We start from the raw sequence: 62,963 nt of genomic DNA on the forward strand, positions 1-62,963 counted from the left end.
TTTATAGAATTTTACTTAAAACGATATAATTATTAATAAATTATTCTAACAATCCATAATTGGATATCTTTAAAATGACTGGAATATAATTTAAATTTGTTATTTGCATTATTTTAGTTACATTTCTTATAAATGTAATAAAAATTTTCTATAAAAGCTATAAATTAATTTATTGATTTTTTTAGACTGAAAATGTTTAATTTTAACAGATAGTATTAAATATTTGTTATGTCTATAATAATAATAATAATTAACTAAATTTTATATTATTATATTAAAATTGTTTATTAGTATTATATTAACTAATAATTTACCTGTTCATATTTTCTAAAGCATACAGTGATAAAAATAAATTCTTCGTTTTATGCATTAATCTCTACGGGCAAGATAAAATGGAAAAAAAAAAAAAAAAAATTAAAAAACAAAAAAAAAGTATACATTCTTTTAAAAAACACTTGCTAATAATTTACGTAAGAAGCAATATAATATTGAATTATGATTAACTAGCATGAGCCGTATTTTGAACTTGATTTTTTTAAATTTACTGTTAGTTATTATTATAATAATTACAATATCTCGTACCTTAATTTATTGAGCCAATCGGAGGAGACTAAGTGTGTGCGCACTCTTAAGGAATTAATTTATCTATTTGTGTACTTTCACGTATCGACGTGTAGTCTTTAGAGAATCGAATTTATGACAAAATGTCATTTATGATTTTTTTTCAAGGCTCTGTATTAAAAATTTATTCTTTTTAAATAATTATATTCTATAATAATTTTTTTAACCAAAAAGTATTAACAATATTTCAATAAAAAAATGCTATGTTGGATAATACGCGATATCAAAAAATGTTTTTGTTTTTTGTTAGAAGTCAAAAATAATTTTGTTTGTTTCCATATAAAAATAAAAAAAAATGTTAAAAGCATTATTAAAGAAATAGATCAAAATGCAATAATGATTGTATTTTTTTTTTCTTTTTCATTTATGAATGAATCGCGTGTCATTTATTGATATATCATATGTATACATCCAAGTGTGAGTTGATCACGTCGGTTAGCCGATTAATTGAATTTTTACGGCGAAAAAGTGATCTGCGTTGGGCGTACGAGAGTCTTATTATTTTATCGATTGGATTATGCAACGTGAACACACAATGACAATAATTGCGCGACTGTGTATATATAGTCTTTTTAGTTTCGATATAAAAATTCAGTTCTTGTCAAATGTTTTGTTTGCCTTTTTTTTTTTTTTAATTTCCGTTTCGACAAATTATTCACTATTTGTCTTAATTTTTAATTCTTTATTCGTACTGTTTTTTTTTTTTTTTTTTTTTATTACTCAATAGTGTAATTTTCTTCGATGTCCTAATGTTTTTATACAATTTTCATTTTGAAAATTATAAAATAAACATTGTACATATGTCGGGTATTATATGTGTTCAAATAAACCCAGCATAATTACCATTCATTTTCTTTTTACTATCTTTGAATCGCTGAATTTAATAAAAAAGGAACGTAAAACATTTTACTTTCGAGTAGCAATGTAGCTGCTGATTGCACCTAAAATGATAAAAAATGAATAATTTAGTTTCAATTTATTTTTTATTTTTTATACATTCGAAAAATCGGCAAGGAACAATTTACCGTTTCGATAAAATAAACGATCAAAAATAATATCTTACTTCGGGCAATCGATGGAGAAGATCATGGAAACGTCCAGGTTGTTGAGGTGCGCTGTGTTCAACAAAACTCCTCAAACAGGTCATGTACCGATCTTGAATTTGTTCTAATTCCGGCGTACTACCTCGAGCTAGTTATAAAAAAATATAATTAATATTTAATATAATAGACTTTATTATCATTGATAATAATGACACTTACATTTAGTATCTTTGTTAGCAAAAAATCATGAAAATATTTTTATAAAATTTTTTTATGACCAACATTTTTTTGAAAGTACTTGCATTTAAAAATTATAATAAAAACTACTATATTTACCTTGTGATAACATGGTGATGACTTTCAAACAAACGTACTCTTCCATTCGTAATTTCACCCGTCGAAACATAAGTGTAACGTAAGTTATTTTTTCTACCATGAGACCGACGTCTTGCCTCAATTGGTCCATGGTTATGGTTCGTCCCATCATACTCGTTAGGCACGTTTGTAGTGTATACATGTTATTTGATACCTAAATAATGTGAATATTTATTTTTAGTTTTTAACGGGGAAATAAATTTAGTTTTAATAATAATGATAAAAAATTACCTCTTGCACAAAGTCGGCACTTGTACCGTCCGGCCCAACATTTGAAAACTTTTGCTGACCATGCATTGCTTGATACGCCGAAGTCGTTAAAACTAATAACTCATGCCACTTATGTGTAAGAAGTCTCGTGTGAACTTCAACCGGCAGTTCAAGGTAAAACGGCAATCTCTTGGTCCACTGCACCAACTTGTAAACTATACTGTCTCCTATTTGACACAGTTTTTCACTTAAGTCTGATTTGTGGTCTAGCAGTTCATCCAAGTTCTGAAGTAAAAAAATTAATTTGTAAAATTAATTTCAATTCAATAGATATAAAAAAAAAAAAAAATATAAATCCTCTAAAATATTACCCTTAATGTTGCGATATCTTGGAATTCGTCACAGTCTATAAGTGTTTGTATCATGGCGAGTGTTGCATCCAGTGGGAAAGCACGATCCCTCGAGCTGCTTACAGTATTGTCTAGCCTTTGCCGTAAATGTACGACCTAAATGATAAAAATAAAATACAATCATAAAATAATAATGATAATTGTAATGTGAATAATACAATAGCTAGGATAATCGTGAGTCGGGTGGGAATGAAAGAAAAAAGGATATTTTTATTGCGAGACTACCAGTGAAAGTGGATGCCCACGTTTGCGTGTGATTATCCAAGAAACATTAAACAATGTTTCACAACCGGGTGATGTAGACAAGACTAGTAGACGAGTTTCTGAGCAAATTTTAAGACCAACTTACTTCCTATGTTAAATCTTAAACGTGAGGCCTTTCACTGACCTTTCTGAGGCTGATACCTAGGTCGTAGCTATTCATGACTCTGATTCAGTCTTGGTATAAGTGCATGACTCGAAGTCTCGTATGAACGTGAGCTTCAAGTAGCCAGGGAAAGTTGTGACCATTGCGGCACTTTGAACAAGCCAAACACCGTTTAGTTTATATCAAGTATTCACTAATATGGTAATGGTGACTCGTACCAAAGTACCAGTAAAGCAGAAACAGAGAGAGAGAGAGAGAGAGAGAGAGAGAGAGAGAGAGAGAGAGAGAGAGAGAGAGAGCGAGAGATAAAATAAAATGAGAGGAGGAGGTCAGTGTCCCCTTGTGCAAACTTTCACGAGTTACGAAAGACTTAGAGAACTGCCCGTCCTTGGCACCGGTTGCCGCTGATTTTCTATTGTCCCTGACGTTGTTTTTCCAACTTTATATTTACGTTTTTCATTCCACTTTATATTGTTTAAACTATTGCTTTAAACGTAAATACGTCAACTGTTAGATATTTATTTATTACGCCGATGATTGATGACGAATGATCCCTGTTTGTCAGTATGAGGGAAAGTGACCTCTTTAAATGAGAGACAAAAGTATGTGATCAGAACACAGATGTAGATGTTTTCACTTTTGGCAATGGCCTTTAACCAAATTCTCCACTCGTGTTCCTCTACTCTGACTTAACTATATACAATGTTGCAATATCCCACCCAATAAATAACAAAAATAAATAATAATAAAAACAAACGTATATCGTCTTTAGTAATATGGATAAAACGGAAGTAATTAAAGTATTAAACACTTACTTCAGAGGGATTAGTAAGTGCTGTTTTTAGTATCGTCCCATTAACCAGATGCCCCGTGTGCGAGGGATGGTTAGGATGACTTGGTGTTGGTTGTGAATTGTGTTGATCCGATGAAATTTTATGATGATGTAAAAATGATCCAGCAAGTTGAGCATGTTGCTGCTGTTGCTGTTGTTGCTGCTGTTGTTGCTGCTGTTGTTGCTGCTGTTGTTGCTGCTGTTGTTGCTGTTGTTGTTGCTGGTGCTGTTGTTGTTGCTGTTGCTGTTGGCTATGATGAGCAGCAGCAGCCGCTGCAGCTGCAGCTGCCATATGCTTATCAAGCATCGTTGTTGCAGCCGCAGCAGCCATATGTTTATCTAACATTGATGTAGCAACATTTGTTCCCTTGTTGCCAACTAATGATCCTGAACCATTTACACCACTATTAGAATTATTGTTACCACCAACACCACTTGATTTGTTCGTTTTTTTGTGTTTCTTGTACTTGACCTAAATATTATTATTTTAATTATTATTAAATGAATAAAATAAATATATTATTAATAAAAAAAAAAAAAATAAATAAAATAATTCAAGTCACCTTATAAAGGTTATAAACTGCTCCGGAATTTCTACCACCAGGCATTCGATCTTCCCGGACTGCTTGAAGTACCATACCCTGTTCAATGCATTTTTTAAATCGACAATATTGACACCTATTTCTTTGAGTTTTTGTTATTTCACAACCACCCTCGGCTACACACGTGTAAACCCTCCTATTTTGCACTGTCCTTTTGAAGAATCCTTTACATCTGTAAAATAATTCATTAATTAATTTTAGTCTCTTTGAAAAAATTATTTAGTATTTTCAATAGTTACGAAATAAGTACAACAAAAACTACTAACCCTTCGCATGTGATGATACCATAATGTAATCCAGTGGCTTTGTCTTCACAAATCATGCAGATCATAGGTGTTTCATCTTCTTCATGCTCTTGAGAAGGTAACGTTGCAGTAGGTGTAGCAAGTGATTGACTGTGCATTGACTGCGTTACTGCTTCAGATTTAACAGCAGCACCATTTCTAACCCACGGCTGATTCGAGCCAGATGCTGTTAGGTTGAGTGCCTGCAACTGTTGTGCAGCAGGAAGTTGACTTAAATCTCCGGCCCATAGCCTCTCCATGTTAAGTGGTGGTCCAGAGGAATACGAAACACAAGGCGGTTTACCCCGCGACTCTTGTCCGAGATTCAGCAGCAACTGAGCCGCTGATTCTTCGGATGATGAACAAGATGCAGACGATGCTGTCGTCGTCCAAGAAGCTGCAGGTGGTGGAACGGGTTCCAAGGCAGGTGCTGACCAAATCATTGTTCTAACACCGCCAACCTCACCCATTATCACGGTGGGAGGAGGTCGAGGAGCTGAGGGGGCTGGTCTTTGGGCAGGAGGCTTCATACCTTCGGCTGTAAATATAATAATAATAATAATAAAAATCAATTTGTCAGTTTCTCATTAGTATAAGTAATAATCTGATTATGAATAATACTTACACGCAGATAATGAAGATGTTGTATTGTTAGAATTAGTACCTTGATTATTTCCGACATTGCCAGTAGATCCAAGTCCATTTCCCGCTGGACTGCCAGTACTAGTGGGATTCCCAGTGAGATTTTGTCCGTACCCAACACTGCTGATAACTCCATTGAGCAGTCTCTGAGCAGCAAAACCCTGGACTCCGGAATTCTGAGACCAAAACTGATGGTGAGCGAGAAGATGAGCTGGAACTGAAGGAGCTCGTGACCTCGGTGGTGTTGGTGGCTGCTGTTGAGAACTGTGAGACGAATTACTACTCGGACTGGGTGCTTGGCTAATGTTGTACTGGGAAGATGGACTAGGTTGACTCGAGATATCAACTCGAGAATTTCTATCAGTTCCTCCTCCCCCGCCTCCACCGTCAAACACTGAGTTATCCGAGTCTAATTTAGTTTGACCTGAAGACAATTCACCGGCTCGTTCTGGGGTCGGGCATCTGCTGCCGGGTTGTTGTTCTTCTTGGCTCATTGGGGTTGTAGACACCGCATGACTCGTTTCAACGCACGGCGAAAGTGGTGTTGGGGTATGGGCTCTACTTTCTTCATTTATTCTCTTTGAGCTCATCACTGGCTCGGGGAACACCGAATCTGGTGATGCAGTCTCTCGTAAATTATCGTGCTGATGATAAGAAAGATTTGTCCCGCTCATCACCACACCTCCGGAACTACGTTGCCCGGGGCTTCGAGGACTGGGACTACCTCGAAGAAACTCACTCTTTACTTTGACCACAGGACAGCCCGGCGAGCTGGGCATATTTACATCTGGTGACGAGGTCGACGTATCTGCAATACTTTCCCCTGGAGCAGGAAAGGTTATGGGTGAAGGTGCATCCGTTGGTTGGATCCCAAGTGGTGATCCTGCTGATCCAAACGATACTGGCGAGTCTGAGAAAAGAGTTTTTACATTTCTTTCTCTTCGATTTTATTTTTAATAAATATCGCAAATATCGCTGTAATCAGCATTTATATTAATATCTATTAATTTTATTCAATACAAGCATGTTGATAGAAAATTTAGTTTTTTTTTCAATAGTCGGTCTGATTTTTTAGTTTATATTATTTTTCTTTGCTAAATTATCTTATTAACTGAAACTAATGTTAGTTTTTAAAGAAATTAAATTTAATGTTGATTTTTACGCAGTGAAAGTAATGATTAATGATAATTGTTCCACCAGATGCATTTTCTAACAATTTTTTTTTTATTTTTACAGATTATTTAAATAACTTAGGATTGAATGATAAAAATGACAATTAATAAGAGAGTAAATGTTCGAATTTTTACCTTCACTGAATAAAAATAAATGTTCAATTTAATTTATTTTAAAAAATCAGACTGGCTATCGTAAAAATAAAATTTACCATCAATATATTTATATTCATACTGTAATTTTTATTACCATTAAAAGAGATAGATTTAAAACCCAACAAAACTTGACATCGTTTCTCCCAAAATAGTGGTGAATTTATTAAATGATGATCAGTTCTTAGATAAGAATTGTGATAAAAAGGATAGCAGTCATATAAATAACGAAATCTAACAAATGGTTCTTCGTACAATTGAGGATACCGACAATTATATGGATTCAAAAACTCCCGATGCATTATCATATTTATAGTATTAAAATTCATCTTCAATTCTTATTACTCAATTATATCACATGTCAGTAATCAAGAAGAAATGTAAATTGATAAAAAAAAATTGTAACTGCGCTGTTCATCAAATGTCCGATGTTCCCGTGGTCTATGAAGATCAATGATTCCCTAGCAGCGTCGTTGCACAATTATCGCGATGTTGTTACTAGCACTATATTGTTTATATCGCAAGTCATAAATTCTACAATACTAGGTATGTAATTATAAAAATAATTTTTTGAATTTTTATCGCGGTTGAGTACACAGAAAAAAACTAAATAGTAAAATAAAAATTTATTTAGATTCTGGTTACTTTTTAGTGTTTTAAATTGTACATCAGACTCCGGGATACCATAATATTAAATATTACCAAACACAAAGTGAAAAAGTATAGGAGTCAACTAAACGTTTATTATTTAATATCGAAAAAAGTGATTTGTAGTGGTTATTATAGTAAATAACGACTCTCACTCTTTAAAAAAAAATCGTTTAAAACAATAAAAAGCGCCAAGTAATAATTATAGTACTGTTTTTACCGTTGCGTTTAAAATTGATTATTTTATCTTGTAAATGATGACTTGGGTTAAATTAAAATGTAAAATTCTTACTACAGAAATTTAGTAACCTTTCTTGGTATCTTTGAAATGATAAACATTGAAGATGGAATTTTTAATTGTTGTACTTTAATTTTTTGGATTTAAATAGCTTTTATTACTGTTTGAAATAGTATTTATTATCAACTGATAACTGTTGATTATAAATCCATTATTATTTATTATAATTTAGTTTTTTCCGTGTGAGAAAAACAACAATAAGCAAAGAAAATAACAACATGAACGTGTAAGCGCGAATGACGACGCAGTCAAACTACCCTAGCTAACACTACAGTGCATAGCTGGGTTCAAACCGCGTGGGCAGTAGTGATTCCCCTTCTTAGTCAGCCCACGCACGTTGAAGTCTCCCACCTCGATGCTGTCTGTTTATTTCCCTGCATATTCATAAATTCAAAGCATCCCTAGTGAAATAGAAGGAACAACTGGCTTAAGCTCTTTTGTAAGTTGTTACTACCATCGATTACATATCAAGTTTCTCGTTTGAGTTGAAAGGTCAAAATTTCCGGGTATTTTCATCTCTTTTACTGGTTTATTTTTATTTTTTTCAATTTAACAAAACATAAATTTAAACCTTACCGTCGCTACTACATCGGGAGTCGACCTTTCTCCTTTTCAACTTGAGGTCTTGAAACAAGCTCATGTTGTCTAGCTCACACGGGCTGCTCGTAAGGGTCATAATTCCTAAAATCAAAAATTTTAAACAAAATTTTAGTCAATCCTATTTGTGATTTTTTATTTTAATTATATTTCAAATAAATTTGAGATACATTTTTTGAGTTTATACAATTTATTTATTTGAAATAGAGAAATTTGATTTTATAGTTTTTTTTTTTTTTTTCAATTTTTAAATGGTTATTGGAAGTATAGATGCCACAATATTTCAAGTCATAAAAATAATATTTCAAATTTATTTTTAACAAGCATATATTTTTATTTATTTTTCATTATAAATGGGATTAAGAAACAATCTTTTATAATCTTTTATAAAACAATCTTTCAATTTTTCGATTTAAAAATGTTTTTTAATTAATTTTTTTTTTCACACCATTGATAACGATTATTGATCGACATAAAAATGAGTTAATTTTATTAATATGAAAACATAAAAAGGTTGAACACTAACGAATAAAAGTGTATTTTCAGAATTTAACCTATTAGTTTCGTAAAATTTACTAAAAAAGTTTCGTAAAATCATTGCCAACTTTTTTTAATAATAATTTACTTGTTACAAAAAAACCTAAAAATTGTCAAATGCTTCACAATTTCACCTGTTTCACATTTTTTACAATTAAGTTGATTTATTTGGCTTTTATTAGCGTTGTATTGTCAGATATTATAATGAGAGTACGATATAATATTAATTACACATACTTTTTGAGTGAAAAAATGATTAAGTCATTACAGTTATGCAATACAACCACAACTAAAATGTAAAAAAAATATTTTTAATTCATAAATGAAAATCAAAAGGAAATATGAATGCAATTTTTCAAAAAGATTTACTTAGTAATGATTTATTTGAGTAAATATGTGTTGAAAATTAGTACGTGTAGAAAGTTTAAAAATTTCATAAATAAGTTATTTGCTTAAACCAAGATAAAAATTCGAAAATGTCTGCTAAATTCAATGATACAAAACATTATCGGATGTCAGCTGATTTCAATATCATTGAAAAAAAAATTTTTTTTGTTCTTTTACAAATAAAAAAAAAAAAAAAAAAAAATTGAAGTAATAGAAAAAAAAATGACTAAATAAAATATGTCAGTGTCGTTTTTTGTGAGTACTCCCAATATAACCCACAGTATAAATCGATTAGTATTATTTTTATTATCTTGTTATAATAATCGGGTATTTAAATTTAATGAGGAACAGAAAAACAGATTAATGCCCGTATTATATACTACTAATATCTATATTTAATGTTAACGTCATTAATAAAACTGTTGAGTGTTTCGGTAATACTCGGGTCATATGTCTGGATGTGAGGATTGTGGCGGTTTTTATCGGTTTAATCGTCGTGGATATTCGGTAAGGCTCGGTAGTTTACGCGGACTATTATACATCGGGAGGTTGTGTGTAGTGTGTAGTTAAGTCGGTGTCGGCGGAGACGTAGATGGTGCAGTGGGGTCCTTGCTCTCTGTGCCGTATGTGGGTCACCAGTCTCACACACGCTGCTATTCTTGCGTAACCAATGCATGCATGCATGCCACGCTCGCGCGCTTCTACTGGCTTGTCTCTTGTTGTTGTAACTGTCGTCGCTGTGCTGTCGTTCGTTGATGAATTAAACTAGCATAAAACTCTAGTATATATAGATATTATTACTTTATTATATTCTATTCTTTCAGATGTTCGTACTTGGAAGAGAAGGTAAAGACCTTCCTTTCCTTTCTAAACAACTTAAATAATCGATTGTTTCACTTTTTTCCTTTTTCTTTTTATTCTATATATTATCTTAACGATCCTTGAGAGAATCTTTATCTAGAATTCTCACACGGCCAATGGTGAAAGTTGTTCTCCCACGATTCAGTTTTCTTTTACAACTTTTATTTAATTATCTCGGAAAAATTGCAACGAATTATTTAGATTTTATTCAACTTCCGCGATTGCTTTTTTCATTTTCTTAACCAAAATTATTTTATTATTCATAAAAGTGATTAAAAGTTATTTTCAGGAGAAGTGTTGAGATTTAGTCGAACAAGAAGTCAATAGCGAAGTCAGTAGTAAAACCTATCGATGATCAGATGTAAATAAAATCATCTCCCGTAAGATAAAAGAAAAGAAAATAAAATAATATATAGTTAATATTTATATATATATATATATTATGAAAACGTAATTAAGTGATGTGATCCCCTCTTTTATCATTCTTATAGTAGAGAGTGAGAATCGGACAGTGAGAGTTAGGCTTCGGTACATTGAACCTTTCAGTGAAAGTTTCTATTATACCACTGGCCTTACTTTACTTTTCCTACGGCAAGAATCGCTGTGTTGTGTCATAAGTCACTAGGAGTAGGACGAGGAAGTTTTTCCTTTCCCACTTACAAACAATAATCACACTTGAAACTTTTAACTTTTTTATTTATATATTTTCGAAGTTTTATTATTAAAATTGAAATATTATTACAAACCAGTATCGTATCACTGTTTAAAGATTATTCTATTAATTTTAGTCCATTATGTGAAAACAGATGTTAAAAAAATTTATGATCTGCAAATAAAGAGTTTTAAGTGAGAATTCAACAGCTTTACGTAACATTCACTTGAATAGAGTGATAGCTGTATGATGTGTGTGGTAGTAATCAAATCATACAATTGAGTAACGGGTTAAAGACCTTTTATTAATAATTTTTTAATTTTATTTATTATAATTTACAATAAAATTATTCAGAATCATACCTAAATGTCGACCCTGAAGAACACTCATCTTTGCGCACATTTTTGTCTTCCAATATTTAAAAATAAATAGAATACTTTTAAAACAAAAAACAAAAAACAAAAAAAAAACAGATCTACGTATGTATATCACAGTTTTGTTTCATTTATTTTTAATAGCAGCGATAAAGTATACTTTAATAATTATTATTTTTATAAATATTCACAAAATTACGGCAATTGCAATCTAGATAGTTGGAGGCCAAACGGATTCTCGAGCCAACTCCATCGGCTCGAGGACACATATAAAAGGCGGAGGCATCCTCGAAAACTTTACAGTGTATAAAATCACTGTGACACGAATTCGCTAGTGGAATAATAGTGTCAAATAAAACACAAATAAACTTATTACTCCAATGTATTCAGCTATGGATGATATTTTTCAAGTACATTAAAATTTGGCATTCATTATTATTATTATTATTTTTTTTACACATATTAAAATTATGATTAAGTTCCATGGTTTTTAAATGAACAATTTTTTTTTTTATGTTATCCTGATCCAACTTTCAGCAAGTTATTTTGGAGATATCACTGTATCTTTCGAGTGTAACGCACGGGCCTTTCCAACACAAATGTTTTTGGGACACTACGTGAGGACCACGCGCGATCGCGGTGCCTCACTAAAAGTACAGTCAGTAGTGGTGGTAACAGTGACCTCGATACCGTTGTCCCCCCAATCTCAAGAAGGTGCCCAATGCCAAAAACTCAACGCCGCCCAGAACTTTCACTCTTCTCCTTTTCTCCGTAATTTTCAGTTTTTAACTATTTTTAAATTTTTTTTTCCTCTATCCGTATTTATATATTTATCACCACACACACACACACACACACACACACACACACACACACACACACACACACACACACACACACACACACACACACACACACACACACACACACACACACACACACACACACACACACACACACACACACACACACACACACACACACACACACACACACACACACACACACACACACACACACACACACACACACACACATTTTAAAATACAACTCCCGATATACATTTTATTTTTTTTTCTCCCCAACTTTTTAAAAATAAATCTAAATTATCTCATAATTAATTATTTTTTATTTTCAATGTTTCACTTTCAACAACGTAAACTAAAAAAGAAATCAATAAGGCATTTGATGAAAGTTCAAGCTACGTCATAATTATAAAAAGATTTTTTTTTTTATAAAAGTAAAAGTCATTGGTTTACTTCGAAAAATTTGACATATCTAATTGAAGAAGAAGAAGAAGAAGAAGAAGAAGAAGAAGAAGAAGAAGAAGAAGAAGAAGAAGAAGAAGAAGAAGAAGAAGAAGAAGAAGAAGAAGAAGAAGAAGAAGAAGAAGAAGAAGAAGAAGAAGAAGAAGAAGAAGAAGAAGAAGAAGAAGAAGAAGAAGAAGAAGAAGAAGAAGAAGAAGAAGAAGAAGAAGAAGAAGAAGAAGAAGAAGAAGAAGAAGAAGAAGAAGAAGAAGAAGAAGAAGAAGAAGAAGAAGAAGAAGAAGAAGAAGAAGAAGAAGAAGAAGAAGAAGAAGAAGAAGAAGAAGAAGAAGAAGAAGAAGAAGAAGAAGAAGAAGAAGAAGAAGAAGAAGAAGAAGAAGAAGAAGAAGAAGAAGAAGAAGAAGAAGAAGAAGAAGAAGAAGAAGAAGAAGAAGAAGAAGAAGAAGAAGAAGAAGAAGAAGAAGAAGAAGAAGAAGAAGAAGAAGAAGAAGAAGAAGAAGAAGAAGAAGAAGAAGAAGAAGAAGAAGAAGAAGAAGAAGAAGAAGAAGAAGAAGAAGAAGAAGAAGAAGAAGAAGAAGAAGAAGAAGAAGAAGAAGAAGAAGAAGAAGAAGAAGAAGAAGAAGAAGAAGAAGAAGAAGAAGAAGAAGAAGAAGAAGAAGAAGAAGAAGAAGAAGAAGAAGAAGAAGAAGAAGAAGAAGAAGAAGAAGAAGAAGAAGAAGAAGAAGAAGAAGAAGAAGAAGAAGAAGAAGAAGAAGAAGAAGAAGAAGAAGAAGAAGAAGAAGAAGAAGAAGAAGAAGAAGAAGAAGAAGAAGAAGAAGAAGAAGAAGAAGAAGAAGAAGAAGAAGAAGAAGAAGAAGAAGAAGAAGAAGAAGAAGAAGAAGAAGAAGAAGAAGAAGAAGAAGAAGAAGAAGAAGAAGAAGAAGAAGAAGAAGAAGAAGAAGAAGAAGAAGAAGAAGAAGAAGAAGAAGAAGAAGAAGAAGAAGAAGAAGAAAAAGAAAAAGAAAAAGAAAAAGAAGAAGAAGAAGAAGAAGAAAAGTTATTTTAATGAATAATATAAGACATGAAAATTTAAAAGAATTTTTTTTTTTACAAGTGTACAGATAATTGTTTAAAATTAATTACAGTAGTTTAGTTGGATATAAAAGTAACTAGCGTTTAGAATATAAGACAGCGATCGTGGGTCCCAGCAGCCGGCGTTATACTGCATTTATTCTGTAGCTGCACGTTACGGACTGGTCGGCCATGGCATACTTACTAATGTCAATCACACGGACTAAACACTGTGGTGGTGTACAGGCATTCATATATCGAGATAGAGAGTCACGCATACATACATATGATATCACAGATACATATTACTTGCAGGTAACATATATGAAGCTTGTGGCTACATTGACCGTGCAATAGTCGTCCCTCCCATTTTTTAGCCTCTCGACTCTACTAAGTCCTCGACCCTCTGACCCTCTCGCGAGCCGAATACAATTTGTCTGTTTAATTTGTCAGTCTTTTTTATAGTCTATAGGGGAGAAAGCGTTTACTTCCGGAGATCTGGATCAAACTAACACTTTCTTTTTTTTATTTTTATTTTCATTTTATTTATCATTTATCATTCTGTCGCATTATACATATAAACTCAGATATTTTTTATGGAGAATCTTCTTCTTTAAAAGTTGAAATTTTTAAAAAATAGGGAAAATAAATCATGTTGAATTTTACGTTTAGGTAAGTTAGAAATCTATGTTTTTATAGGTTTTTGACTGTTTTAAAGGTCATACGATTCATTACTAAATTTGGTTTTATATGTGTTGATTCATAAATGAATTAAAATTAATAGAAATGATAAAAATTGATCGAAAGTTTTTTTGTTCTAATATTAAAACCAAATATCATGGAAATACCTGATATTTTTCTTATGTTGTACTCGGGAAGACTATGAGACAAAATGTATCCCTCAATTGGAGAAATTAAATAAATAATAATTTTTTGTTATTAGTTGGTACTTTAATTTCTATATAGAAAAAATTTTTTTTATAAGTAATGATACAATAAACAATTAAAAATTATCATTTAAAATGTTAAAATTGTAGTTTTAATATTCAATTCATGATGTTTTCATTCAATGGCGAAAAATTTTAATGAAAATTACTGTTCACTATATTAAAAATAATAATACTAACATAAGCTGTTAAACCTTAGATTTAGTACTATTTGGAATAATAAAGATTAAAATCTATTTTTCTCCGCCTAAAAGTTGTTCAAGATTTTTTGAACTTTTAGAATAATGTACTTTAATTGTTTACGGGTGACTTCAATTTAAGGTATCTATTTAAATTGAATGCAATGACTTTGAAAAATTTTAAAAATTACAAAATAAAATATGAAATAATCAATTTCGTATATAATATCGGATAAAAATTAATCGATAAGAATGCACTGATAATAATTATCTTTTTGTCTTTTATCCATTTCTTGTACTCTATTTCTATTCTTTAATATGTCAATTTTACGAAAAAAATTCAAAAAGAATTTTCATATTTATATTATTTGTTTACAAGTCGCTTAAAAACATCTAACACCTATGCAAATTAAAAAATATTAGTAACCTTTATAAATGAAAATATTGACTCCAAGTTTTAAGGACATAAATGATATTTAACGTAAGAAATAGTAGAATAAGCAAAACAAACTTAAAAACAAAAAAAAATTAACTTTTATGGATTTAAGTTTTCAGGAATCATAAGCAGCTCCGAAAAATTTATTATATGACTGAAAGTGATTTCTAGATAGGGTTTAGAACATGATAAACACAAATTTTAACTATGGATTCGTAAAAAATTGTACACTTTTTTAAAAAAAGTCCTACAAGTATATATACTAATTGATTTAAATGTTAGATATATCATTAAAAAAATTGTAAAAATTTTTTGTATAAATTAAAAAAAAAAATCCGAAAACTCATTAATATAAATGAATCTAATTGTTATCATTTATAATTTTTATACAATCAATATGACTTGCAAAAATCCTTATATTAAAAATTTTGTATACGTAAGTATTGATGTTTATTAACATAGTGTTAAGGTTTGTGTGTTTAAAATGCATATTCCACAGCTAAAAAACCACCACACGAAACGTTCAAAAACCTCCAAAGTTTCCGGAGAGAGGGCACGTCATTTTGAAAATAGTTTTGTTGACAAAGTGAAATATATCAATTACAATTAAATCGATAACCGAGATTGTGCATTACACTGTATATGTATATAAATTAGCAGATAATTGTTGTTATGATACTCTAAAGACAGTAACTGTCAGGGACGTATGAGATCACGGAGTGGTATCGGACTCAAATGAAAACAATCAAGGAAGAACCTCGAGAAAATTCTTTTGCTTTTTTCAAATGCCAGTAGCTCCAAGCTAAATTCATACAAATACAAAAAATAAAGCAGCAACCAATAATTATTAGCAATTAATAATTAATAATTGATTATTGGCAATCGATTGATATTAAGCAAGAATGAAACAAGAATTTAAATATATTTAGTTTAATTCAATAAATATCTGTTATATGTACGTAAGTTTACACGCTTCTAATTATTATTATACATATTATATGTGTAGTCTACAAGCTTGTATAGGTGAAGCTCCCTAACCTATCTCAATACTTGAACGAAGACACGACACTAAGAGCGTGCGCAATAGCAACAAATCGAAAAATTGAGTGGCCTCCGACGCGCGGATATTCATCAGAATCAGGTACGTCGTTTGTTTTAATTTTTACAATATTGTTTATTATTATTATTATTATTATTATTATTATTATTATTTTTGTGTGGTTTTACTCCAATTTACATTATAACATTCGCCTGCAATCCACTTGCGTAATACAATTTAATATTGTTATAATTCAATTGTACTAATTAAGTATATTAATTACAATTTTTCTGGTAGCGTTAGATATAAAACTCTTGTGACTATATGATATGATAATTTTGAATATAATATTTATATTACCGCTGAATAGATACTTTTGTTTATCTTTATATCTGTATCTGTTCAGTTATTTTTCGTTTATATAAATACCCGGAAACTAACATAAGTAAAATGGAGATATTGACCTAGACCTTTACAATTTATTCTTACAAATTGTACTGACCTCAAAAAAATTTTTTAACGTTTCTTATTTTGAAAATTCAATGAGGTCAACGTCTCAACTGGCGCTAAAAAAATATATAAATATATTTTTAAATATATACAATATTACACAAAAGTTAATTGTAATATTTTAATAAGTAAATATTTTTATTTGTTTGAATAAAATAAAACTTACATTTTTTTTCTGCTTAAGACATCGAAAAGCTGAATTATTTCTTGATTATAGTAATTTTTAAGTTTAAATAGCAAATAACTACAAATATAAATCCCAGCAATGTTTTGTTATTTGTGCACAATACTTGTTATTGTTTAAATAAATATCATTTTAATTTATTTAATAGTATTTTTAACTATAATTTAAAATTATCACACAGTTTTTAATAATTTTAAATAACAAAATATATATATATATATATATATATATATATATATATATATATATATATATATATATATATATATATATATATATTGTAGATAGTAAATAAATTTTTCTACTGAGCAGAGTGGCAGTGATAAGTTTTAAGCAATAAAACAGCCTTTTAACTATTTCTTCATCTTCATGAGTCGTTTGTATTTACACTAACAAGTATGTCCTTGTATACCAGGACATTTACTTCACACATTAAACGTTGTACTTTTATTTATAAATTATTTTATATAATTATTAATGATAATATAAAAATAAAATCAGTTGACTGCATAATTTCTTAAATTTATTTTATTCGTGGCAGTTATTATTATTTTTATTTAAATAAATTTTTTAATTTCACTTCATTTATCAACAGAGAATTTAACCTAATGGCACTTTTTTTTTAACAATAGTTTTTTTTAATTAGAACACACTGGTTTTTTTTTTTTTTTTTTTTTTTTAATACTCGTACTTTAAATAACGATATAAAAAATTTTTTTCACTAATAAATATATTAAATTATCATTTAAAAAATAAAATAGTAAAATCACACAGATGAAATAAAAATAAAAAAAAAAGTTTATAACAAATAAAATTAAAGTGTTCAGTCGGTGGGCGTGCTATCCAACGCACGTGGCTGCGTTTGAGTTTGGGAGTAACTCAGCACTCATCCGTGATGAATAGACTGGATGGATACGTGGGATAGGAGGTTAAATTAAAAACCAACGAGAGTTACTCTTGTGTCTATCTGTCTATGTGTCTAGTGGCAGGCCGAGCAGAGTTGGCTTGGACAAAGTAGGGCGACGACTGGGACAGCGGCCACGGGCAAACGGTGCGCATACAGCGCAAGGGGCTAGAGACGACGGAGGATAGATTTTAGCAGAGGTGGTGGAAAAGTTGTTGTCAGTAGAAGTGGAAATAGAGCCCTTCTCGTGGGGCTTCTACTCTAACTCTACTCCTAGAGTAACTAGCTTCTCTAGCTTTCCTAACATTGCACTTTTTAATGGTAGTTAGGTATTAGTAAATTATCTAGTCAACATGCTTTGTATTCATTATTTTCTCTATATTCCAAAATATACCTTAATTCGGTAATTCATCGTCCGCGGCCTCACGAATCCACAACCACCACCCCCACCAAAATATTCAACAATAATAGATATATTATTCTGTGGTATTGTATGATGGACGATTAGACCAGTGCCGCGTGTCCTGACACTAGCTATTGAGATGACATACATCCTCAAATTTTAATTCTTAGTTCAGCACTTTTAATTTAATCAATTTAAGATTAAAATCGCCCAATCATTAAAAATTTAACTTTATTCAAGAAAAAATTTCTTGAATTAAAAAAATTATTTTGAAAAGTTTCATCGTATTAACTCAAGCACAAAAATTCTTGAACTGAAAAATTTTATTTGATTCAAGAATTTTTTTGGTTGATTCGCAACAAAAAATTCTCCAAAATGATTTTCTTGGTTCAAGAGTTTTTCTCTTCGATCAAGTTAATTTTTTTTAAAGTCCATAAACAATAATCATTTTCATCAAAAGTATTGTATAGGAAGAGAATACTTTAAATTTATCTTAACAGATGAAAGACATTTTTTGATATTAGTTAATTTATGCCTTTATTGCGGTTGAAACTAGGAATTTCACAAAATATGCAAAAAAAAACATTTTATAACAACATTTATTTGATTTTTTATTCTTTGTTAATTGTAAAAATTTATATCTAACAAAACAAACAAACTTTAATAAAGTTTTTTAGGATTATCTTATTTCAAGTACATATGGATAAAGGGCTCCACAAAGAATTGGATTTTTAGTATATGATGTTCACAACCACACTTGCATAGCCGTATCCATAAAATATTGCTTGATACCATGTATCCAATAAAAATTTTATTTGAAACTATAACCCTCGCAAAATTTATCAAAATTAATTATAGAGATAATTTTTAATTTATACCACGAGACTACTGAGAATTATCTCACCGAAAAGTTCACAAAATGAAACATGTTATGCGAATCATTTGAAGTTGTGTATTATTCTCAACTTCACGATTAATTTTTTTAATTTCAATCTCCTCTATTATCCTTAAGAATAAAATCTCTTACATATGTGTTTTAGCAAAAACGACTGACAATTAATTTTCAATCAAATACAAAGCTCCGGATATGAATCCAGGGATGTCAGGTTCGGTTCCCAGCTTGGTTCCGATGCCCATATTTTTTCAAAGTTATTTTTTTCTTTCGGTGAATTTTTAATGTGACTATTATTCATTTAACATTCGAGCAAATACTTACAATATTTGCAACTCATTAGTATTCAACTATGAATCTAATACAAAGATAAGACAAATTTTCTCGATTTTTAATGACTACCAAATTTTCCATTCCCGCTACTTGAACAATATATCACTCTGGCAGACCGCTAAAGGATTAAAACTAATTTATGAATTGAATATAAATGCGATTGTTGATGCTGGATTAAATTGAAATAAAAAAATATTATTTAAAGAGGGATAAAATAACACGCGCTCAAGTAAAGGTGAGTGTTGGTCTGCCTGAGCTAATTGAGAGCTAGCATGACCCGTAGTGATTCATTTCGTGTTACAAATTAATATTAAATTACGTATAAAAATTTTATGTCATCTAGATAGCGCGTCTTTTAAAAATTTTGAATTGCCCACATGGTATTTACTTTATTAGTTATTTTGAGTTTACAATAAACAAATGTAATCACCAGTTTTTTACATTGAATAAAAATTATTCAGAAAATTCGTTCTTATAGTGAATAATAATAATAGAAATAACTAGCATGCACTTGGACAAACATACTTTTCAAATATTTAGTATGTTTTCGGAACAGATATAAACTATGACATAATTTTTCTCTTTATCATATCTTTTCAAAGCTCATTCAGTCTTAAAGAAAGAAATTTCATTCAAACTCTATAACTCGACTAATTAGAAAAAATAGACAAATGTAAAAAATAATAATTTTCGATTGTCATTCAGTTTTATTCATATGCTTCGATGAAAAAAATTTATACATAGATATTGTGATCGAAAAATCGATTCAAGAGATGGCCTATATTTCAAACAGTAGTGTGTTTTTATGCATGTAAAAATGTCACCTGAATTGAAACGAGATTTAATAAGATATAAATATAATCATCAGAAAAAGTGACCGCTATATAGAAATTTAATAAAGTAGTTAATATGATTTGAATTGGTCTATGCTATACTTGATTCAAAAGTACATTACCTACAGTGTTGTCAGTTAAAAGTACATTACCTAAAGTGTTGTCAGTTAAAACCAAAGAAATGAAATATCTATCTAAGAAAACAAAATTTTTGCTTTAACCAACTCTGAACAGTATTTAAGATGGAAAAGAAGTAATTTTTAACAATTTTTTGGTTTCAGCGACACATTTTAAATCGTTCGAAAAAGTATTTTAAAGTATTACTGTTATCACTTAACACAATCTAAGAGTAAGAAATTTTTGGGGGAAATATATGTGTATCTTGTTTGAAAAAATTTAGTTAAGGGTACAATTTTTTAATGATAAAATTTTTTTCTTTATCTAAAAGTTTTAGTTGATTGTTTCAAAAGTTTATTTTTTAAATGAAGAAAATTGAGTATTTTGAAGGAGTGAACTTTTGTAGAAAATATTTTTCTAAAATTTCTAGAATTTTTTTTCTTGTACACTGCGCTTAGATTGTACCCATGTCCGTTAAATTAACTATCTAAACATTATCCATATTTTAACGTAAAAATATTAAAATTTTAAAATCTTTTTCATGGGTTTGATTAATTTTCTCCATGCTGATGAGTCAAACATTCTCTTTTAAATTCAATTAAAATTTTTTAATGATTATACACGGAGAAAAATAAACAGCACTGATTACTATTTTGTACAGTAATCAGTAGTGTTATGGACGAAAAAGTGGTTAAAATGCTTGAGACAGTAGAGAGCGCTACATAAAAACTACTGGCTACTTTCTGCACATTACTGAGTCGTGCGCTGGCATTAACCAGTCGTGTCTCATACAGCACTCTCTACTGTCTATGAATAATTTTCTAATATTTGTATGAAACAGTAACCATTGATGTTTTATTTTCTTCGTGTGTATCAAGATTATTATCATTTTAAGACAAAGTGAAATTTCTTTATCTTCTCACTATACCTTACAGCAGATAAAACGCAATCTACCATGTTGTATCAAGTATAATTTTTCACAGTATATAATTACAGGTGATAGATATAATAGTTGTCGTTGACACATTTTAAATTCAAGTAGACAAATCTGGTATGATCAGACTAACTCAAAGACTAAAAGCGTCGAATATTTCAGTAAAATCATTGCCCGGAAAATTAATGTCGACACGCTTTCCCTAGGGAGCAGGGGTTGATCGCTTCTGTACTGTTGACGGCGTCTGTATAAACGTAAAAAAGTGAATTTGTTTTCGCTTTGCTAAACGCCGTCGCGTTCCATTTAAAAGCTTTGAGTACTTACTCTGTACGACATTTCAACAGTTAAGATAGAGCATACAAGAAAGCGCGTTCAAGTTTATTATAGAAACTAACTACTTCCTCATTCGATATTACTTTTCTCTTTTTCTCTTACGTATAGTCCTTTTCTTTTATTGTTATTTATTATGAACTGATTAAGGTCAATTGTTATTAATTATTATTGTATTGTATATTTCATTCTTTATGAGAATTTTAAGAAAAAAGTTATTTAACAAAATAATTATTTTCACAATAGAAAAATTTACACTTTGACATTTGAAAATTATTTTAATTTTAAGGGTCATAATAGATCTTTTAAAATTTTTTATAAAGTCTAGTTAAACAGAAATAATTTTTTTAATTACTAAAAATAGGGGTTTTTCATGATAGTTTGAACCATAACCTCGTAAAAACTTTCATTTTCTCTCTCTCAAAGTCAAATTTGAGAAACTCAAATTTATAGAAGTTCTACTGTGTTTCATTTTTCTGTGCAGTGTAAATCTTTCCTTTCCTCAGAGCTGTAATTGAAAGCTTGGAATTTTGATATTGTTAATGCACCTGTCAGTGCATTCTCATGTGAAAAAATAGGACTTTCTTTTTATTCAAAAGGACAAAAATTTTTTTTTGTTAAATAAATTTAAAATCAAACTTTGAAAGAAATCACCAAGAGAATTCTAGTAAAAGCATCTTCAAAAGAAATCATTGTATGGTACTTACTTTGTATCAGATATTTAGTAATCATTTTTGTCTTCCAGATAATCAAATGTTATATTAATATTTGTAGTTATTAAATTCATATTAGTATTTACTGTTATAAGTGGATATTTTTCACTTGTAAGAGCACTGCTGCAATCGTTTGCAGTATGCGCTTATAAGTATTTTTCAAAGCGCTTCTAAAGTTTCAGGAGCCTCTGTATAAAACATGAAGTCTCATTATATAAGTAAAAAATAATTAATTTTTCTGTTAAATTTTTAAAAAAAACTAGAATTCAAATTTGCGCGCGCAAGCACGCGCCTTACTATAGCGTTTGCATATATTTTCATGCTCATGATATATTCGACCAATCACGTTACGAATAGTTTGATGCCAAATACATTTCATCTCAATTTTATATAAGGATTTATATCAGTAAATGTAATATGAAGAAAGTAAAGTACAATCTTAGTTAAATTATTTATATCCAAAGAAATATTGCGCAGAAAGAAAAAGTTTTTTTGTAGAACAAATTTTCTTAAACCAACAAAATATTGCAAAGGATAAAAATTACTTGCGTTAAAATATGATTTTATTTTCTTAAGAAAAAATTTCATCTTGCTCTAAAACAGCTTAGGTTTTCCTGAAAATTTTCTTAGTTCAAATAAACTTTTTTTTTTCTGTGAACCTAGGTAGGATGTAGTTAATGAATAAGCTATAAGATTTTGATTTTTTTTTTTTTTTTTTTTTTTTTTTTAGCAATCGGTAGTTATTATACCCTTTCAACTGAATAAAAATCTATAAATAATTTTGTAATTGACAGAAGAGTAAGCTGTAAAAATAGTTAAGAGTTCATTGACCTGACGGTCACTGACGAGTCGGCATTTTTTTTAACAATGGTGAAAGTCGCGCGGAAGCAAATGAACGAGACTATATAGTTCTCTGCTGGTAACACTAAATAATATGCTTTCGTTTTCACGGGAGGTTCGCGCAGAGCCTTTCACTCTCAACTCTTATATATACGCTTTGCGCAAATCTTTTCTTAACTGCACGCCATCAGACACTTTGATCGCCCGGAAGGTCAAGGGCTACTGTACATCTTTTTATTTTTATCTTCCAGTGCACAGGCCCACTGTGTATTATTTTTAAACAATAAAAATAAAAAAACAAAAACAGCATTAATTACTGTTATTTTAATTTTTATAGCAGTAATAATAATGAATGAAAAAAATAATAAAGTAGATAATATAAGTAAGATTGTACAATTTAAACGGTGGATGCATTCAACTTTGTTGTAGCCTCGTCTTTACAGTGACTCTCACACGATAGAAAATAATTCAAACAATAGGGTTCTGATTATATATATAGAAAATGATTGTTTTACGAGGAAGCAAATCGTCATTTTGCTTATGATGGCATCCTTGATAGGATTCTGTAGTTTGAGAACCCAATAAAGAATGTCCACGACCACGAGGTCAGAAACTTTCTCTTAGTAAGATTCGAAACATAACTGATGCAAGTTGAAAGGATCTTGCTATGTATATTGTAATGTACTCTTTCTCTTATTTTATTTTACAGTAGAACTATGAATTTTGAAAACATTGATACCCTATAGGTTTATTTTTTATTTCTGAAGTCATTTTTTTATATAGTCTCTCGTACATGAAAATATATTAGATCATCATATTTCAAGAAAATTTTCCAAAAATTACCTTAATTCAAAAATTTCTAAGGTTCACACGTGACTTTTTTTAAATTTGTAAATTCATCGAAAGTAAAATTTTGTTTTGGTAAACATTTACAAGTGGGGTCCATTTTACAAGGACATACAAGGGTCAACCATTTTAATTTTCATTTTTTTCAACGAAATTTTTAATTGATTTTATTGATATATTTTTTTGGAAAAATACATAGAAAAATTAAGAATTAAAAAAAAAAGTTGATAATCACAATTTTAATAAATTTTAAAAAATGTTTATAAATTTTTTAGAAAATTGTGAAGTTCAATTATTTTTTTTTTTAAATTGTTTGTTCTTTTGTGTTTTTAAAATATATATATATATATATATATATATATATATATATATATATATATATATATATATATATATATATTAGGGGTGGGTCAAAAAAATCGAATAATTTATTTTTGATTTTATACTCTGAAAAATAGGTTCGTAGACACCTAAAAAGAATTCTCTCCAAGTATAAGCTCTTAATTATAACGGGAAGGTCCTCCGCTTTGCGGGTTTCTATTTTTTTCGAATAATCAGATAAAAAAATTTATATCTCGCTTCCAACTGCTTGGAAAAATATTCCGTGGCATAGATTTTGTGAGAAATTGAATGCTTTACAAAAAAGGTCTCTTATGACTTTTTCAAAAACTCAACCGATTAAAAGATATTCATAGTTGAAGTTTGGCTATTTTAAGGAAAATATTCGTTTTTATTATGAATTTTATAAGTCGATGAAAAAAATTATTTCGGATTGCGGAACTCATGATTTTGTAGGAAATTTACTGCTCTACAAAAATGGTCTCTTATGATTTTTTGATTAAGTGAAGCCGTTACGAGATATTCATCGTCAAACATTAACGAATATCAATATTTCCAGTTTTTGATCAATAATTCGATAAATTTTAATTTAAACTATGAGTTTCAGGAAAATTTACATAAATTTGAGTTTCGATCGATAAAGAAATGTTATAATAAGTTAGATAAAGAATTATTGGAATTATCATTGATTTTCCTTGGAGAAATGCCTCAAGAAAAGATTTCTTTCAAACGTCCTGGTGCTGTTCATCATGCTAGATGGATGGCTAAGGCCATTTATAGTTTGAAAATGTATCTATTCAGAGATGAATTCAAACTCTCTCAGAAAGAATTGCATGGTCTTCGTCATTTCTGTATTTTTATAGTCACATTGTATTTAAAAGCTTGGTTTTCATCAACTTCTGCAACAACTGCTGCTTATCATGACTTGCAGTTTATGAAAAATTTATTGGAGTACAAACATATCAATCCTTTGATTTCTTCAGCTACGTGTGAAAAAATGATTTCGCACTTATGGTATTTGAGCGATGAACTTGCCATTTTATCACTGTTTGACGATGGCGTTCCATTAGAAGTAAAAAAGTATTGTTGAAGCTGTTAATACTCGTGAAGGTACAGATTCTAAAGCTAAAAGATTTGTAATTGCTAAAAAGATTTGAATTCATTGGCGCAGAGAACTCTGAGTGACTTTGTGTCTAAAAAGTCATTAAATCTTTTCAAAATCTTCGATCTACCGTATGACTTTCTTGATGTCGATGTTGAATTATGGCCTACTAATGAGAGTTATCTCGAAAATAAAGAATACTTTCAACAACTAAAAGTTGTCAATGATTCAGCAGAGCGAGCTGTTGCATTAGTCAGTGAATATAATCAATGCTTGACAAAAAATGAAGAACAATTCCAGTACTTATTGCAAGTTGTCAAAGAACATCAAAAAACATTCCCAAATTGTAATAAAAGAAATTATTTATAGTAATAGCGTACTGTTATGTTAAAAATATAGACAATTATATTGCAATTGATAATTCAATAAAAAATTTATCTATAAAAAAGTTAAATACTGGTTGTTTCTCATTTGATTCAATACTTTTCATATTAAATTTGACAAAGAAATATGTCATTCACTTCAAATTAAACTAATCATTGGCTATATGTCGAAAAAATGCTCTAATTTCTTGTTTTAATGCAATCAAACAAGCTCAAGACTGAAAACAATATTAAAAAAATTGTTTATAACATTTCTTTATCGATCGAAACTCAAATTTATGTAAATTTTCCTGAAACTCATAGTTTAAATTAAAATTTATCGAATTATTGATCAAAAACTGGAAATATTGATATTCGTTAATGTTTGACGATGAATATCTCGTAACGGCTTCACTTAATCAAAAATCATAAGAGACCATTTTTGTAGAGCAGTAAATTTCCTACAAAATCATGAGTTCCGCAATCCGAAATAATTTTTTTCATCGACTTATAAAATTCATAATAAAAACGAATATTTTCCTTAAAATAGCCAAACTTCAACTATGAATATCTTTTAATCGGTTGAGTTTTTGAAAAAGTCATAAGAGACCTTTTTTGTAAAGCATTCAATTTCTCACAAAATCTATGCCACGGAATATTTTTCCAAGCAGTTGGAAGCGAGATATAAATTTTTTTATCTGATTATTCGAAAAAATAGAAACCCGCAAAGCGGAGGACCTTCCGTTATAATTAAGAGCTTATACTTGGAGAGAATTCTTTTTAGGTGTCTACGAACCTATTTTTCAGAGTATAAAGTCAAAAATAAATTATTCGATTTTTTTGACCCACCCTAATATATATATATATATATATATATATATATATATATATATATATATATATATATGAATCGTCGATTCTCCACGAGTGGCCTAAATAAACAACCGAGAATACATCGACCTGTAAGACAGCTATATACATAAACTCGATCTTTATAAGTAGTAGTTTAACCAGTGGTTAACATGTATATTTGTTCATACAGATATATACATGTACGTGTTTCCGAGTATTTATTTTTATAATTCATATTATGCTAAAGTAATTGTACTAGTAACAGGTCGCATGGAGACATTTTAATAGAAAAATTACTATTATAATCATAGGTTTGTCTTGACCGATAAATTTATCAAAAAATCATGAGAGAATTTTTGTTTAGAACATTTAATTTCTTAAAAAATTATGTATTGGTCTTTCCGATACGCTGCCTACACAGAAAGAAAAAAAGTTAAATTTTTTTAAGCCAAGAAAATTTTTTCTTGCTCCAAAATAACTTTGGTCTTCTTTATAATTTTCTTGATTCAAGAAATTTTTTTTTTTCTGTGTACAAAAATGAGATATAAAATAAAAAATTTTTTACATCTTCAATGTAAATCGGAAAATTGTGATTAAACATCAATATTAAGGGTTCAAATTCTAAAAGATTAATTTTTTATTTTCAACATATTCAAGATCATTTAGAATAAAAAATCGTCGATTTCTTCGATACACTCTAGTGCATGGTATATATGCTTGTGTATATGTGTAATACAATATAAGTAAAGTCAAAGCTCTTTCTGTAATCTTTCAAGGCCTATTTTTTCGCCCAGTTATAATAGAAGTTATCGAATAGTTTTTGTCGGCCTAGTTTGTTATCAATAATGACTGACAATCAACTATGGTTATTTGTTTCGCCATTGCGTCTGCAAATTAACATTTTTGTTTTCATTTAATTGAAGCGCTTGCGTATGCATAAGCACACATAGTAAATAGATAAATGCAACTACAGATGCAATATACAATTGTACACATGGAGAATATTTGCATTAGCATGTTAAATATGTATATACATAATAAATAAAAATTACATTGGTAAGTGATACATTAGTGAGTGTTAATAAAAGCCAACAGTGCGACGCAATAGAGGAAACTTGACTCTGACCTACAAAATAAAACTGCAAGTGCAACGTGTGAAGACTGTCCTTTAAATCTTTAAATTACTGCTCAACTTCAACTCTACTCTGTGCAGACTTAACTCTGCCAGTTTCTAGCTAGAATTATTATTTGTTGCAAAAAATAAAGATATTGTCTAATAATAATAATAACAACAATAATGATATTAATAATAATATATGAATCATCGAGGTCATACAATATTTTATGCATTTGTGACTTCTTTAAGATTTTATTTACAATAAATATATGTGTATAAAATATGTTAGATGATTTTTTTCTCACTCGCTCAGATTCAAGGATTCTAAACATCACTTGACCCAGATCTTGGTAATTTTCACAGTCTAGTCATATTTCTATTCAATATACTTAACATTTATTATAGTTATATCCACTATAACTAATATATTAACAATAGATTTGTTAATAATTATAAAATAAAATTTAATTGTAAAATAATAAAATAAAAAGAGCGCACTGCGTATTAATAATAATAATAATAATAATAATAATAATAATAATAATAATAATAATAATAATAATAATAATAATAATAATAATAATAATAAACTGATGTATTACGTTGAAAGTTATAATTTAAAGATAAAAAAAAAAGTGAGCAGTGGATTGCTTCTTCACCTTGTTGATCACGCGACGAGTAGGAAGGAAGAGGAAGGGTAATATAACAACGGTAGGGAGTAGAAGTGAGGCGGAGCGCTGTATGTTCCAGGAGGGTTCGGTGCAGTATCGGTCATTACCTCCTCAGAGTAACTAGGTCAGTCGTCACAGAGCGCCTAGGCACGCTTTGCTGCCTCGCCCCACCGACCAATCCTCTTCTACATAATACTACACTGCTATTATAGCATGTGTGTGCATGTGTCTATGTATTGTATTATATAAATAAATATTTGTTGTGCTTAAAAATTTCTCCCAGAACAAAGCACAATAATCTTGTATAATTATAATAAATCGATAATATCTCTCTCAAATTAGTCGTAAAAAATAATATTTTAAATAAAAAAAATTAAAAATTGTTGCTGTTTTTTTTTTTTTTTTGTTAATTTTTTTAGTTATATAATCAAGGACAGATGATGCAATTGAACGTGTAGTGGCAGTACAACGACTCGTATGCAATAAAGTTTTTAATTGATCCTTGTCTTTTATGTTACATTGGAATTTAAACACGAGAGTAAAAGGTATAGAGGGCGTATAATAGTAACTAGAATAAACGGTGCATACACAAGTGTATACATATATAAATATAATAATAAGAGCGGGGCATTCTAGGGCAAAGGTTGAAGAACGCTGCAAGCTCACTTGGCACTCCCGCCTTCCGTTACCCTTCTATCTCATCCTTCTATTCTGTCCTCTCTCCCACTCTAACTCTTTCTCGCTCGACACTTGTATTTGTTTCTCTATCACCGTACTCTACCGACTATCACTTGTCTCTTTTTCCCTCATCAACAATTTCCCTTCTTTTTTCTCTTTCTTTGTACTCGACACAAGCTGTCCTCGACTTGATAACCAAGCGCAGTGCTTTCGCCCGACCTACCCCAAATATTATTTATATTAACTTCGTACCCTTGCTTCGACTTTATTTTTTTATCCCAGAGAACGATACTTATTTATAAAAAAATATATTAAAATATTCAATTGTTCAACAATTATCTAGTATGTATAGTAATTTTTTTTTTTCAACTACACAAAAGCTTGCAGTCGGTGTAAATGCACGTTGACCTAGATTCGGGTCGTTGCTATTTCGGATTTATCTTTTCCATAGAGGAAGGTCGTATAGTTAGCGTTGTCATCGGGCTGTATGCCGACACTTATTACGTAATCCAGTCTTGTTGTTCGCAATAAAATTTAATGTGTATAAAACAAACAGCGAAGAATAAAAAGAGTTTGAGAAATTAAAAAGTCTACTACTTATAATCCTAGTATAATTGTTAATAAAAAATATATTATTTATTTTTATTAAGTGCAAAAAAAGAGATTTTATTATTGTCGATTTATTGTATTATTTCTATTTCAACTTTAATATTTGTTTTTTAATTCCGCGGTTTTTTCGTTACTTACTAAACTGGGATTATAGCGCATGGACGTAAGGAAAAAAAATTTACCGATATTTATCAAAAACTGATATCACTTTTTTTTTTTTAATTTTTAAAATTGTAATTAAACGATGCTGAATTAAAAAGTAATTTTAAATAATAAATCTTTTATGGACAAAAATTTACAAAAAAAAAAGAAATTAACCTAAACAGTGGATATTTATCAAATAATCGTGTTTTCAAGCTAAAAATTTTTTTATATTGCTTGACAGAAAAAAAGTATTGGTTTATGTTGATGTTATTTTTGTTTCTATAATGCACAATCAATTTTGAAAAATCAAAGAATTAAATTAACCTTGATTACTTTGTTTCCGTAAGCTAACAATAGCGTAACGAAAGTAGTTGCGGGAACGAAACAAACGAAATTTTTCTGTGTTAGAGCACTCTTTAATGCTTTACGAGTCGTGTAATCAGAAGAAAAGACATAACTTTCTTAACCTTATTGAAACAGTTGTTCCATACAAACTGTGGAATTCTAAAACGGTATAGTTTATGATATTTCCTACTCTCTTAAGATTCACTGAAAAACAGTATTTTTCAACTAACAATATTTCTTGTTCTGACAACAGAAATTAGTATTGCTCTACTAATAACACATTGTATTCTGCTCAGAATTATACGTATACTGTTTAAAAGTACACTGTTAAAATTGATAAAAAGTAAAATAAGCAGTGAAATAATAAATGTTTATTATTTATATTCTTACAATATTAATTAATTGTGGACAATATTTAATTGAACTGCAGTATTATCACGCAGTGTATTATGATCAAAATTAAACTTAGCATTGCTTCGAACAAAATTCTGGTATTTTTGATATCACAATACTTTTTATTTTTGTAGAAATAATAATTTTTTTTTTAGTCAATTATTTAAAATTAATGTTAGTTCTCAAAAACATCAAATTTAATTTCGGTGAAAGTAAAGATTGTTGAAAAAAATACGGTAGAATCCAAGCTATTGACTCATTAATATTTTCTAACACTTTACTTATTTATTTATTTATTTATTTTTAATTTCTTAGAAACCATGTTGCTACCATCAATTAAACTTTTCAGTTGTTATTTAGTATTAGAGTAGTTCTTCACAACAATCTTAGAAAATAATTTTTCAATTATAATGATTATTACTATTACTATAATATAAAATTCATGACTGAGTTGAAGTTGGTTAGTATCGAAATATATCGAAATATCGAAAAAATATGGTCCCCGATTCCTTATTGGTCGAAATTAAGGCGCGCGTATGCGCGCAATTTGAATTCCTAGTATATACAATTTTTCGGTGTCCCGTATAGCGCAATGCTTAAGAGTCTTAAAAATTCAGACTTTAAATTTAAAATATCCTAAAAATCAAATAGAATGACTGCGCTGCTTATCATTCTATTTGGAAATTTATTTTTGTAAAACACTGTCATGTTATTATTATCCTAAAAATCTGTTTGTAATTGAAGGACTACCTCAAATATTAAAAATTCCATTAATTTTTGGATTTATTCATAGAAATATTACTTTTCAAAGTTAGATAAAAATTAAAAAACATAGTTTACGGTGATACGAGAAAGCATAAGGGCAGTGCATCATTTGGTAGGAAAAAAATAACATAAAAGATTAAAATAGTCTAACATAAAAAGTAAAAAAAAAAATAGTTCGGTAATAGCAAATGTAAAAGTGGGAGAGGGAGAAAATCTCCCACCTGGAAATGCACCTCATTGCACCGCCTCTTACTATGACCATTCGTATGTCGTAAAGCCCCACTACAAATGTATTTATCCTCTAGCATCCCCGCCGCTCTAAAAATCGTCACGAGTACAAGAGGGAGGGAAGCTATGACGTTTGTAAGGGGTGACAATTGCGCATGCGTTAAAATTGTAAATACTCGTTGGTTCTGCGCACAGTGAAACGTCTTGTGGCAGGTCGGGACGAGAATTCTCTCGTTATACTATATGTATATAAACTAATGGATAAAAAGAGTTGGACGTGTCCGAGCACTGTTGGGGGTAGTGGCTCGATACTGCTCCGGGTTCAATAAACACAACACTCTCCTCTTGTATATACTGACTCTTTCACCCTCTAATACTCACTACGTCTGTCACTTTAATGCTCCTCTCTTTTCCGTGTTCGTATGTACACCCTTCACTTTGTCGCATTGTCAAACATTTTATTATTTTTTTTATAATAACAATCACAAATAAACAATTGACCCACATTGATCCATCAACTAGATGATCACCAACGACTAGATTGTAAATTTATAAAACTACACTGATTTTTGATAAACCTCTAATTGTTGCATAATATCTTAAATCAGTAAACAAAATTAAGAAGCGTAATGCTCTACGATTTAATATAATAATGTTAATAAATATTCTATAAATATAAAACGATAACCTTGGACATTTATATGAGCTTAGATGCATGAGATACGTGTCCCAGATAACGAGTCAACGTTTAACTATAGACGCGTGTCCCAATTATCGCTCCAGTAGGCAAAGATCGAAAGTAATGTGAAGGTATATACCTTGAAAATATATTTTATTTATATAAATACTTTTATATTAACTATTTATGCAAACTTTGTTTTATTAGTTACTATGTTTTTTGTTAATCAATATTAATTATTTTATTGCACGCGTACACTAATAGGGAAGTTATTTCGAGAGAATAAATGTTTAACTAAGAAAAATTTTTTGTTCTAAAACAACCATTGTTGGTTCAAGAAAATATTTGAGATAATTAAAACTGTGAGTTTGAGTAAAATTTTCTTGTAATCAATTTGTATTAATCATTTCTCAAAATATTCTCGATTAAAGTAAACCTTTATGATTTTGTAAAATTTTCGGGCATTAATTTGAATCAAGAAAGACTTGTTGTCTTACCAAAAGATTTTTTTTTACTCAAGTAAATTTAGCTTAAGAATTTGCTTGCTTGAATTTAAGACGAAGAAATTTTTTAAAATGATTTCTTGATCTTGAATTAGATTCTACTGTTCCTATCATTACAGGTGTTAAAGAAGTATTCTGGTCTGAAAACATGACTTTTTTTTTTTTTCCATAATTTTGACTTATTTTGAACAAAATTTAAATATAATTCAAAACTATTAATAATCTATCTAAACTATTTTTTCTCTTTTTGTATTCAGATATAATATTTTAAATTTTGTCGTCATTTGTTTACTTTAGAAAAAATTCTGTTTTTTTTTTTTTTTTTTTTTTTTTTTTTTTATGTACTAAGTTCTATTTTAATTTAAAAAAATTAAATTTACACGGAAATTTTCTGCAGTACTTCAAAAATAGAATCATGTACTAGAAATAATTTGCTAAATTTAATCATAATGTCTGAAAATATTTAATGTTATAAAAAATAGATAAGTAGTATTACATAATTTAAAACACAGAATGCAAATTATAGATCTTGTTCGGCTCAGACAACTTGCCAGCTGGCAAAGTAACCAAATTGATCCAATGAAACCCTAAAATATAAAAAATTAATGAATTTGTTGACGTTCTTTTTAAATGTTTTTTTTTTTTTGAGTCTCCACCGTAATGATAATCTATATTTTACTTAATGAACAAACAGTAATTGTATTTTTCAATATTTGTATGAAAAAATTTTATGTTTGATAAATTCAATAGCAGCCAAAATTTAATTTGAATGTAAAGAATTAAGAAGAAGAATCACTTTCTAAACACTTGGTTATCTATTTCTAAATTAGAAATGAATGAATATACATATAAACAAAAAAGCCTATCAGATTCAGCTCTTTCTTACCAAAGCATTGAACCGGGTTCGAGCCCGGCGTACTCCAATTAATATTTTTCAATATTTAAATGTTTTATATTTAATAGTCGCTCATGACCTTAGTAGTTTATGCGGCTTAAAACAAAAAAATAAGAAAAAAAGAATATAAATTTTGTTTAATTATATTAATAAATAATTGTCTAGATCATCCGAGGATTAATAAAATTAAAAAAAATCAATACTTGATAAAGTTTTACTTTTGAAAGTTATCATGATTTTGATTATTTTTTTGTTATTACTAAAATTTAATTCAAGCATTTATTATGTGTAGACTAAGTGTGTTTTATAAATTTTATAAATCAACCGACTTTTTCCATCTCAATACTGTACTCTCTGTGCGACAATGGGAAAGGTCACTATCTCAAAGCTAGACTAATACTTGGTGAAAGCGTAAATTCAATCGGCAAAGTAGATCTCGAATGGCTAGAAATATAAAATTGTTCAAAAATTTTTTTAACAGTTCAATAATAATATACTACATTGATTTCGAGATTGATAAGTAGCTTTAGGATAGTAATCTAAAACTTTTAAATTATTAATTACATCAATAATAGATGTTACTTTTGTCAAAAACCATAAAAAACAATTTTTTTTAATTAATTTTTTTGAATAATTTACAAATCAGTAAATAAATTTGAAAAATATTGTTTATGTTTTTTTTTTTATTTCGAATATGAGTTTCGCAAATCGTTTCCTGACAGTCGATAGGTGGCGAGAGGTAGCTCAAATACATTTAATTCAAATAAATATCCATTTGTCTAATTTTTCTATTTATAACACTTGGTACCATTTGTGAAGCCTTCTGAGTTCTGTTTTGAATTTTTATGAGTATGATTCGTATCTGAAACTCAAGTTTTCAAAAAAATTTGTTCTATACTTTCACTTATAATACATATTTAAATGTCTGAAGAAAAATTCTACACTAAAAATGAAATTAACGATTTATGAGAAATAATCTTGAACTTAAACGATCATTTCGAAAAATTTGAATATCTGAAATTAAATAGAAAAGTTCTTGAACCAACTACAATTTGTTTAATTTGTTTTAACCTAAGAAATTTCTTGGCTTTAAAATTTTTTTGCTTTAGGTTTAAAATAATAAAATTCTTCAAAATGATCTTGATTAAAGATTTTTTCTCTCAAATCAAGTTTCTTCGTTTTATCAGTACCGACACTTAAAAGACATTTCAAGATTCAAAGATTCTGTCGTGCATGTGTGTAAATATTCACATATGTGTCAATATACAGAAAGTAATCAACCTGCTCTATCTTCTTCTGAAAGCTATGAATAAATATTTTTAATGGAAAAATTTTTTTATCTATTGGATAACAAAAATAGTATTATATTCTAATATTTAGAAAAATTTTCTATTTATTTGCCTCAGGTGTCTCTAAAGATGTGTAAAAAGATCCACTAAAAGATAAAATATTTGTTTATAGATATTTATGTATATATTTTGAGTGTGTGTAAATTATAATTAACATTAACTGTGAATAAAAAATGAATTTAATTTGAAGAAAATAAATATATTATGGGTGTGTACTTTATCTATTAAGATGACAAGATTGAAAGGTTATTATCATAGGTTGACGATAGACGACGCGTTGTAGTTTTGAGGGTCACGTTCACAGTACCGTAGTGTCTCCTTGGAGAACGACGCGTCGATTTGGTGGTTGCGCGAGGTCCGGGCACACCAAAGGGGCAAAAAGCTGATGCACAGAGCAGAGAAGAGAGAGGAAGCGATAATCAAGGAGCATAGGAGAAAAGTAGAAGGGGTTGTGCACAGCTGAGCCGGTCGATGTAACTGAACATCCCTTCTCGTTGCACCCTCTCGTTCCCCACCTTGCCGTACCCTCTCTGACGCTCTTGACGCCCGAGGTCAGTGACCTCGCAAGCTAACCCCACTATAGTCTCCTGTCGTTTGTTTACATACTTATGAAAGCTTTTTTTACGTTCATATAACATTAATATTATTATCATTATTCTGATTACTTGTTTGCTGATTTATTTTTATGATCATTTGAAAAATTACTATAACTTCAAAAAATCAGTTTATTAGATTATTTATATAATTCATTATTTGTTATTTTTATAGTGCCAAAATCAAATATTTTTTATTTTTTTTTTTTATCATTGGTACAAATCCCAATTATTTTTTTTTTAATAAATACAAAGGTTAAATTTAATCTTTAAAGTTATATAAAGATATGGCTGCACCTATTTTTGGTCACAAAAAATCAAAAACTCTTAAAAAAAATAAAGTTAAGTTGAGAAAAATATCTTATCATAAGAAAATCATTTTGTCTTAAATCAAGCAAACAAAAACTTGAACGTAAAAATTTTTTTTTAATAAAATCAATTTTACTTGATTCAGGATAAATGAAATCTATGAAGTCATCTTGGTGCAATAGTTATTGTCTTGATTCAAATTAATTATTTTTATCAGTGCATGTGTTTTTTTATTTTTTCTGGCTCATTAGCGGAATCATGATAGAAATTAATTCGATATGCTAAAGATTGAATTTTGTAAAGATTTTTGGATTCAAATAAAGTCCCAAAATTTTCATCAACCATTTAAAGATGATGCATCAATTTTTAGAATAACTTATATTAATTAGATCATTGTTATTAAAAATCGAAATTAATAATTTCAGGCATTAAATAACTTAAATTATTGTTTTTATAAAAAAATTTATTGTAAAATATTAGAAATAATCGATTCATGAATTTACATAAATTATTCCATTTTTTAGAGTAGAAAAAAGTGTTGATTTCATTAAGCAATCACAATTCTAAAAAAATCTTCAAGATTATCTAGGTATTAATAATAAAGTAAAACATTGAAGCTAAAAATTGTTTTAAATCAATATCTTCTTTAACGTCAATGCTGTCTTCCTAATTTTATAACATGCAACTACAAAATATATCTGCTTCACAATAGTTTACAACTTCAAAATAACTTCTGTTGAAACATACGGTTTTAAGTGGAAAAAATTTATACATTGTCATGAAAAAGGTGTGAAAGTATTGCCAAAAATTTTTATCAAAATCTATATAACATAATTGAGAGAAAAAATAAGTGATTGTATTATAGATGTAGATATTGAGAATGAGGGCATTAAGAAAAAAATAGATTATAATAAAGGAGTAAAATTATAATGACATGTATTTTGTGTAGATCGAAATACGTGTATCTACACGTAAAGATAGTAAAGGAAAGCAAATCGGAGGTCAACAACCCGTCTACTCTACACTAATACGACAACAATTTGAAATGTGTTGGTACGTTGCGATATCCACACACATATGGACACATATATTTTGAAGTATATATCGCCCACACACACAAGCTCACTCCATCAGATGGAACTGGATCTCTCTGAGTGTGCTTTGGGTTCAGAACCTAGCCTAGACGATAAGCCACTGTGGCGCACAAAAGATGGCACCATCACGATAATTCTACATCTGTAACAAGCACAAAAAATAACCAAGACCTTCCTATAATCGACATTGCTCTTTCAATGATACTTTTTATCAAATATTATCAAGTTATTATTTGAGGGGAATACCAAGGGGAAGAGGAACAGAGGGAGTGTGTAATTGAAATTAAATTGTATAAAACGTTTATAGATAACCTATACAAACGTTTATAAATAAAAATACATATATATATATATATATATATATATATATATATATATATATATATATTTATCAAACTTGATATCCAATGAGAGCGTAGGAGAGCGCTGCTGCACATTTCCCGCATTTTCACGGTCAGGCACTATCGATCGGCTTGTCGGAGAGAAAATGGAGGGAGATATATTAGAGGTAGGGGGGAGAAGAAGCGTCTTGGAGTGCATCCAGAGGTTGTTGAACTCCTTTTGGCAACTCCAGTACGATAAAGTTCAATCATAGTCGGTATTGTTGTATCGAATTTTCATTCAATTGTTTTCTTATTAAAACTTTTTACTCAATTTTCATGATTCGTCTCACAGTCAATATCGTTTAATAATAATTTAATATTTGTTCAAGCTTATACATTGTTGACGTCTTTCATATGTACATGAGCTTTCAAGTCTCGGCATAAATTTATTTCGAAAATAAATCATTTTTTTTATCGTTTATTTATTTACATATATTGTTGCTGTCAATTGCGCTTCGAATTGAATTAATGTTATTGATGCTCTCGTCTTCTAATAAATTTAATTCTTCCGAGTGATATAGATGACATATCTGTATAGTAGCGGCGCGTCCAACTACCAACGATGTATTTTGGTGCAATACGATGCCTTCGAGGTCAATGCCCGTCCTTAACTCCGGACTCAAGGAAGAAAAGATATAAGAAAAAAAAAATAAAAGGACGAAGGTGAAGAAGATACAGTCGTCGAAGATATAAAGAGAATAATAAAGAAACAGACATTCTAAAAGAAAACATTTAGTGTAACTATATTGAGATAAATGCGTTTAAATAATAAAATTAAATAAATAAAATCCACTAAAATATATTTTATAATGATTAAAATTTTTTTTTTTTAATCAATCGAATAGTATTTTTTAATTTTAGATACTTCTAGGTTCACTGGTGTAAATTCTATGTAATCATAAAGCTGGTTATGATATACCAGGAAGTGCGAGAATGTTCAGCGTTGCCCCTTCTTCTCTTTACTTGTTTTGCAGCTGCAATCATGCTGCTTCTGGGTACTTTCACTGCTGACCTACTAGCTGTTACGATGACTCCCGCAAAATAGGCTTCCTTCATCCGTAATGATAATTGACGTATACATATATTATATGTTTCATTTCACTTTTTTTATTTTTAAAACTAAAGTCTTCTGTAACGAGCCTAAATGTCATTTGTCATTTTATTGTCACGTGTGTATTCTCTTCAATTTTTTATTTCAAATTACATTAGAGTAATTTTAAATTGTTCTACACAAACTATAGCGTACACAGAAAACGTAATTAAATTAAATCAAGAGAAAAATTCTTAAACCAAAAAATAATTTTGAAGAGTTTCATGGTTTTGGATCAAAATGAAAAATTCTTGAATCAAGTAAAATTTTATGATACTGAAGTTAGCGGTCAGCAGTTAATTTAACAAATTAATTATGATAAAAAAATGCTTCTAAAAATTTTCCCTTGTAATTTTTATTAATTTTTACATGTGAAACTTTTTTTTTAATAATTTAATTGCTATAAAATTAAAAAAAAAATTTGTAATATCTGTCAACTTCAGTATTATAAAATTTACTTAAACTAAGAATTTTGTTACTTAAACCAAGAAAATGAAATTCTCCAAAACTATTTACTTGATTCAAGTGAATTTTTTTTTCTGTGTACTAAATAAGGAATAATTTATTATATTTATTACTCTTTTATATTATTGTTCAAAAGTAATATTAATTTTTAAATAAATCAAATTTGGTATTGATTTTTACTCAGAGAAAGTAAAAATTGTTGAAAAAATTCGGGGACGATTACAACCGGGATTCGAACCTGGATCTCCCGATCATATATTTAATGTTCAACTACTTAAGTTAGCTCTTCCTCGCAGACCATAGCGTGATAAATACGGTATATTTTATACTTCTGTTGTTCATAAATTTAATTTTTCATCAGATTGCGCTGAATCCTTCAACAATAATCTGTGTAAATTGAAAGAACTCTCAGAAAATTAATCTGTTGAAACAGCTACCTTGAAATCATCTAATATTTTTAAAATAATTTCTGTAAGCAATAATAAAGTTTTAAACTCGATATAAATAGTTTTTATTATTTCAATAACAGCAAAGAATTTGCGTATGGTTCATAGATAATTCATAATTCTAACGTGAAAGCGATTATAAGAGTTATCTATAAAATTAAAAAAAAGTGGAAATCAAAAATCATAAACAAAAATATTTAATAACATTAGCATGACAAAAATTATTTATATATGATGCATGAAAAAAAGGTCATGGAAGAATCGAAAAAACGAGGAAGAGAAACAGAATCAAATAGTGGAAACAACTCAGTAAATTTTTTCAAACTCAACATTCGGCTTTTAATAACTCCCACGCGTCAAAGAGCAATGTATATCATATTTATATATATGTATATATATTTATATACGTGTAAATACGAACGAAGTGTGTCGTCTCTCTCCCGCTCCAGTCATTGACCCTGCTCCATGCCCATGTTGTATGCCTGCGAGTTTGCGCGCGGATCTTGTGTGATGAGAGTCATGAGTGCTATACCATACACTCTATACATATATACATACAAAATATATAGTTATAGATATAGATATATATAGGGCACGAGATGATCAACGGGCCATGGATCATATCGAGAGGCGTATTATAATAGAGTGAAGTTGATGATAGAACGAATCGCTTATGCGAATATGTATAAGCCAAATACACCCGTCATTGATTTTACTTATACTGACCTCTGCTTTACCACAAGTACAAACATTTGTATAGATTATTACGTATTTTATAATCGATTTTGAGCATACATTACTATTTCACTCTTTTTTAAGTATTTATGATTAGATCCGAAAAAAAAAAAAGTTTTTGATTAATTTGATCTTTAATTATACACTTATACGGAATTCTAAATCTATGGGAAAAAAAAAAAAAAAAAAAAAAAAAAAAAAAAAAAAACTATTGCATTTCAATGTATTTTTACAGTCGAGATACAACTCCCACAACGTATTTTTAACAGCGAATAGAGATGTTACTCGTCGTGAAGATCCAGTGCTGTATCATAAAAATTAAGAACCACAAAATTATCATGTTTTTTTTTTCCTTTCAATACTATTACACTGAAAAAAAAATTAACTTGAATCAAGAGTAAAATTCTTGAAACAAGAAAATAATTTTAAAGAGTTTCAGTGTCTTGAATCAAGATAAAAAATTCTTGAATTAAGTAAAATTTACTTAAACCAATAAAAATTTCTTAGTTTAAGAATTTTTCTACTCAAACGAAAAAGATGAAATTCTTCAAAATAGTTTACTTGATTCAAATAAATTTTTTTTCTGTGTACTATTAAAAAAAAAATTTATCGAAAATACAAGTATTAAACAACAATAATAATAATTAATCTTTTTGTAGGATCGTTTTATTTGGAGTCCTATAGTCAGTTACAATTTTGAATGACCTTAACGTTCAACGTTTTGAAGTTTAACTTTTGAAACAAAAATTATTTTATATAAAAAAATCATGATACCGAGATTTTTAATGTTAATAATAATAATAAAAAATCAGATATTTTAGAAAAAAACTCTGACTGCTTGATCTAATTTGGACGATATTATTTTTTGATAGGGTAATAACCTGGATTTAACCTTATTCGTTGACTGTCGGCATTACACTTTATTTTACTACTATAGTAACGATCGAACATTAAATTTAATAATGAACTGTAAGCATGTCATATTATTAATTATAAATTTTATTCAGGAAATATAATCAAGCTTCATCTAATATCTCTAGATAATTATTACGATGTTCGTAGAAAAAAGATTCATTGAGGCCAACAAAATTTATGGGAATGCCTAAGTTGTTTTGTATAAGAAGAAAAAATTTTACTTCAACCAAGAAAATTTGTTCTCTTGCAAACAATTTTTTTTTTGTCTATGTAATTATTGATGTTATCCGTGTATAAAAAAGCAAAAAGTCCATTAGCCTGCAATTTACTATTGTGTAACAGAAAGGCAAAAATATTTTTCTTTTGAATTACAAAGCTCTCATTTAGGTAATTTCTTAAATTTTCCACCTACTTATAGTGTTTTAGTGTCCAATAGGAATGAGTTTTATATTCTGTTAGAAAAATTAACTTGATTCAAAAAAGTAAAATCTTAAATTCGTAAAATCATTTTGACAAATTAGATCACTTTGAATCAAATGAAAAATTTTTCGAACTAAGTGAAAATTACATAAATTGGTTCTGCTCATTCAAGACTATTTAATTTCTCAAAATAATTTACTTAATTTAAGATTTTCTTCTCTTGAATCAAGTTAATTTAATTTTTTTTTTGTGTTAAAAATTTTTATGTTTAATATTTAACACTTTTTTGTGTTAGTTTAACATTTTTGTGTTAATTTAACACAAAAGTATTAAATATTTAACAGAAAATTTTTTGACGCAATGACGCAAAATTTTTTACTGTGTGTCAAGATTTTCAATAAAAGAATCTTATTACAATTATAGAAAAATTTTCACCAAAAAAAAATGAATAAAAACATTATTTTAAGTATTCGGAAAAATTAAAAAAATATTATTGTAGAAAAATTTACTTTAATGGTAAAAATAACGATCAATATGATCTTATATAAGCCATGATTTGTTAATAGAAAAGGAAGAATACAAAAGAAGTAAAGGGTATTAGCCGAGAAGAATACATCGTCCACATCAGGAGAAAGTTTCTTATAGTGTTGGCGTAATAGATACACAAATGTCTCTAGTTATAATATAACGTAACCTAATTTAAATATATACAGCTGTTTCGATACAAAAGGAATTTATACTCAACACTTAAGTAAACCAACGGTACAACACCAGAATTTCAGTTATAGTCCAATACTATTTGAATTAACAATAGTCTTATGTTGATTATATTTATAGAACTACTTAAAAAAATATTTTTCTTTACTTTTTTTTTCTTTTAAACAAATTTTCGACAGATAAATTATGTAAAAACAATAAATCATTGACAATATTTATTGTATGTTGTTAATTTAAAAATTTACAAGCCAAAAATAATAGCTAAGTTTATTATTGATGGAGCGACGTTTATAAATCTTTAATACATGCTCCAGTTATAATATAGAAAAATCAATAAACGGATAAAAGTCTTTAGTTGAAGCGTAATGGAAGTGAAAGCGCAACAGTTGGACAGTTGCTCGACAGTCGCGAAGAGGTGAAAGTCTAGTACAAACAAGTTAATGTAATGTAATGTAACTGAAGCTAGAAGATAATATGCCAAGAAGAAGAAAAGAGAAAGAGTAAGAAATACGGAAGAGTCATTCTATCCATAGCTAAATAGCGGCGCTCGTTGTACCCTATAAGTGAGACTTCACTATTAGTACGCTCCGTAGATTTACTCATGATACCGCTACACATACTACTTACTAAAGCTCACTATCCTTATTTTTATTATTTATAATATGTAATTCAAAACATATATCAATCATTTTTTCTCATTATATTTAAGGTAGTTGTTCCACCAGATGTCATTTTTTAAGATTTTTTTTAATTTCCACAAAAGTAAAAAATTAAATTTATGAACAATACAATTTTAGAAATAAAATTGTTATCAAAAAGTAAACTAACATTTAACAGCAACAGATAAATTAAAAAAATAGTTCAATTGATTGTTACAACATAGTTTCTAAGATTTTATCAATTAATAAAAAATAAAAGTATTTGAAAATACTTACTAGTAAAAGTGAATAAGAGATAGTAAGTTAGAGAGTAAAAAGTAGCATAAACCGTACTGTATTTAGCTATAGACTGCGAGAAAGAACTAGCTTAAGTAATTGAACACCAAATGTATGATCGGGAGATCCAAGTTCGAATCCTGGTTTGAACTACGCCGTATTTTTTCCAACAATCTTTATTTTCTCTGTGTAAAAATCGTTATTAAATTCGAGTTATTTTAAATTTAACAATAATGTAAAAGAGTAGTAAATATTATAAACTATTTCGTATTTAAACCGCTACCGTTTGCGTGGAACAATTGAGGAGCTGATTTTCAAAAGGGTACCTTTTCATATTTTAAAAGAACAGTTTTTTGATTTTTTAAATATTAAGTACTTCGAGAATTATAAAGATTTTTAAATGAAAATCGAATTGTAGCTTTATAACCGATAGCACTTTATAGCTAAATTAAAAGAGCTCAATAAAAATATTTATAATTGAAGATGACCAGTTTTTTGTCTCGATTAATCAAAAATGAAAAGATACCCTTTTGAAAATCAACTTCTCAATTACTTTAATTCATGATGTAGAAATAAAAATTATATAAAATCTCGATAATTTTAATGAGTTTCTTTACTGTAACGTAATATTAACTTGAATGTATATATTTATTTATAAATTGATAAAATAAAATTTTTCAAGATCAATATAAAGAGACGGAAGAGAAATGAAAGAAAAAAAAAAAGAGAGAATTCATATATGGTATGAAGTAAAGAACAGAAAGAATGAAATGAAATAAGTAAAAAAGGAAAAAGGAATAAGAAGAATGAAAAAGAAGACAAGTCTCTTGTTGACATGAGGGTGGACGTCATGTTAGTCTTTTAGTATGTAGTATGTAGTATGTAATATGGTAGATAGTAGTGTAAGTGTAGGTTGTAGTACGGTGGGGGTAGAAAGAGTAATAAGCAAAGAGAGGGAGTGATCACCACTATACACTATATACAGTACTCTTTGCTCGAGTCGACTCTGCTCGTTCTATTCTACGTTCTGTTCTGTTCTGTTCGTTCGTTCGTTCTCCTCGGTGTCATTGCCTCGACGCTTACGGCGGCCAGTGACTCCATCACTGACCTAGTGCCGACGTGAGACGAAGCTTGACGAAGCTACTCGAACTTGCGGCCATTGACCTCCAACGACCGCGCGTTCCTGGTCTTTAGTTCGTTCTAACACTCTCATACGTACTCTCTATGTCTACACTCTATTTAACACAATGTGTATACATATCATACCGTTCTATCACTATCATACATATGTATACACACTTGTGTGCTCTACGCTTACACTACGCAACCAATAAAGATACATAATTCCACGATATAATACAACATGTAAAAATAAAAAAACATTAAGAGTTTTGGTTTGCACAAATTTTAACCAACGTGTTACATTGATCATTGCTGATAGTATAATTAATAAGAAAATTATTTTTTTTTAATAAAATGTTCCTTTTAATATTCTTGTAATAGATTTAAAATTAAATTATAATTAATTGTAATTAATTTACTCACATGTTTAAGTAATCGATAATCTGCCATCAATGCTAATGTCAGTGATAAAGAAGAAGTTGTGTTCTACGTTGTAGCTTTTCTGCTAACACGTAGGAAATTGATAAAGAATTATAATGGTTATTATTACTATTATTTGAACTAATTAATAGACGTGTTTTAGTTCACAACACTGAAAACCACCACTCAACTGACAGCAGTTAAAAGATTAACAGTTGTAATGATTATCGGGCTGGTTAACTTTTTTCTTGACAACGTCATCCTGCGTGCCTAAAATAGGAAACGAAATATTTGTGATACTCTTGTTCAAACAACAATGTAAAAAATATATTTTTTTAATTTATGGTAATAGCAACTATTAAATATAAATATAAATGAAAAAAAAAATATTAAAAATAAGGTTATACGGGTCGGAATAGCCCACTCTGCCCTACGAAGGTTAACTAACACTCTGACAACTAAACCCGTGATTCAGTAATCGCCGAGTCCATCTATTTTTTAAGTATATGTACATGTATTAAAATTGTTATGACATTGATTCTTAATATTCATCCGGTTTATAGATTTTATAAGGGATGAAAAGTCAAATTATTACATTGAAAGTATTTTTTATTGAACTGAGGCTGCGACTACTTATGGTGATTTTTTTAAAAAGTCAATCGATATTCAATTGTACCGTCACGAAATTCTAATATTTGGGTATCCGATAAAATACTGGCGGCTGCCTTGGAGGCAATTTGCTTGAACGAAGTCTCTACTTTACAAGCTGGGTTGACGTTTTCTACCAAAAAATTTAAATTACTTGTTTTTTTTTATAAATAATAATAGTAATGATTAGTACATGGTTTAGTTACTGGCAGTAATAATCTATTTTTTTCTTAAATTTATTAATATAGAAAAAAAAACTATTAGATTTTATAGATAATGATTTTTTTTGTCCTTTAATTGATCCTTATTTTTACAAATAATGTGCATTATATTTATAAGTAAATTGACCAATATGCGTTTTGATTTAGGAAAAAAAAAGTTTACAAAGTAGAGATAGATCCTAATAAAACTTAAACTGTTTAAGTAGCCTATGCCAATGACAAGGACTTGCGAGAAGCATTGGGAGTAGCGACATCTATCGGAGAGAACCTAACTACATTTTTATAAACGACTTTGTTTTTTAAAGTATTAAATTTACCAAAAATGATAATTTGATATGCATTACATAACGTCAAAACAAATCAAATATGTTAATTTTCTTTGAAAGTTTTATTCTGATGACATTGTAACCAAAAAAACGATCAGTAAGAATAAAATTTATTGTAAATGTTGAAAGTTTTTCAAATTGAATATGGCAAGTATGATTAGAACTGTCATTAAGGAAATAAACTAAGAAAAAAAAACAAATAATGCGCAGTTTTCACTTTTAAATTCTTCCTGCACTCACTCTCAACTCTCGGTTGCCGTCTAGGTCGTGTTCATTCCCGTTCCCATTCCCGTTAGTGTTACCGTAGCCACTCGCTGGCGTACCGTCACGGTAACATGCTTTCTCGGACGGCACGTGCAACCGACTTCTCTCTTGTACATTCACGAGACGCCTTTAACTCTACATATTACTTCTTATTCTAATACGCAACTTCTTATTTTATAGTATATAGTACATGTATGTACAAGACGTCATCACGTACGCGATGCACGTCCGCGAAAAAAAAAAAAAAAAACATGTCAAAAGGGAAAGCAATTCATCCCGATAATTTTTATTTTAAGATTTATGATAAATAATCTAGAAAAACGCAAGTAGAATATAATTAATAGTAAAAATAATAAAAATAAAAATTAGAAAATTAATCTGTAATTTTTTATATATATATATATATATATATATATATATATATATATATATATATATATATATATATATATATATATATATATATATATATATATATTAGATGCGTGGAACTAGACTAGGATATATTTCCGCTTCCGCCTCAATCGGCTACGGATAAATCAGCCTCACTAATGTTAATGTTTATGTATACAAAGTTAAATATATGTGGTCATGATCATGATCAGATTCAGTATTTTATTTCCCCTTTTATTATTTATTAGACTCTCTTTTTCATTGAACCTCGGGTCATGCAGAGCAGAGTGTTGGTAGAACACGGCCGTCCAATACTAAATACAAGCCGGAACATAATTCTCAAGAAGGATATATTTACACGAAGAAATGCGGCTATTACGACGGCGAGCATATATCACGCGTGTCTTTATCGCTTCTGAATTTACATGCACTCGAGTTTACTATTCTAAACTTTATTAAAGTATATAAAAAAAAAAACTAAAATAGAAATTAATGAAAAGTAAGCAGTAATAATAATAATATAAGACATATATTGTTTTATACTTAAATTTCGTCACTTGAGTGATGACATACAAAACGGCAGAGTTGGCAAAACCGTTAAAGATTTTTTTAAAGATTCCCCAGAAGTACCATAACTATTTGGTTTATATTTAATCCATTAATTTTAATAAAACACTAAACCCATTAAACACCCATAAGTTTGTTTATTATTTAAATTCACTTTTTATACATTTAAACATTTAAACATTTAAAACATTTAAAAATGAAATCACTAACGCAAAAGGTATTTTTTCCTCACAATATTTTTGATAATTATAATCAAGTTATCATTTTATTATTGTTAAAACTGATCACAGATTTAATTATTTAATTATTTAAAATGATATTGATATGAAGAAGGTCAACATATCAACGGTGTGATAAATATTTGTTCACCACGAATGTCATTAACATAATAAGAAGATATATTATTATTAAAAGGAGTGATTAATCAGTAGAGAGGTTTTCACTGGTGTAACATAATCAAAATGAGTATGAGCTGTATGGCAGTGAGGAATAGCAGTGAAAGATTTAACAACACATTAATGAGAGACAGGCACCTTGGCCACCTCCAGGGTACCTTATGCAAAAAAAAAAAAAAAGGAAAGGGTAGAATAAAAGAGAGTGACTATTATATCACCTTGTTCACCGTACGACAACGTTAAAAAGATTTCACTATTACAAACTTACTTAGAGGGAAAGCTGTGTGCTGACACGTAGTGACTTTCGTCTAACATCTATCTAACACAACTCCGAAGAATTACAGGGTGGGAAAGTTAAAAAATAACACCGTGTACTGTACTGTACTGTGTATTACACTGTGATAGTTGTCGCGGTATCAAGTTAATAAGAAACGCACACGAGGTACGAACGCGGAACGAGCAGCCTAGCGTTCTAGCAGCCGGCAGCGAGCCGCTCAGGTCAATGACCTCTCCTTGCCGTCGTCGAGCTCTCCTCCACTGGCTCGCCCCACTACCAAATAACCATCTGCCCCACCTCGTGAAACCCACCCGCGGAGCGCCCTCTTTCTACATCCTCGTCATTACCCTCTCTCGGTCCTGCTTATACCTAAAAATCACCCGAGCCCTTTATCCCCTTAAATTTACAAAGATTAATAAATATTTTTTATTTATACTTACTAAAAACATTTCGACAAATTTTTTCATCCGCGGAAAAAATCCGTGGATTTATTGACGAAAAAAAAAAGAGTCAATAGTAAAAATTTATAGTTGAATTTTATTTTTTTTTAATTTACCGGGTGATAACAGATAAAGATACGGTCCTGTCTCCCACCCTTGGATGTCACTGCTCCCGTTGTAACTGGCGACCCCCCGCCTCCCCCCACCAGTCAATATGTCTCATCCCTTCGCTCCCTCATATCCGTCATCCCTGCTACTGTTATGTACGCCGATAGTAGACCCGAAGACCCGGAGGGATGCTATTGCGCAGGGTGTAGTGGGGAATCTAGCGGTGGGTTCACTGGTACAGTGTACTCTTGCGGTGCAATGCTCTCTTCCTGATTCCACACCACTATCCACCCTCAGAACTAACTATACCGCTTTTCTTTCTTTCATATTCACTAATCCGCAACTCCTCACTTTACACCCATTATAACTAAATTTTTTGACGTTGACAATCACCCCACGTTGCTACAAGTATTCACTACCCTTTCAGATTTTCTACATGCACATAGGCTAATCTATATAGATGTTCATGTCGATGTAAACTGACCTATGCTATAGCCATTGCCATCTATACTGTAAGCTACTGGTTTACTTGCTGCAATCGATTCATTTATTTTTAGCAAATATCTCCATCTATTTAGGTTTCTTCATTCTATTCTAGTTGGAATTAAATGAATGTATAGCTGTTGTTAGAAGGTTCAACTTCCGATCATCAGTTCAATTTATTTGTTTTTTTTTTTTTTTATTTTTACGCTCCAAAAAAATTATTGGCTCATTATGAATTTTAATTCTTAATTATTACTTTTAAATAAATATTGAGGGTTTTTCAAGTTTGTATATTTTAACCGGAAAATTAATTATTAACTACTAACACGTTACAAAATAGAATAATAATTAGTACTATAGTTGCTTAACAAAATACAATTGATAAATATCGTTTTTAAATAACCATACATTTTTTTTTTATTTTGATAAGTTGTGTTAAAAAACCTTTAATACGACTCTACAATAAATTTTTAAAAAAGCAATTTTCATATTTTTACAAAACCATATGAAATATTCTCTGTAAATCATTTTCATATATTTACCTTATTTTTAGTTTAATAAATATTTCCCTCTATTTGATTATAAAGTATATTTTATGACAAAAAAAGTAATTATTAAATTGACTTATTATTGTCCATTTAAAGCAAAACGTATACTTCTAATAATCACCCATTTAATCGTCAATTTTTAATTATCATTTATTTTGAAAGAATAAATTTAGGAAATATTATTTCAAATTTATTACGATTAGTATTCTCTTGTAAAGTTATTTTCTATGTTCTATCACTGACTTCATCGACAATTTTTTTCTGTGTTCGTTCCGAATTCCTCAGAAGTATCAATATTTAGTTTAAATACTGATGCATAGTAATCCATTTTTGTGAAAAAATATCATTAGAAATTTTGCACTATGAAACTTTTTTGCAACAAACTTTACATACTCTGAAACACTCGATTGACATTTAAATAAAAAAAATTGTGAAATTCAACTCGTTGTTTTTTTTTGTCATATATTTTTGTATAAAAAATTATTTTAAAAGTATAGAAAATTTTTTGAAAGGACGGTTCGTCTTTTCTACGGCAATAAAATATCAAAAAGTATGTTTGTTATTGTCAATAGATATTCTTTTGATTTTATATACAGCGCATTTATGATACCATTCTTTTCTTAGTATTAAAACTTTAACATTTCAACAAACAGAATATGTATCCATATAAATTTAGAAGTTTTTAGTTTTCCTTTCTTTTTCATATTCTGTTAAAAAATGCCAATTTTTTGAGTCGAAATATTGATATTTTGTAATTTATCTATTTTTTTTATCTTTAAGAAAAAAAAATATTTAATTGGAAAAAAAAATGTAATATCAATTTTATTAGTTAAAATATAGTACATCCTACTTCCATGTAATTACCACAATCTTTAATGTTTTTGACAGATAGAATTAATTAATTAATAAAATATTTAATTACACGTATATGTAATCTACAATTGTAATAGAACGCTGAGTAACAAGTCCTTCATAGGACATTGACTTTGAGATACGCTCGACAGTGTTGACGACTGAGTCTACCACTATCTTATTTTGACTTATCACACTTGTTCGTTTTACCTTATCATCGCAGACTTCTGAAGTCACTTGGTCGGCTCAAGCATGTGATGTATATGTGTACATATGCATCAACTTTTAGGCTAACTATGTACATACTTACATTATTTAAGTATAAATATGAAGTTAACATTAAAAAACAGAAATATTTAAACCAAGATGATGATGCTGTAGATTATAACTCCTAATCTGTATAATTGTAAATGAATTAAAAGTATTTAAATAAGTATAAAGAATATGTAATGTTATATTATATGGATTTCATGACACAAATAATTTGTTTACATAATATAATCCTATTCTTAATTCAAGTGTTTTGTTATCATTTAATTGTTGATAAATATTTTAAATTTTATTCGGGCATAAAAATGGTGGAAATGATTAAATCTGTATATTCTATTCTTATATCAAGGCCAGTTTGATTCAAAAATATCAATTAAATGTAGACTTACTGTGTCATTATCGTATTTTCAAATTTCATTAACTTTTTTATAACTTTCGTGTTATATAATTTGTTAACTATCAAGTCGATAATAATTTTATCAATAATTTTTGTATGCTCGATATAATAATAAGACAAAAAAATAATAAAGCAATAACATTCAACATTATTAATTAATAATAACAATTTTTATGTTTTTATTACAACACATATCAAATTAAATACTTCATGTATGTCTTACTATTATTTTTTTTTTTTTAGGTGAAACATATCTAAAGACCATTATTTATCTTTGTGTGCACACCTGTATACTCTGTACATTGACCTTTTCAAGTAAATAGACACACAATTTACCAATCTTCAATGCCAAAAAATAATATCTAATTAATAATAAATAGGTTTTATTTATATCACTTAATATTGTGTTTTACAAAATTTTTACATATAATCTCTTATATTTAATACTTTCTACTTTTTTTTGGTACACTTGTTCTATTTTAATATCTAATTATTTATATACATATGATCTCAGTTTTTTATTTTATTTATTTTTTGATTTTTATAATTGAATTTAAAAGTAAAAACTTCTTTCAGATTTCTTCCTAAAAAATTGTTTTAATGAAGGTGTTAGACCAAGGTCATCGAAACTATTAGTAAAATCATGTACTGATAAGAGTTTACGTGAAGAAATAACCTAAAGTATGATTCATTAGTCTTTATCTAATGACTGATATCTGTAAAAATATTTTTACATTATCACTTTATTTTTAAAAATTATTATCAATTGTGTTTTTTATGAGAATTGTTTTAATTATAACAATACAGACAAATATATTTATGAGAATGGTATTGTTCATTATTGATGGTCGTTAAAAAACTTTTTTATGACTAAAAGGGTCCATTTGTTTGAATCATCGGATATATTATTAGAGATAAAAATTTTCTATTCTTATTATAGGCCCAAAAATTTTATAACTTACTATGATTACTCATCACTGATGACATGAATTTAGACTTTACTTTTAATTGATTTCATGCAGCCAACGTGATTTTTCCTCCTTCTTTTTCTAATATTTATATATACAAGAAAGTTCAATGTTACTAAGATTCTATAAGTTTCATTATTTTACAATTTTACTCTAAAAATGTCATTCTATTAGGATAAAATACTCTGAAAAGATTCATTAAAATATCTAGTAAATGATTAAAATAGTCATATTTATCGAATAATACTTAAGACAGTAATTGGTATGATCAACTATTGTTTTCAATTTTAGTTTTTCGATTAAAAATAGATTTGCTAAAATTTTTTTTGACAAAATAGTTTTGGAAAGTCAAAGTAATAAAAATCTATGAAATTAGCTTTCAATTTTTAAATTATTCAGTATTAAAAAACATTTCTTTCTTTACTCAAATATATTACATAAAAATCAATAAATCATTCATCATTCTTTATGAATCATCATTTTATCCTTTCGTAACTTTTTTTCTGTACCGTAAAAAAGTTGATAATAATCGCACAATGTTTGTGCGATGAGGTTTTAAATTGAAATTTTTTTTTTATTCAACGTTTTAAAATCTTTTAAAATTTACATGATCGATTCAATTTTAATCTTCAAAAAATCTGAATGTTTTTCTTTCATAACTTTTAAACTCCTCCAATTATTTTTCAAACTTCAGCTCAGTTTAAAATAACTTTTTTTTATGTCTAAAGATTCTGAAAAAGAAAAAAATGACAAAGCGTCCATTCACTTATTTATAAAAAAAAAAGTTCGCTATTGATATTTTCGCTTTGTAAAGTGTCAAATATTTGATTTTGGAGTTTTTTAAATTTCAAAATAAACAACTATTTACATTATTAGTGACCTGAAGAGTCGATTACTTTTCCAGGTTTTCTTCTTTTCTTTTTTTTTTTATTTTTTTTTATTTTTTTAGTGAAGATGGTAAAAATGAAGATAGATTTGTTGTTGATAGTGTAGGATTTCTACTTCGTGAAAATCTTCCCTCTCATTGATATCAATATCACGGAATCGCGTTAACATTACTCTATGATCATTTCTTTAGTCTTTTTTTCCACAGGGACTTTCCGGATAAAGCCGTCACAATCTATCACTTCTGTAGATTTTACAGCATCCAAATATCAATATCATCAAAATTCTTCGTCAGAATATATTTCTTGATGTATCTTCGGCGTAGATTATGTTCACTCCCGACTTTAAGAAAATATAAAAATATGTGCTCGTCTGGAGACTAAGTGTAGTTCTCACTACAATTTTTTTTCATCATTGCATTTAAGAAGGTTCAACTAATCACCAAAAAATTTGAATTTACGATTTTACAGAAGCCCAAAGTTGATGCTTATTTTGAGACCCCAAAAAAACCCCGTTTTTTAATCTATCATTGTTTATATTTCTTGTCAAAATTTTTTTATAAATTAGTAATTTTGGATAGAGTTCCATGGAACTTTGACTCATCGATCTATATGTGTCATATTTTAATGACATTTTTTTAAATATAAGTCACTCACGTTTTAAAAAAATAGTCTATTATTTTTGACTGCATAGTAGTAACCTATCCATGTTTCTTCAACTTTTAGATATCGGCAGCTGCCCTATAAGCCTACGATACATCTTTCCTTTATGGCGTTAATTTTTGTGCTTAGCTGTTCCAATGTACTTTCAAGGTTCTTCTTTGACTTGTCAGACGTTATGCCAAAATATTATTCAGACCCACAAAAAAAAGAACCGTTATTTAATCCACTAAGTCCCTCCAACAACACTTTAGTCGGTAGGTTTAGTCGCAGTAGCGCATCATTAAGTATAATTTGAAATTCACATTATAATTCAATTTAGTTCAGCTGTCTACGAGCTAATTTCGCAAGAGTTTTCTATAAAAATAATAAAACTGATGTTATTTTGCTGAAAATCTTGTTAATTCTCTGCTAGATGTCTTGAATCATTATTTTTTAAAATAAATTTTAAGCAATGGAATAAAGTAGGTCTTTATTTTTGTCCAGCAAAATCATTCTTAATGACTTCCATCTTAGAGGAAAATCATAGTCTAAGTAAAGAAACGTTCGTTGAAAAGTACCAAAGATCAAATATAATATAAATGCTTTTGAGAAAGGACTTCATAGGTCTCGAACGATGATACCATTTATAGGCTTGAGAAAGTCTTCTCGTCCATCTTCACACTTTTTCATCTTACTGGCCTAGTTCGACCCTCAGACGCAAGCAGGTTTACTCTGAAAGATGCAAGTAACACGTCCATCTCATAAAAGATCCCAGCCATAAATGATTATTTTGCTGCATTTCTGATTTAATTACTTTTTAGTTCAGAATAAATGAAGTAATCAAAAGCAATTCATGAAAAGGCATGTTAAATTCCTGATACAATTTTCAGTGACTGTAATGTACGTAGTAAATCACAAAAAATGTAATGTATACAAATTTTATTGCATTGTCAGCAATACTTAAACTACTTTGTTAAAAATATCATGTTATATTTCCCTGAAGGATACATAAGCTTACTGATTATCAGTATTATTATAAATAAAATGAATTAAAAAATGCATTAATTTTTTCGCAAAATTATGAAAAGTTTAATGTTTTAACTGTAAGATGAGATGTCATACTTTTCTATTAAGGTGTGTGTACTTATAATTTATAGTATCTTTTCGTGAGGCTATATTTCTCATACTATTTATAATAAAACGCAAAATTTGATGTCTGGAGTCACTTAAAATACACAGATAGCCCATTTTTTAATTGTCAACTTATTTAGTTTGTAATTCTACTTTCAGCAAACAGTCATACACTGATAGAAGGATTTATTTAAGTTTAATAAGCTTTATTAACTGTTAATAAATTGATTGACTCAATTAAACCCGGGTTATGGACAACATGGATCCACGGGAGTAATATCTTCGGTCCAAAACAACCAACGTGTATCAATAGGCGAGACTCCAAGTACCAGTGGGATGGCGTTGTTCCCTGTGAATCAAAATATAGCCAGAATCAGCGATGTAGTCAGAAGAAACACGATTACACCAGCTCCAACCAGCTCTTCAAACTCTTCATTACATTTTGAAGAGGTTGCAGATAGGATGAATGGAATAATCGACGACATGAACCGTGAGTTCTCCTGGTTACAATACAGACTCCGAGGTGATCCTGCAATCATTCAGAGACCTCGAGCACGATTTCAAGGAGTCGATGAAGCCATAAGAGAGCGAGAAGCACGGGAACAGGCATTAAGAGACCAGTTGAGACAAGAACAAACACAACGGGAACGTCTCGAACGTCTGCATCAACAACAGGAGCAGGAAATTCGCCAACTACGTAAACGACTGGCTCGAGAGATATACACAGGGACAGCGCATCTTGGAGTAAATTTGAGTTCTCCTATATTCCAACACCTAAATAATCAAGAGACTCGACCAATCGGCTTGACTTCTCGCCCATTGATTAACACAATAAATCATCAAGATTATCAAGCAACAAATGTTGAACTACAAGACTGTTACCGGGGTTTCACACCAAGTAACACTTACATACCACAGGCTAATTATCCTGGGAATTGTCCCTATAATTATCTACCTAGATTGCCTGGAGGTGACTTCAACAGGGTGAACACCAACAATAGACCTGGCCACATTTCCTATAACCGGTGGAAAGAAATTAAGGACAGCATACAGATGTCTGGCATTTCTTTTCCTCAACCAGGAATAACAGCTAACGATTTCGTGAACTCACTCGAAGCTAGAGCGAGACGTGAGGAATGAAGTGAGCCAGAGCTACTGAAGGTGATCAGTTACACCCTGAAGGGAGCAGCAGCTCGTTGGGTGGACTCGAACTATTATAGATGACAAAATTTTGCCCAGTTCAAGCAGGAATTCCGAAAGGCTTTCGGCAGCCCTGTTACTGACCATCAAATGATCCTGGACATCAGCGAGATGAAGATGAGACCTGGGAATAATGCCACGGACTTCGTGCTCAATGTCCAACAAAAATATCAAGCTATGGAGATTCCTCCTCCAGTCCAGGAACAAGTGAATTGTATTCGTAACCACCTAACAGATGAGCTGAGGTTCATGGTTTTCTCCAGACAAGTATCAACCTATGAAGACCTTCTCAATGTATTTACACGAGGCAGCCAGGTGTACCTAGGACAAGAGAAGTTTGTAACAATTGCTACAAAGTAGGACATATAAGAGAAAACTGTCCTTTGGCTTCCTGGTAAATAACCAACCTGTATCAGGATCAGTTAATATTGAACCTTCTATTTGAGAAGGTCGATCAACAAAATCAAAAAAATGCCCAGAAGTAACGCGCCAGATTCCCACGTGTAAGCCAGAACAAGTTGAAGATTTGGGAAACAACAATTTTATATTAGAAAAATACCAATCTGGGTTCATACCCGAAAAAAGATGAGGGGTTTATACCAATCTTTTCTCGTGGGCCAGATGCGGTGAATTATAAATAATTTTACATGTTGTTAAATTAATTTAAAAAAAAAAAAAAAAAAAACAAAAACAAAAAATTGATTTATTGAACCACTCTGTACAGAGGGGGTGAGAAAAGTGAGTATTCTATAAGAAAACCTATCACTGGGTCTTTCAATTAAAATATTGGAATCGTGTAGATTTTTTCTAGACATAATTCTAAAATAAACTCAGAATCAGAGCAAGCAATTGTTCCTGAGTAAATAAAAGAAGTTGAAACAAAATAGAACCAGCAGTACGTCAACTAGTAGTTTAACAATCATCAACACGTCTTCACAAACATCATTTTACTATCATTACGCCAAGAGATATTAGATACAGATAGTGAGAGATCTTATATCAAATGGAGGAATGTATGAAGATATTAGCACCTGGTTATTGGTGATCTACAAGAAAGCCTGACCAAGAAAGGACAGGTGTGGGAAACCGTTTGTTAGAAAAAGCCCGTCGAGTCATCGTATCATCATTTGGGAAGGTTCGTTTGTAAATATCGTTTATTTCGCAGTTATTCTCCGCTTCGTTAGATAATAAGTTAATAATAGTGGGAGTGAGCGCTTAAATTGTTAAATTTGTTAACTTTGGTTGTTAATAAATATCGATCGATCTTGTTAATTAATTGTTTATTATTCAACAGCACCTTCCTCCACTCTCTCTATCCTAGGATAAGAATTCTCAGCTCTGGAGCGGTTCCAGGAACGATGATTAAAAATCCTGGTGGCGCCCTAATAATTATTGTTGTTTGTTAAATTTGTTCGTTAATTATAAAATTGATTAGGGGCCAACCTGATCAGGTAAAACTGTTACACCAGATTTAACAAGAAATCAATATCCATCCTCCAGAAGAGACATTCCAGGTAAGTATTTCCATGTATGGTCATAAACATGTACTGAACAACTGTGAAAAATATTCGTTGATCATCAATTTTTTTTGCTTGCAATGAAGCAATAACTTTCTAAAAGTTGATATTCGTTAATATTTGTTAATTTATCTATGGAATTTACGTACAGCGCTGTGATATGTTAACTAACAAAAAATATTACTTTATAACATTGTTAACAAATGGTTTGAACATGCTCTTCCAAAAGTGAAAAGTACCGACTATCATGTGGTGCTGTGTTGTTAAAACGCAATGTGAAGTCTACATTGCCAATTGCAAATACGCTGCTCTCTAACTGCGATTACTGCGATCTTGAAAAAAAATTCCTATACTTTTGACGTTCTTGTTAAGGGAGTACCCTCGCGACATATAGTGCGAGTAAATTTGGGTATAATTTAGGATATTTTTGTCTTTCTCACTTGCTATTCCTTACTCACTTCTATTCATGGTTATTTTTTAATAATACAGTTATTTTTTAATAATATTTAAAAATCTAGATGGTAAAAACAAATAATAGCTGTTTTTTAATAGTAATTTAGTTTTTTATGAAAATCTTAAAAAAAGTTTCTTAGTTATAATAAAATATACGAGTAAAATTTTCGGTATCCCGTATATCACAGTGCATAACCTCCTTTAAAAATTCGAACTTTGAAATTAAATATCTCTGAAACTAGATGGTCAAAAAATTTCAATTTGCGTCAATCGATGCAGAATTATATGAATATTAATCTGCCAAAATTTAAAAAAATTCCTAAGAAAACGCCTCTGGCGAGGGTACTACCTTAATAAAGTAAAATTTTTTTAAAAAGGATGAAATGAAAACAAAGAAATAAAAATAATTAACTAATGAGAAAAAAAAACAGCAATATCTTATCATCGTATTAAAAAGAATAAATAAATGATTTAACATTATGAGAATGATATTAATGTGTTCAATATATGACTCGAAGACCAGTGTTTTTACTTAATAAAGAGAGATAGTTATTATTTTCAGCCTAGATACTCGATTCAATTTTTTTTTTATTATTATTCTTTTACCATAATATTTTTCGGTATGAGATCTCATATCGTCTGAAAAAATCTTAGGTGACAATACAATTAAAATTTTGATTTATAGTACGAGATAATATTATGAGATTAATATTACAGATTAGTACGTGCAGTGCTTATCTGTCATCAGTAACCATAAAAAGCTAACATTTTATATTAGCTATATATTATTATACTCTCAATAGGGTACTAATAAAATGACACTAAAATGAATAGACATCTTTCAATTTTTTAGATTTTTATAACAACCAAATTATTATAAAAAATCTGGAAAACGGTTGACCCTAAAGGCCATCCCTGCAACTTCTCGCGAATTCCATTCTAAGCGCTTAAAATTGCACTTTTAAGATATCTTTGAGCTCTTCGAGCTCAAAAATATAATTAATATGTTATTTCGAGCTCAAAAGTCTGATAGAAGTTTAATAAAACAGTATTTTTTTATTTTTCAAACCGCAATAACTTCTGAATGAATGAACCAATTCTCACACGATTGGCAGCATTCTACGCAGTTTTTTAAATTCTATGAGATAGTTTTAAACACAAACTGATCAAACCGAAAATTTTTAAAAAATTTGAAAAATTTACTTTTTCCGAATTTTTTCGACAGTGATAACTCACGAACCAACTAACCGATTTTCACATTTTCGGCGGCAATCGACGTGATTTTTTAGGCTCTGATAATTATTTTATTTCATCAAAAATGAAATTAAGAAAGAAATGTCGAAGTTGTGTAAAAAAAAACACTTTTTTCGAAATTTTTCGTTTTCAATAACTCCCGAACGAATCAACCGACTTTGACCGGTCCAACGGTAATCGATGTGGTTTCTCAAGGTTAAGAGCTGATTATTTTTTGGAATCGATCGGCAAAGCCGTTTAAAAGTCATTCCAAAAATAAAATTTTTCAAAAATTTTGTTTTTGAGATTACTCAAAATCTAGCGAATGGAATTGGTTCAAATTTTCAGGAAATTTAAAGGCTTCGATAATCTTTGGATCATCACTAAGTTGGTTCCGATCGATCAAGCCGTTTCAAAGTTATAAGCGGTTTACATACATACAAACACACACTTATAAAGATATACATACAGCCGCATGGACACCACCGTAAAAACCATCAGGGAAGTTGCCTAGGACCTCAAAACGTCAACATCCGTTGAAAACTCGAAAGATTTTCGAAAAACGGGGTAAAACCAGTAACTTCCCGAATTTTTAAAAATTTATAATTTTTTTACCGGGAAGTGAAAAAAATTAAGTAAAAAGTCCTATATGTAGAAATTTATAAAAATTATACGTTATATAAACTTTCAAAAATATCTTTTTTATCATAATTGATTTTTTATAAAAATTTCAAAAATTGGTTAGGTGTCTGCTAATTTCAGTATCATACGAATAAATACGAATTTTTACGCGTCTATTACATAAAATTTGTATTTCGCGCGCGATTAAAGATATTCATATCATTGAAGTTTATTGACATAGATGGAGCACTATACTAACAAAATATTTCAAGCAACTTGTGATAATTGTGAACAATTGACAAGTTGAGTAATAAGCTCCAAAATTTTGCTTAAGTTTAATAATTTTTCTCTTATACATTTTGATTAAAATGATTATTTATTTAGTTTAGTGAAATAAATTTTTTTTTATTGAACGTTTCATTAAGAATACATACGTTGTTATAAAACGTAATTAAACGTGTAGTGAGGTTAACTTTGCAAACATCAGCTGATAGCTCTAACGTGGATTGACAAGTTTTATTATAAACAATATCTGTCAACAATTGACACTCACGTGAATATCGAGTAAATATTGTTAATTTTCAAGTAAGTTTAAAATTTTTTTATTATTTTAAAGTTGTAAAGTAACGTTGATAATAATTTTGTAATTGATTACAGAGTAATTAAATGAATAAAAATGACTGCTCCAAACATTTCTATGAATGAATTATCAAAGTCTCGAGAGTTAGATGAAAATAATTCCACAACGCAGGTACATGATGTTCAGGACAATGAGTCAAAATCAAATGAAGAAACTTCTTCAGATAAACCAATAGTAGAAGTTTCTGAAGTAACAAATAATGTAGAAAATAATAATGAGAATGATGAAGAGGATGAAGACGACGACGACGAAGATGGTGATGATGATGATAAGACTGAAAAGCTGGGAGACAAAAATAAACAAATGACCGAAAAACAATCAGCTTCGAACGATGTTTCATCAGATTATTCAAAGCATTTAACATATGAGGGTGATTTATGTATTTATACTGAGCCAGAAACTGGTAACAAGTTGGTTTGGAATGCCCAAGAAAATAAATGGATCCCTAAAGATAAAACAGAAAATGAAAATAATTCTGAAATTATGAAAAATTATGAATTTGATGGAAATAATTATATTTACACTGATAAAACAACAAATATAGCTTATAAATTTGACCAAGATAAAAATGAATGGGTTGTCAAAGATGATACAAAAAAAAGTGAGGGCAATTCTGGAGAAGATGCAAAAGGAGCTGATGATCAAGCATCAGCAGCTTCTTTGAGTAATAATATCGTTAAAAGTCAAACGGATAATGATATTGAGTATTTCTGGGATTCAGAAAAAAACGCTTGGTTTCCGAAGGTAGATGACGATTTTATGGCAATATATCAAATGAATTATGGTTTCGTAGACTCAAATACCACTAAAGGTGCTCCCACAAGAACAATAACTAAGCCACCACCGCCAAAAGTTGAAACAAAAGCTGAAAAAGAACAAAAAAAACAGGAACTCAAAAGAAAAGCTGCTGAACCACCAACGTGGTTTGAAATTGACGACGCTCACAATACATCTGTTTACATTTCTGGATTGCCATTAGATATTTCGATGGATGAACTTGTTGAGTTAGTTGAAAAGTACGGCGTGATTGCTCGTGATGACAAAAATAAAAATAAAATAAAATTATATCTTGATCCTGAAGGGAATCCTAAAGGTGATGCTGTCTGTACATACATAAAAATCGAATCTGTAGATCTTGCGCTAAAGTTCCTTGATGGTACTCGAATTCGGGGTAAAACATTATCAGCTCAGCGTGCTAAATTTCAATTAAAAGGCACGTATGATCCATCTCTAAAACCGAAGCGTAAGAAAAAAGACAAAGATCGGCAAAAGAAAAAAATGGAAAAAATTTTGGGTTGGACACCGGAACCTCTACCCAACCAGCTGCTCAAGTGTCATCGAGTTGTGGTATTGAAAAATTTATTCACACCAAAAGACTTTGAAAAAGATATTACTCTTAGTCTTGAATATAAACAAGATATTCAATCTGAGTGTGCCAAGTGCGGTGATGTCACTAAAGTTGATGTTCACGAATTACATCCTGAAGGAGTTGCTGTGGTTAAGTTTCGTCAGCCAGAAGAAGCTGATAAATGTGTTCAATTAATGAATGGACGTTGGTTTAATCAAAGGAAAATTATTGCTGAAATATGGGATGGAAAAACAAAGTACAAAATTAAAGAAACAGAAGCTGAAATTGAAGAACGATTAAATAAATATGGTGACGAGTTAGAAAATTCTTAATCATGTTTAAATAGTTGGATGATGCAAAGTATAATTATTTTTATTGTAATAGCACACGGAAAAAACCAAGATGACACTGAATATCATCCCAAATTATATTGAGCAAAAAAAAATTTCAGATAGTAGCTAGTATAATCCAGATTATAAAGAGTATAATCCAGATTACAATTAGTATAATTCAGATATCACTGAGTATAATGTGGGATGATATCCAGTATTATCTTGTTCTTTCCGTGCACATCTCAATTTTTGTATTTATTTTTTTTTATGAATAAATAAAAGTTGTTGAAAAAGGATAGTTAATTACTCTTATAAAGAAAGTTATTTTTATAGTCATGAAATAATTTTGTTTACATTTTTTTCAGCAGTAAAAATTGTAAATCACTTCATTTTTATTAAAAAAGTTTTTCTTTTAAAAGATACTTTTTTAAAAATGTAAAAATGTAGAATTAAAACACTATTAATAAGTATAATAATACCATTTTATTATTTCTTACCTTTACATAAAATATTAGAATTAATACCAACAGATACTGGTTCATCAGGTGATTAATTCCGACGTTTTTCTGCATTATTTTATTTTACGCGTAAGGATTACTTGGTAGTTGTCATTATCGGCAGACAAATTAAAACAAATTATAACACCGTATTATTATATGAGATTTTTATTATCTAATAGTAATTAGTTAGTTAATTAATTTCATGCAGCTAAAATATTAAAATTTTTAATTTAAATTTAAAATGTCTATTATAATTTATGAATTTAAAGTGAATATATTAGTTCAAGTTTGTTTTAAAGCTTTAAAAATAAAATATTTGAGTTTTTCTTAAACCGTAAAATTAATAATTGTCATTGAATTTACATAAAAATAACGAAAATTATTAATTATTAAAATTCTTATTAAATTATATAAATTGAACTTAAATGATTTCATAATACTAAATATTTTCTTTTTTTAATTATTCTAAATAATCTATTGAAGTTAATTTACTGATTTTTGTGTTTCTAAATTTACTAAATCAACTTCATACAAATATGTCATAATACTGATATAACTGTAAAATTGTTATGTATCTTTGTTATTCAGTTTTTGCCTTTGCGTATGGTTAAATAAATAAATATTAGTTATATTCGATTGTTCATTATTGGTTTTAACTTATGACAAAAAAAAATATATACTAATATAATATAAAATAAATATAAACCGCCAAGTTTTTGCCCGAAATTGTTTCATAATTAAAAACAATATGGAATTTTAGCTAGAATGTATTTAGTTTTATTTTTTAAACCCAATCTGCAATAGTTTTTC

At 29.2% G+C, this 62,963-nt stretch overlaps 2 protein-coding genes across 2 annotated transcripts; one reads left to right on the forward strand and one right to left on the reverse strand.

Moving 5' to 3' along the window:
- Positions 1-330: 330 nt before the first annotated feature.
- On the reverse strand, positions 331-44,626 carry Hr4 (nuclear hormone receptor 4). Its single transcript, XM_074255826.1, has 11 exons — positions 44,499-44,626; positions 8,234-8,338; positions 5,370-6,209; positions 4,727-5,282; positions 4,422-4,632; positions 3,842-4,330; positions 2,621-2,755; positions 2,271-2,534; positions 2,001-2,193; positions 1,685-1,812; positions 331-1,562 (listed from the first exon to the last, which is right to left on the reverse strand). Exons 2-11 carry the CDS (start codon positions 8,331-8,333, stop codon positions 1,482-1,484), a joined length of 2,997 nt encoding a protein of 998 aa, XP_074111927.1. The 5' UTR covers positions 8,334-8,338; positions 44,499-44,626; the 3' UTR covers positions 331-1,481.
- A 14,985-nt stretch (positions 44,627-59,611) lies between these two features.
- Barc (RRM1_TatSF1_like and RRM2_TatSF1_like domain-containing protein barc) lies at positions 59,612-61,951 on the forward strand. Its single transcript, XM_074255723.1, has 2 exons — positions 59,612-59,918; positions 59,991-61,951. Exon 2 carries the CDS (start codon positions 60,010-60,012, stop codon positions 61,651-61,653), a length of 1,644 nt encoding a protein of 547 aa, XP_074111824.1. The 5' UTR covers positions 59,612-59,918; positions 59,991-60,009; the 3' UTR covers positions 61,654-61,951.
- The last annotated feature ends 1,012 nt before the right edge of the window (positions 61,952-62,963 follow it).

The sequence above is a fragment of the Cotesia typhae genome, unplaced genomic scaffold (genome assembly GCF_013202065.1).
Source record: "Cotesia typhae breed Kobodo isofemale line unplaced genomic scaffold, CoteBio_Ctyphae scaffold_152, whole genome shotgun sequence".
NCBI lineage: Eukaryota > Metazoa > Arthropoda > Insecta > Hymenoptera > Braconidae > Cotesia > Cotesia typhae.

Bases quoted from the DNA above. Each gene is read 5' to 3' on its own strand.
- Hr4 (XM_074255826.1), bottom strand. From the start codon at position 8,333: ATGACCCTTACGAGCAGCCCGTGTGAGCTAGACAACATGAGCTTGTTT. The intron at 4,331-4,421 runs GTGACTTGAATT...AATAATATTTAG, and splicing joins CAGTTTATAACCTTTATAAG to GTCAAGTACAAGAAACACAA. The intron at 2,194-2,270 runs GTAATTTTTTAT...CACATTATTTAG, and splicing joins GTGCCGACTTTGTGCAAGAG to GTATCAAATAACATGTATAC.
- Barc (XM_074255723.1), top strand. From the start codon at position 60,010: ATGACTGCTCCAAACATTTCTATGAATGAATTATCAAAGTCTCGAGAG.